The sequence below is a fragment of the Misgurnus anguillicaudatus genome, chromosome 23 (assembly GCF_027580225.2).
Source record: "Misgurnus anguillicaudatus chromosome 23, ASM2758022v2, whole genome shotgun sequence".
Lineage (NCBI taxonomy): Eukaryota > Metazoa > Chordata > Actinopteri > Cypriniformes > Cobitidae > Misgurnus > Misgurnus anguillicaudatus.
In genome coordinates, this window is record NC_073359.2 from 12,296,180 (window position 1) to 12,368,268 (window position 72,089).

Sequence of the window (72,089 nt, forward strand, 5' to 3'; positions counted from 1 at the left end):
TACACGGTAAGGACATCATCTCACCCCCTGGCCACTGACATTACTGATTCCTGGTTCGAGTCCAGCACATAAAAGCGGACCAGTTTTCTGGCCCACAACTGAAGAACGGAGATTGGGCACTGCCTCCAGTCCCAGCACCCTGTTGGTGGAAAAGATGCATTTCCCAGCCCGAATCTTGCACCACCCACATCATTCACAGCATATAGCCAGAAGAAAACAATATGCTTGTGTCTATATCGCATTAGCGCCGGTGTTTGTTAGTCCAGCATAAAACCTGGGTGTAAGTTGGGAGGTGGGGAATGCTGGGGGCTAACAGTCAGGCCAATAGTGGAAGGGGATAGGGTGAAAGTTTGAGACATTTCCACATGTCCGCATAGCAATAAAAAGTCTGCCACTTTACTTATTGAGTTTGTAATGAACGCCAGGTGCAGTCTGTTTTTTCAAGGCACTCCATGGACATTTAGCAAAAGGAGCGTTTTTTAAAAGATCTTGCCATTTGACCAAGAACAGACTTAAACTATTAAAAAACTTTCATGGACACAATAAAACTGAAAACTGATGCTAAAGTTTTCATTCAAAAAAAGAACCCACTGGTTAACTTTAAAGACTCACATACAACCATGTAATATTTGGTAAACAATACAGTAAATGCACTGTGACCACCAGTGTATTAACTTAAATTTTCCATTTATGGTTTAGCTTGACCCATACTGTTTCACCCACATGCATTTTTACTTTAACAAACATTTTTATTAGTAGTCTGATCCCGGTTCTCATGATCCGGCCCTTATTCTGATCACACATACAACATACGACTGCCTGCATAGTAAATCAAATCTAGTGGAGCCTTATAAATAACAAATATATGGCAGCAATGTTGAACTGTTTATTTATTCTGGATTGTGTAGCAGTCTTGCACAGTTAGATTTTCACTTATAACCACTTGTTTATGTTAACAATATAGAAAATGTTGAGTGAAAATCCAGATGTAAATATGCTGTATGTTTTATTGTGTTATTTAAGATATTTCACAGTATTTTTAACAACTACTGCATTTAATTGTATATTTAAGATGTTAAACAAAGTTTAAAGTAATATTAATATGTTTTTAAGGTTTATTTTTTAATACAAAATATTTATATATGTATGGTAAAGAAAAATACTTTTAATATATTTTTTTTTTGTTGAGACACCTGTGCTTAATAAAAACAAAGGATACATGTACACAACAGTAAGTCTATTTGCAATAGATAATTTGGCATCAATTAACATCATAATGATGCAGTTCTAGTTATAATAATGAACTCTGCTTAAATGTGGAAAACAGAAAGCTTATGGCACATAATATAATACGTTGATTTCACACCACCAAACACAACATTGCTAAACAACTAAAGCTGTTGATCTTATTAAAAAGCACAGTTGAAAAATATCTAAATAGACCTGTGCATTATTTCAAACAAGGAAACATTGTGGGAACATTTGGAGTGAATCAAGGCTCCATGATGGGTCCTGTTATGAATTTCCTTACATGCTCCATCATCAGAATACTAACAAGTTACCCTTATGAAACACAGCTATACGTTTCTAGATCACACAGTTATTTCAGCCATATAAGTATGTTTCATTGTAATTAAAAAAAAAACTTTTAAAAGCTACTGTAAAAAATTCTGTAGAAATTACAGTATTACTTGCAGCTGGTTGCCAGTAACTTACTGTAGATTTTACATTTATGTTATTTACTAGCATCAGTTTGTTTAAAGTTAAATGAATGTGAAACATTTCAGTCTTTATCTTCTTCAGTGAGTTACTGGCAACCAGCTGCATAATTAAAGCTATTTTACAGTGTAAAATGGGGATTAATTTAATCCAGAAACAAAAAAAATAAAAATTTTGCACCCACATTTATAACACTGATGTACTGTTGAACCTAGCATGTTACACAAACTTGTTTCTTTTTCAAAAAGACACACACTGTAAAAAAAATCTTTGCTGTCTTAACATTTTGTTGAATCAACTCAGATTTACAAGAAATGGAAACTTACTGTACTATTATTTATCTTGACAAGAGATGGGTTGCTACAACTTATAAAATGAAGTTGACTTTTTCCACTGTATTTTGTAAGTTATAACAAAGTTATGACAACTCACCTATAGTCAAGAAAAATAATAGTAAGTTGAAATGACTTGTAAATCTGAGTTGATTCAACAATAAATTGAAGGCAGCAAAGAATCTTTTACACTGCAGATACTGATGCATGTCTTATACTAGCAGACTGGACTGCAATGGTCAGAGATAGCATTTATGTCAGTATACCTAATCTATAGTCCTATTGTCTACATGCAAGCTTTGCATTTTTTACTTTAAATTCTTACTGGCATATGTATGTGATTTTATAACATAACATAACACAACATATACATTTTGGAACTGTTTAAATGCACTTTGGATTTAATAAGTCTGATTGAATTGAATTTAATAAAGTAAAGTGAGTAAAATCCGATTTTATTAAAAATTGCAAATTGACATACTTTCTGTTTAGCACACACAATCACTGTTTCCCTTCAGGTCATTTCACTTTACACACAACATAAGAAAGACATGCAAAACATAAATGTACGAGAAGGTGTAGCACTTCTTACCCAAACTGGTAAAAAAATGCAACACTGAAAATGTATAAAATAAATAAAATTGCAAAATTATGTCATGTAGGCCATTATTACTTCATAATAAATGACCCTATTAGAGTTTTATTTATAAAACGCAAAGTCTATAATTGAACTTATAACATTTTTATTTTATTTAATATAATCATTGGATCATAATAAAACATTGATTGGTGTTTGTGTGTGTCAATACATTCTGTACTTCAAAGTGTCAAAATTACAGTAACAATGCATGTGATGTGTGTGTATACTATATTACATAAGTTCCAACATTCCATGAAGACACAAAAAGCTAAAATACGAAAAGTAATAACAAATCAACAATTAATACAAATATAACAAATATTACAATACATGTATTATTATTACTATGCAGTTTGAGATACTAACCTTAAAAACTACAATAAAAACAGTGATACAAAATATTACACTTCCAATTTTAAAAAGCACACAGAAGAAACTAATAAAACAATACCTCTGTCAACACTTTAAATACTCCTAAAATTTGAATATTCTGAAAACACAGCTGCTACAGGTTGAAATTTGAGACCTCAATTTTTATTCTGCCACTACATTTGTACTAAGAATGAGATATAGAAAGATATATATATATATATATATATATATATATATATATATATATATATATATATAGATAGATAGATAGATAGATAGAGATAGAGAGAGAGAGAGAGAGAGAGAGAGAGAGAGAGAGAGAGAGAGAGAGGTAAGGGTGTGAATGTGTGGGAAAGAGAAAAGGAACAATATCAGATTTCTGATGAGTCATGAGCAGTTTTACTGGATGTAACCACTTGATGTAGCATATTCGACCGGCATAGTCTAAAGTAAAATGTTAAAGTAACACAACTTGAATTTTAAACAGAACTATTCTGTGGAAAATAATGTTAGACACTCATAGGCTACTTTTATCCGTACTTTAAGCTCCAACTCAAGATTAAAGAACAAACTCTTTTGAAATTAAGGCAAACCTATTTCCAAGCATTTAAACATAATCCTCCTGGTTTGGACGATAATGAAAAACATTAATTCAGTCAAGTGTGTCCAAACCTTTGACTGTCGCTGCACATAATTTGCAAATGTAAGGCTTAAAAATTCACAAAGACATCACAGACTTTACAGGCCTACAAAACAACTTGCAACCAGGTTTATACAAGAGGCATAACTTACAGTGGTTGAAGTATATTAAATATACCATCACATATTTTAACATGACAAAAGATGTTTAACAAGCAAGTATGATTGGATCGTCTACAATGTTTCCTCGTCTCTACAAAAATTTCAACAATTCATTTTCCAGAAGTGGATTCCAGAATTAATTAAACATTAGTAAAATAACTTAAACTGTGAACTTTACCTTACAGCCTTACATCCGTATTACAACAATATGTTAGTATTTGGTACAGTACATCAAATTAACATAATTAAGCCTAAACTGTAATATTATTGTTTACCAAATAATACTGAGAACACGAATGATAATATAAATAACAAAAATGACATTGCTTTTAAAGAAAAATAATTTTTGTACTTTTGTTCGTGTTCTCTGACTCTTGTAAATGCACAGACCCGCAGAGGGGCGCTCTCACCCCGCCGAGCGCGCCAGATCATTCGGGGGAAGAACCACTAGCAATGACAGACAGCTGGTTTTTGGTGTAACTCCTCCCACCACCGCCTTCTCTCTCCCTCTTTCACTCTTTCTTGGCTACAGAGCAGCCGATCTTCATTCCAGTGCACATGGAAAGGCAGAGGAGCTGCAGCGATACGCGCTCAGATGGTGAAATGCGCTCAGGGATTTTACGCGTAAACCCACTATAAGGTGATTTTACGGGACTTACACTGGGACCGCTTTATTATCGGACTACAACAAAATGCTATTTGAGGAGCACTTGACATTTAAACAACTATTGTCCGTATAGGGATTTCACTGTGCAACATCTATAAACGGACACGCATGTAATGAAAAATAAGGAGCGTATATTCAGTGGATGAGTTTTATCCTCCATCAGCGCAACTTTAAACATTTTGAACATCGGCTATTGGATAACATGAACTAAAAAGTGTCTATATGTTCAGGAGTTTGTGTTTTATGGAAATATATAGCCTAGCTGAGAAGAGCAGAACTGAAGTTGGAGAAGAGGGTCTATGAAGTCGGACTGAGCGTCTGAGGGATTTTACAATAACCTCCGAAGTCTCTGGTTTATGACAATGGATTATTTGCTGGTTTTATGCAGTTTTTTGCTGCCTCTCTCCTCGGCTGTTGAAGGTAAGATATTAATGGCTCTGTATTTTCCGTATGGGTTTTACGCATTAAATCAATGAACAATCAGGGTGGCACGTTACGCGTCGATTCTTATTGATGCGCGTCTATAGTTTTTGCGCTTTGGTCACCGTGAATAATAATCAGGGGTTTAAGGTTTTAGTTTGTGCGTTATAATGAATGCAGCAACATGCGTCTGGTCCGATACGCTCCAGAAGCGCAGGGGAGTTAATCTGACCATCAAGTGACACCAATACACATGCAACAAAACTGCCGAACGTCTCCCTTCTAATTGTTGTTTATTTTCTTTCACCAAAGACAATAGTTTTGTCTTTCCTAAGGGAAATGTCTCTACAGGGAGTCCCACTTTTGCAGTCTCTATTGCAGACCCAAATCCAGGGAATCGCACAAGCAAAACTCCATCTGTGGCTTGTCATTGCAATACTATTCCATTTTTTCTGGGATAATTAAATGGAGTTTTACTTTTAACCAATAAAGTGGCCAGGAACAACATTTTATTTGATACTTTGTATTTTAAAACCTTAGTAGCTTTAACTTCGGGCATTTTTGTACAGTAGCCTACTGGCAGATTGTCAAACTGTTTCTTTTTGCGTTGTGTTGTGTGCGTCTTAATCATATTTATAATGTATTTATTTAATTATGATTGAAATTAGTAATGCAGATGGCTTTTGATTTAATTAATTCTTCGAAGTCTGGACCCCCATTAGACCTCTAAGACCTACTGACACCAATAAAGATGAAAACGAGTGAGCGCTGTAGCCTAATAGATTTTAGAGTAGAATAATAATGTCGTTTTTTTTCCTTTATTATTTTTAACCCCACTCGACCGATAAACATAAAGTAGTAAACTCTATAAATGTTTATTGTAGTTCGGATTGTGGTTTTGACTGAATGTTTATTGTAGTTCAGCCTTTTGGAGGAATCCGGCAGTGAGTCACTATAGTCTATTTAATACAAATTCTTATTTTTAAGGTTATTATCGGATATTTTATCATGCAATTTTATGGCAGAGACAGCTATATTACGCTTTTTTTTCTTTTGATCCCCAAAAGGCTGTTTTATTTCACTTTACTTCCAAAGTCTCGATAAGTCATTAGGCTACCTTTTTGTTCTTATAAGGGGTTAATGATTTATAAGTTTATTTGAATTTTATTTATATTGCTGAAACGATGAATCAAATAGGCCTATATATTGAAGTTGTTAGTTGATAGCTCACAGCCTAGGTTAAATTGTATTTGCATCAAGAATGGTAGATCATTATATTAACATTGTAAAAGTTTTAAGATAAACTTTAATGAATTAATTTAGGACCTTGTACGATAAACGGGTGTAAATGTTTATATAAAGAAGTCGGCTGAGGTATATTATCTGACTGTTTGTTTTGCGTATTTCACTAGACGGAGTTAGTTTACCTGCTATCTAAGCATAATGATTATATTGTGGTGAAATGATCATGGGTGATAATAGTTATACAAATAAACCTAAACTACGTGTCAGTATTTTTCATGGTTTATAGTGCGATCCACATTACGCGTTTATTATTTTTAATAATTTTTAAATGAATTCGCACTTATTTTAAATAAAGCTACTTTTGTGTTATTGATGGCAGCGTTTTAAATGCTGTCACGTTTTTGGGGCCCTTAAAATTTTCCTCCTATAAAACCTTATTTGAATCTTAGAAAGATCAAAATGTCCAAAATGAATATGTATGTAGACTTTGCATACTTTTTAATACCGAATTCCGTACAAAAGGCCTTTTAATTTTAATTGCGCACTAAATCTCCACTTTCAATGTTTTGTTACTTTGAGTAGGCTATATTTAACTTTTTCTATAAACATATTTCATTAGAGTGAAACAGGCCTTCGTGGTGTAAGGACTAAAATATTATCAAAATGCATGGTTTTTTTATTCGTCTTCGTGCAGTGCCTTAAATGCAGTATTTTTTTTATTTAATCAGCATAATAAGCAAACGTCCTTGTGCAGAGCCTGTCGGCCTTCCTCATCTGCCATTGTCGTGATAATTCAAAGGTAAACGCAGTTAAAGCAAAAGAGCTTATTGGCGAAATAACAGACCTTGGCCATTTTGGGGGTAAACAGCATTAACATGAGAAACAGGAGAATGATTACAGGGAACATCCATCACTGAAGAGCTGTAACTTGAGTTTAAAGACTTGAGAGGAAGCGACCAAAATGTTAGCAATCTAAACGAAGGTGATCTATGACACAAACTTAACTGCTTTTAAAGTGAGCACTGTTGAATAAACATATTCATGGTTCAGTCATTGAATACTGTGGTAAAGTCACATGAATAAATTAATAACAATAACGATATTAGCTCTATATGATAAAACAAATGTAACACACAGTATATTTTAATTTGGGAATATCATAATTAAATTAGTGTTAACACAGATCATAATTATGAAATACATTTAATAAAAATATGATTATTATTATTATTAATTTGTCGTAATAGTATTACGCGAGCGTTTGAACTTTTTGACCGAGTTTAGCAGATCGATGCGCTTTTATTGATTTGTAAAGTTTGGGGTCAAAGGGGCCGTAAAATGTGCTGCATTGATCCGCTGTTCACACATATAGTGTCGGCCTATACACTCTCAGTTTATTCAATTAGAGAAAAGCCTGTTTTAATGCGCTATATATAGTAGGTTTTCATCTGTGTTTTATATTTTAAGACAGGCGGCGGTTATTAGATTTTTATCATGTAAAATAAAAGGTGAATAAAAACTTGATCATACAAACGTGAAGTAGTAAACTTTTCAAAACTTGAATGTAACTCGCCATATTGTAAGGGTGTCCCTGTTGAAATATAATTGTAAAACAACAAATAACAATAATACACACATTTTCCATTTACATAAATACATTATGAATAATAGATATTGTAACCAGCAGTTATTCATGTTTATCGTAATGTATCTACACTGTATAAAACTGTGCGGTTAAGGAACTATTTTTCACTATTATGTCCCGTAAACAATCACTTTAATTTGTGTGAACCTATATAATGTAAGCGTTTTTCATAGCCTAACAAATAATATTATTCTCTAAAATAAAACCGTTCATTTTGATACCACCACTACAAACTTTTAGGTTATTGACGAAAGTAAAATAAACTGAATTATATGTAGGCCTATTTAATATGTTTCATTAAGTTTGTCTAAGTCGGCCTAGTGGACCAGCCGCTAATTCAATCCTCCTGTGTCCTTTGAGTTTGTGCATACATTTGGTACAATGGTATATATAAATAAATACACAGAATTTTTATTAAAGTTATGCTTATAATTCACCTTAAAAGGTTTTGTTTAAAAGGTCATATGTTAAACAGAGGGCAGATTGAGGAGATTTCCACTGGCTTTGTTTCAGTAAGGAGCTCAAAGGGCCCACGGACTTAAGCTTAAAGATGCTATGAAATCCAGACACGGTCGTATGTTGTTAAATGTGCCCAAGTAAGCCCACACTGCTAACTCGCATCAGCATTAATAACCCTAACAGTCCAGGAATGCCTTGGCCGTAAAACCTGAGACATTCTGAGGAATAATAACCTGTACCGAAGCCAATATTTAACCAAGAGGTCTGTTAATTGATGAAGAAGTGGACGGGACGCTGACCGGAATGTAGAATTTGCTCTTTTTAGAGGGTCCACTCAAAAGGGCCATCCTGGCAGCTGACGGAAAGGGCCTTTACAGAGAAATAGGTCTTTGACACTCGCGACAGTGTGAGGAGAGAATGTGTCTAGGCCTGAATACTGCCAAAATCCCCCCTGGTGCTGTCTGCAGCTACTGAAGCGGAATGAGAGAGGGAAATTGAGAGCAAAAGAGAGGAGGAATTGATAGAAAAGAGAGACATCCGAGCTCGGTTTCTGTCTTTGGTTGGTAAGGAGCTAGATGGGTGGTGCTGGCAAGCGATATATCTGCTACCAAAATGCCTTTTGAAAAGGGGGGCGGTGTCGCCGAATACCCAAACAAAGTCACATGATGACAGGCACAATAAATTTTACTTTTCATCCGAATGGCCCAGCCATTCTCAGGCCCGGCCACAGCGATTTTTACATTTATAAATTTGGGCCTGGCCTGCAGGCGTGCGGTGGTTCAATGACTTTATAGTCTTGAGGTAATTTACAGTACATGAAGAGAAGGTTTTCTTCTTACTTAGGAACTACTGAGAGAAATTTGCGATATTCATGCTGCGTTTATGACTCTTATGGGTTGATTAAGGTTTTATGGTTGCTTGAAAATTGTACTGCCATAAACTCTAAAACAAACAGCATTGTGACAACCGACGCTACCGGCGTTTCACCGACTGAAAGCCTCTGCCACTGCCTATCCCAATTCTGATGTGTTTATTTGTTTATGCAACCATTTGCATCTGAAGCCACAGAAAAAACAAAGGCAGGGTTTAAAGCTAAAAGAACACTTAATAGGACAGGTTTACGTCTTTCTATGAACATGTAATGAACAGAAGTTGCATGCAGACATGCTGTATATGATCTCAGAGTATGTAACTGAGATGACGTGATCACCGCATGTAAATCCTGCTGTGCTTCTGAGAAGCAACTAACATAGTTTTACAAGAATGCCATAGTTATTACACGGTAGTGAAGACGTTTAGCAAGTCAGAGGAAAAGTTTTCAGATTTTGAGAGTTTAACTGTGATTTATGAGCATTGAAGTATTGTGGCCAATATAGTAGATTATAAATTATAAAAAGTTGGCTATACTCAGTCAATATTAAAGAAATCAAGGTTCTTTATGTTGGATGATTTTAGTCAGAAATGTCGTGTTAGTTCCCAAATCCAGTTCAAATGAGGCAACGTGTGATGTCAGAAACCCTGCAGGAAATATGTAATGCTAATGCTAGGTGCTAATGTCTGCTTTGATTAGCCATATAGCCATGTGTGAACAGGGTGGGGGGTTAGGACTAATGATGGCTACTAAACTCTATGGTCCAAATCGGACCAGACCTCTGGATTGTTAAAACATGCTTCTAATCTCCACATCAAACACCCCGAGCCCCAGGCAGGGGCCCGAAAGCACACCGGCCCTTTACCCTTTTAGTTAGCCAAATTTGCACTTTTGCTCCATGCTGTTCAGTTACACATCTGTTCGCTTTGTGGCCGACTCAAGTATTTCTGACACAATGAGTTTTGACTGCTGTGAGTTTTATGTCCGAATATATAAGGAAATATTTCATTTAACTATATTATTTATTTGTATTGTGATAATCACATTTAATATGTAAAAAACCTAACAATAAATAAAACCTAAATTCCAACAGGGTAAAGTAAGCATAGATATAGCCAATAATTAAAAGTTATATTTATGCATTTGGCAAATCTCAAATCCGCTATTGGCAGATGATAAAAATTCCATACTGTGAACCTATCTCCCTTAAACGTGTTTTCACAAACTTTTGGTCACTGAAATGAATGTATTATATGTGTGGTGGGTGATAGCACTAACACGAGGCTACCACAGTTTTATTTTATACAATAACCATGTGACTTGAATGTAAAACCACCAGACGAACTGGTGTTAGATGGAAATTCTTTTGTGGCTTGCTGTCACCTCTCCATTTGGTGTTGTGGATAAAAGCAGAAGCATTCGGCAAGGTGCAAACACAGACAGGTGAGAAACAGTTTGTTGCGTGTCGTAAAAGCCTCTGAAGGTGGTGCGCATGTCTGTTGAGTATTTTAGTCGTTTTTTGTTGCATACGATTAATGGACGAGTTGATTTATGTAAATCCAAAACCCAAGTGCCACATGCATGTAGAATAAACTTTTTTGTGCGATCCTTCATGAACTCAAAGGGATAGTTCACCGAAAAAATGTGCCATAATTTACTCACCTTCAATGAGATATTTCGAAGAATGTTTGTAACCAAGCAGATCTGAGGCACCATTGACTTCCCTAGTAGTAAAAAATATATATATTATAGAAGTGAATGGTGCCTCAGATCTGTTTGGTTATAAACATTTTCTTTAAATATCTTTATTTGTGCTCAGTAGAAATTTTTATTAGCTTGGCTCAGCTTGAGGATGAGTAAACGATCACAGATTTTGCATTTTTCAGTGAACTATCCCTTTAACATATCAGTATGGTGATTTAAAATTTATTGTTCATCACAGCATGTATAAAACTAAGTAAAACCCCCAAAAAACACATTTTTAGAGACAGAGTGTGAGTACTAATAACCGTATAATAATTTTGTAATTTAAAGTAACTGTTCTGTAATTATATGCATTAGAAAAACAATTTTGCTTTGATCAGAATGATTGCTCTGCCGCGTATTGAGCAGTCCAGCCAAGTTAGCAAACTGAGCACACTCCCCTATATGTATTCATCCTTAAATAGCATTGGGAACTGTGCATGTTTCTTTTATTTACATCTGAAGCAACCAATTTACTACAATTAGTCAAACTGTTAGTGTAAGGAATGCAGGCACTCGTTCATCTGTACAGGACAACTTGTATAGTTTTTATCGGTATTTCTACAATTATCATAATAGCAGTGCATGTCAGACCCAAAACTACATTATGAAAATTAAATGTAAGCCCAAGCAGTATTGCAAGATTCTGCGCCTTTCATCAAACTTAATTTCTTCCAATTAAACTATCAAACAATCTCTCTCACCTTCCCTTTCTTCCTTCAACACATCGTCCGATTTCTGCAGGGTCACCACCCGCATCCAATCAGCGATTCCCGGTGAATTAGTGTGACTGATCCATTTATGGCTAGTTGTCAAGGCCTGATCGATCACACTTCCATGTCACTTAGCTTTTCTGGCAAGTGCCCTTTTGAAATGTGCCAAGCCTTCTAAAGCTTCATTAACAGCTTTTTATGAGTTACCGTTTCCTCTTTCCTGCCATTCTTCTGTAAGTTATTAGACAGTATCTGTCCGGTGGTCTTTCCGTGAACCGTGCTACTGGCAGAGGCCAGAACTGTCATCGCATCTCGCACGCAATCTCGTAGATGAGATGACATATTTCGGCAGCGACCTCATAACTGCCATTTCTTAGCACAGAAATTCATTGTCGGAGCGCCAGAGAAGGACAGAGGTGATAGATATGAGGTATGCCGTGCACCCCCGAGTCACCACGAGCCGCAGCTAGTGGCTTATCTGTTATTAAAGTGCCCTCAACCTGAACTGCAGGGATCAGGACATGGGCAAATAAAGGTACAGAGAAAGACTCCATCCAAAAGGCACTTGGTACAGTATTGGTTGAGCAGTTTGTCTGAAAAGGTGCTGAGTGGAGGCACAATGGGAACAGACCGAGGCTGTGGTCAGATGGGGTTATGAATGCGGTGGGATTGAGGCAGTGCTCGGAGACTTTTCATCTTCTGCCTTGGAAAGCTGCCATGGATCTATCTCTGCATCTTAAATTTGACTAGCTCTGCCTGAGAGGAGATCATTGTTTCTGCTTTTTTCCTCTCTGTCTGTCTATCGTTCTTTCCTTCGGAGCTAGCTTGATGCGTCCTGCAAGGGATATGTGAGGGTTTTTAATGAATCTAAAAAGCCAAAGAGCATCAGTCAATGACAGCCTTGAGCCTGCACTTGAGATCAGGCCCACCTGACGGTGGGAAAGTGGAGAAGAAGGTTAGTGTCTGCATACAGAACAGGAAAATGTCGGAGAAAGAATCTGCATTGTGGTTTTATAGACAGATGCTGTTGCAACAGTTAGCGGTTTGTTTTCATCTGTATACTCGTATCTAAGGGGACGATGGCATCTAGACGCAAGTAGGCAGTGAGAGGGACGACAACCTGGTGAAAACTGAGAGAACAAGAGTGGGAATGTCACCGCCCCTTTCCACAACAGGTGGGCTTTATCCAGAAAGAGAGGGTAAAACAATGGCCCTCTTTCTGTACTCTATTTACCATCCTTCTCTTCACTTCCTTGTCAAATCTTTGGTACATTTTCCCACCATATCCACCTTCCCGGGCACCTTATGTGACAATCTCTTATCGAGGGAGCTCCTAATTGTCCTATTATTTTCCTATTTGTTATCTCACCCCTTCAGTGACACAAGAATCCCAGAAGCCGGGTAATGTGGCCTGTTTACCCGCAACACCTTTGTTATGTCCAATCTTTGATAAGATTTGCATGCACCAAGTGGTACGTCTATATGCAATGTAAGTCAAGCTCCTGCATGACAAATTTGATGCGCCCAGTCTCTCGATACTTCGTTGCCTATGGCATTTAAGAAAATCTGAGAACAGGTTCCTAAACATCACAGTAATAAAACGAAGATTTAAAAAAAATGCAGTTATCCCATACATTCCTTCAAGGCGAGTCAAACAGAGGTCTCTAACTAAGAACTAGCTTGGCAAAGTGATGTAAACTCTCGTGGGGTGTGAAAGCGAACGTATTGATGTGAAATGGAGCTGACGCTAGAAACAAATTAAAATATCCCATTGCCAGATGGGGATGGTGAACTAAGGGGCCATATTTATATCATGGGTGTGAGAAGCACCACGGGGAAACAGCTTCATTGCCACTTTTGCCCAGTTTGTATCCTCTGGGAAATAGCCTAAAAGGATGGCGATGATTAGCGATTCAATTTAAGTAGCAGTCGGTCAATGCGGCCGTCCAGAAGGAGACGGTTGTTGATGCTCCCTTTCCATCAAAACAGGTTGGCGATCGAAATCTCAGGGGACGAGGTTTCTCTTACTTGGTTAATTAAGCAGGCAATTTATCACTGTTCTTACTTATTCATAAATCTTCCCTTCGATTTAAGGCGGCTCGGTCTGAAGAGGCTAGCTAAGTAGGGGAGCACTTAAGAGCAATCTATAGTTCAACACTAGACACTGGATAATTAATCAAGATGCTACAGTACAAAGATACTTATTTTTAAAGCATATCAAAAACATATTTTTGTACTATTATCTTTTATGCCACTTTTATTAACATAGTACAGTACTTGAAATGCCACAGTTAAGCATTTCAAGTGAGCAAGCCACTTGTAGTGAAAAATATCTTAATTCTAGTTCTATTTTTGTAAAAAAATAACATGCATTCATCTAATCCGACCAATCACAATGCTTGAGTAAGCGTATATAAACCACATCACTCCTGATTTAAGCATTCCAAAGCAAGGATTTGAAAGCAAAGATGCCTAGGAAAAAATAAATCTTTGGTTGTCATCATGAACCATCCACACTTGCCAGTCCTGAGGTTGTCAAGTAAAAAAAGAAAAGGTTGATTCATGCATCCGTAAACACATACTGTATGGTCACCCCTTCAGTGATGGAACTTCAGTACAGCTGACGTATCTCCATGAGTAATCTGAGGTTCGGTCCACACCCTGTGGTTCTTTTGATGAACGCTTACATGTTCAACTCATCCTGTTTGGAGACCACCAAGAGATGTAACCTACCTGAAGCGCGTAGGTTCGCTTAAAGGTTCCAGGCAGTCAAGGTGTGGTTAGAAGTCTGTAATTATAACTGAGGCCACCAGGTCTTCATGACGAAACGTCTTTGTGTGGGTTTACTATACGTAGTACACGAAGGAGAACAATCCCAAACTTCTTATTATCTCTGTACCTGTCAATTGCGTTTCCCAGCACCTGTAGTTCCCTAATTGAAAGCCGTTATCATAAAAATAGTCTTTGTGCCACCTTTGCCATCTGTGCCGTTTGTTTCCCAGGCATTTGACATTACTGCAAACAGACTACTGCTTGTACATATACACCACATTATTGGTGCCGTTTATTGCTTCACTGTTGGGTTAGTGCAGACACTGTCAAAACCCTGTGTTTGACTTATCAGTCAATGATTGACTCTAGATTGTGCTAACCCTCCATGTCACCTGCACTACAGAAGTGATGTATTTCTCATCTCTCATACACCGTACCTGTTGACTCACCTCTATTATCTCATGAGACCATTCACCTTGGTTTCCCAATCGGCACCATTGTCCTCACATAATAGTTGTGCTATGTTTTACTGCCACAATTGCAGCTATGCATACGTTTGACACATATTTTATGTATTTATATCAAATTCTGTCTGTGTTTCATAAGTTTCATAATCTAATGTTTAGATCAGGGAAGTCATTGATTTCAATTTTTGACATGACCTTACTCAGTCAATATTAAAGATATCAAGGTTATATTTTTACAGAATGATCTTTAAATTATGTAGGATGAATTTATGTAAAAAACTGACAGGCCAATACATTATAATGCCAATGAATGATGATGAATATAAATGATAAAGCTAGCAAAAGCTTCACCCCGATAGCATGGATATAATAATTTTGATGCCATATTGCTTTGCATTCCCAAGTCTTAGCCCTGACTTCTTTTGCAATACAAATGTTGCATTATTTGTCACAATTATTAAGCACATTTTACCCATCTCATGCCTCCTCCATCTCAAACCCCCCTCTGCCTTCTCACCAGGCCATCTACAGAGACCCATAAATCAATGGAGCTCAGTAGCCTGTCGGGGGTTTACTTCTGTTGGGGGTATTGGTGGCCCGAGCTCCCCGGCCGTTGGCTTTAGTTACACATCAATGAAGGGTGAATAATACATTAGTCAGCCCCTGACAGTACAGCTCTACCCAGTCAGGCAGACGGACTCTCCCCTGGCCCTTCATCAGCGCATCTGTGCTATAATAAGCCTCTGGAGATCTACCTCATCTTGGCCTACCTGATTTACTTACTGTGTATGCAAATATTATGATATTTTAATGCTCGCTATGGGGGGTTAAGCAGAAGCTTGTATATAGAGATGGGGTATGAATAGGCTGTAACGGAAAGAGGCTATGTATATTCTTTGTCCAGGTTTAGAGACGACCCAGGCAGTAGCCTTCTCCACAGTCTCATTTATATCCAGAAATGTTTCGGTGACACACACACATTCCCGAAAAACATGCACACTCTCCCTCCAAATATACCATGTTTTTTTATTAAATTGTTCGGAGACACCTAAACCCCTGGCCATATGGGGCACCCTAGAATTGGATGTCAGACGTTCTATCAACCTTCTCCAGCGTAATTGCCCAGAAATGAACTTCCATCGCTAATACCTTCTGTCACAATCTGCGAGTCAATTTGCAGTAAGTGAAACACTTAAGTGCATGATCGCCAGCAACCCAGACACCCATGTGTGTCCTAATCAGGCAGTTGTTGCCATTTTAATCAACAGCCAGAAGTCAGGGGTGGAGCCTGCTTAGGATCAGACGGTCACGTCTTGCAAACAAATTACTCTCGTGACTGTCTGGCGTACAGTCTGCCAGCCTGTGCGTCTGTGTGCCGAAAAACCATTTAAAGAGGTCTAACAAGTCAAGTTATTACCGCAGCCAAGTGCGAGATTAATTAACTGAACGGGAATTAAGGAGGAGGCAGACAAGATCTTGCAGACCAGCGTGGGGAGAATCATAACCAACTGAAATGTATTTGCTCCAGCCATTCGGGAATGGGCAGGAAAGCTACTAGTTATGAACTTCAAATAGCCAATTTGTAGATAGTGAATGATGTTCCTGTGATGTTTTAGTAGCGTAAAGGTCGCCAGTTCGATTCCCAAGGAACACCAATACTAATGTACCCTATAATATGCATAAATAAATTACGTTACAACATCGCACGTAGATCCAAAAAGGAGTAAATCACCATATGTTGTATATATTATAAATGTACATCCAGCGTTATGCTCAGTTGTGAGATCGTTTCAAATTTGCTTAGCGTGTGCCGTATTTTTGAGGTTTATTTGATGATCCCAAGTGTGTGGCCAGAAGGGGCCTTTGATCTATATGAAACCATAAATGAATGGAAGTATAAATGATAGCCTTCCTTTCACTCAGAAGAGTGACAAACCCACCTAACCACGCTGAAGTCACCGGTCTCATTCAGAGCTCCTGCGTAGGCGTGTATTTGTATTTGTGCGTGTATTTGTCGGCTCAACAGTCACAAAAGCCCTACCCAACCGCATTCCTGCCAGTTACTGCCTAACCTTTCTTTGTTGTTACGTCCCTGACCTGAATCAGATAATGATAATGATCGAGCAGGTAAACATTAACAAACAGCTCTGGGTTTAATGAGCTAACGTGAGAAGAGGCAGCCGAAGAAAGCTGCGCCGCCTCGGGCTAGTCTGTCACATGTGGCAAGAAATGTAAAAAGAGAAAGACCAAAGAACTTCAGATAATAACTGCGGCGAGCTGAAACCATTAGACATGTTTTCTTTTTGTTTGAGCAGGTAAACCGCAACATATCCTGCTAATTAGCATGCAGCGTGACAGCTTAAAATGAGGTATAGATTTGTCTCCGGCAGGGGTTGCCAGTGCTTACATGTGATGGCGGTGGGGAAGTTAGCGTGGTTCTCAAAAAATGAAAAGGAACCTCAGTGTCTGACCCAGACTGTATTTGAAACGCCATGAAGCGATGGAAAGCCACTGGCACGCTGGAAATGTGGACCACATCAGTTCAGTTGCTGCCGACGAACGGCTGTCCCGTGATGCGAAGCAGAAATCTCATATTATATTTAACAGTCATTAAAGGTTACTGTATGTTTGTGTGGTAAGATGATATTGTATATTTGGCTGATGACTATATCAAGGGCAACTTTATCTAATATCCAATTCAAAGCAGAACTTTACTATTGAAGCCAACCAACCAATGATTCTATAAAGGTATAATTAAGTTGGAACAACTTAAAAAATATATTTTTTTGGTAACACCTAAAAATGTTTAAGGAAAAAATACTTTTAGTGAAAAATTTACGTTGATAAAAACTACACTGCAAAAAATGATTTTCAAGAAAAAAAATCTTAGTTTTATCTTGTTTTCAGTAAAATATCTAAAAATTCTTAAATTAAGATGCTTTTGCTTGATGAGCAAAACGACCCAAGAAAATAAGTCTAGTTTTTAGACCAAATACATATCACATTTAAGTAATTTTTTGCATAAAACAAGCAAAAAAAATCTGCCAATGGGGGATTAGCACACTTTTCTTGAATTTTTCTTGAATTTAGTCTTTAATAAAAAGTTCAAGATTTTTTGCCTACCCCATTGGTAGATTTTTTTGCTTGTTTTATGCACAAAATCACTTAAATTTGATATTTTTGGACTTATTTTCTTGGGTCATTTTGCTCATCAAGAAAAAGCATCTTAATTTAAGAATTTTTAGATATTTTTACTAAAAACAAGACAAAAATACTAAGAAATCTTTTTCTTAAAATTTATTTTTTGCAGTGTACTCAGTGGATTCAACTTTTCACATTTTACAATGCAACAATGCTATACAAGAACCATTTTTGGTTGTCCAAAGAACCTTTAAAGTCGTGATGCACCAATATATCGGCCTATAATCAGCATTTTTGGTTGTTTAAAAGTAGCCGATGATCAGGGCAGATTGTATCATGGCAATCCTAACAAAAAACCTTATAGGAACTTTTGCGCAAGAGTGTATTGTGCTCAAATCTTCATTTTTTTATAAGGTTCGACTAGTCGTCCAACATTTATAAGTGAGGTCACTATAGATTATATGGATTTTTTTTGCACTTTAATTAACGTCCTGTGCTTTATTGCACGCGTACGACACCTCCAGCTGACATCCCTGTTCACTCACTCACATTTCGTGCATGCACATATTGATCATAAAGAGTAATGTCACGACTCTGACATCATCCCCGATGTCTCCCTCCACAAACATCTTGTCTAAAGTAAAACAGAAGCATTTCAAGAACTGCCATACTCTGAAGTACCTCCTTAGTGTTATACCATGGCAAACACCTTCCAGTGGTCCCCGGGGATAATGCCATTACCATATATTTAGCCTGGATGTCTGCTGGCTGCCTCAGCAGAGGTATAATGAATGTGTCAAAGGGAGGCAAGTGCGGCAAGCGGGCTGCTGGAAAGATGGAGATGAGTCCCTGGACAGCATCTAGAGCAGACAGTTCTTCTCTGCAGCTGACAGGCAAGGCCAGTGGGCAGCTTGGTGCCAAAATACCTTTATAATGAACCCGGAATAGAGCAACGGGTAAGTCACGAGTAGTTCCTAGCCTGTTCCTGGCTTTGACTACAAAACACAATGGGCTAAGAGGGAATGCAGAGGTATTTCCAATAACAGCATGTCTAGATCTTTGTTCCTTTGCGAGGATGTTTGCTTTTTTCTGTTTTTTATTATTACTGTTTTAAACGTAGATAATGATGATGGCTCACGCTAATGGTAGAATTCCAGCTTACCAGTGCAGTGTTTGGAAGGTGTTTGTGTATCACAGCCAACTATATCAGAAATAACATTTTGATGTTAAAGAGCGCCCACCCTATTGTTGAAAAACAGTAGAGACCACCTAAAACATATAAAGGGTACCAAAAAGAATTTGGGCACCTATGCCACACTTTAAAATGTATAAACATGAATGCATTAAATAACATAAGAACTATGTTAACACGTCTAGCCATTTTGTAATTACTACCAAGTCATTCTAATGAGTTTGGTGGATGACATGCAGGTGTTCAAGTAAACTAACCACGTGTGATTTATTTGACTAACATTTCATAAAAAGAAAGCCTAAATATGCTTTGTCCTCATTTTTCATTTTTTTTGTCTTGTTTTAAGTAAAAATATTTAAAAATTCTTAAATTAAAATGTATTTTCTTGATGAGCAAAATGACCTAGGAAAATAAGTCTAGTTTTTCGACAAAAAATATAAACTTTAAGTAAATTAGCACTTAAAACAAGCAAAAAAATCTGCCAATGGAATAAGAAAAATTTTCCTGAAATAAGTTTACTTTGTTTCATAAACACTTAATGCAAGAAAATTTTTCTTATTCCATTGGCAGATTTTTTTATACTAAGTAAGAAAGTAATTTTTTACAGTTCACACGGCAAAAATTATTTTAAAGAAAAAAATCTTAGTATTTTTGTCTTGTTTTCAGTAAAAATATCTAAAATTTCTTAAATTATATATAAATTTAAGAAATTTTAGATATCTTTACTGAAAACAAGACAAAAATACTAAGATTTTTATTTTTTTGAAAATCATTTTTTTTTTTGCAGTGCACAATAAGATTGTATTTGTAAACATTAGTAAATGTGTTAGCTTACATGAAGTAACAATGAGCAATATAGTTTCTCAGCATTTCTTTGTTTTTATTAGTTCATGTTAATACAGTTGGTCTTGTAAGTTCGTTGTGCATTAACAGTTATATCTTTTGATTTAAAAAAAGGAGTGGCAGTTTAAGTGGCGGTTTAGACTTGTCCTAGACTAAAATTAATGTACGAGCTGTCCAAACTGAAAACAACTTGCATTGACATATTTTAAAATACATCCGTGCCCCTTGTTTTGCCTCCAAATGCACACAAGTAATGTTTTTAGGAAGTCATGTTTGTTTAAATTAGTTATATTTCCTAAATAAACTAAGACCTAGTCTTGGTTTAAGATAATCCCTGTCCGGGAAAATGCCCCACTGTGTCTAGATACTTTTTAGGGCCAACGTATATTGTTTACGCCACATTTTATTTGACATAAAATCGCACATCCATATTGATGCTCTACATACATTCGTTCTGTTTCATAAATCACGCCAATGTCCTCACAGTCTTTTGTGATTTATGTAGAGAACATCGGTACAGTTCATAGCAGGTTGTTGGTACCAGGTGCCAGATTTTGCGACGTAGGTTGACTGAGATCTGACTTGTGGGTAACGACGCATTGAACTCTATTGAGCGTGGCGTCATGTTTTAGGCAGTTTCAAACATTGGCATTGGCAGACTTGCATTCCTGGCAGTTTATTACAGCCAGAGTAGAATTTCAACCAGAACGAGAAAATCAATCAAAACATAGTTATTGTGATTATAGCCTTTTAATGTCTTTCACTTGAGGAGAAGATGTGTTTGACAATTGGTTAAAATGTGCTTATGTCGATCCTGAGCCAATGTAGGATTCCGCACGCTCGCCGGATTGCAATTTTCTTAATTTATTCCAAAAATGCATTGATGGTCATGATTATTTTTCAGTCCTTTATTTTAAAAGTTGTAAATGCACACCTGTGGTTGCACACTCTGATCATATTAAACATACCTTATTGTATACATAAACTGTATACATAGCTGAATTGGTAGGGCAGTGCATTAGCAGTGCAACGATCATGGGTTGGCCCCCAAAGAACACACATAGCTTGAATAAGTCACTTTGAATAAAATGATTCACATTTACGCATTTGGCAAACCATTTATTCAAACTTACAGTGCATTAAAAGTTATACATTTTATCAGTATGTGTGTTCCTTGGGATTGAACCCTAATTGTGTTTTCACTGCTCAACGCAACGCTCTACTACTGAGCTACTGGAACGCCCGCCAAAATCATCTGCCATGTAAATGAAATGTAAAATCAACCTTGCATGACTTCAACTTTGGCTTTATTTTACAATTTACACAAATAGCAATGCTAACAAATGCAAAAATCTCAAATCATAACCTTGAGACTTAGTTATATCTCTAAACCTATTTTGACTTGAGTTTCTGTAGAAATCTCAATGTTGTAAAGGTCATTTCAGACAGTTCTTACAAAACTTAATGTATGTGTGTAGAACATAAAGTAAGTTGCTTCTGTTTTATTAGTTCCTTATTGCTATGACCTTAAGTGACCTGCATACTTAAAATAGTCAAACTGTCCCACCACCTCTTCTACAACTTCCTCTACCCCCTCAACCTGTTTACTTATGACTGCTTAAATTTTAGGGATTTCATCTGTATTTATTGTAGCTGGGTCTGCTTTCCAGGGACAGTCATGGAGACCTCGGAAGTGTGATAGACAGACGTAGGAAGAGAGAAGGGGTTTTTAAAGATATAGGGGATGGGGGAGAATAAAGTGGATGGAAAGGCTGTAATCAGCGAGGCCTGTCAAAATACTTCCTGTTGACTGATATAGCGTTGGACATTGGGGAGAGCAGTCAAGAGATTGTAAAGGTGTGAGTGAAACTTAAGAAAGAAAGGAGATAGAAACCTTGCCTACAGTTTTAAAATCTACACTTAATATGATGTAAATGCAATTGCATTTGTGCAATAGTTTGGGTTGATTTAAAATTTTTGTTACTGCATACTTCTATTTTTGTTATCTTAGTTTTGATGTTTAAAAAAGGCGGAAAGCATCAAAAATAAGCAGGCAGTACTTTAGCATTGAAGTTTATTGTGTGTGAAACTCTTTATTACGATCATTGTACACAAACAAAAAGTCAAAGAGAAACGTAGACACAAAGAAAACTCCAATGCTTAGATCTTCTGAACAATATCACGACCATGAATATGATGGTGGGGTGTATCTTGTAATCACATGTTCTGACTCACACTGTATATTACTTCGGCTGTCATTTTGGGCTCAGGAAACCACAAACATCGCATCATAAAAGTCCAGCTGTCTTTCTCTCTGATCAGCAAACACTATCATTAAATGTTGCGTAGCGATACCCAGCACGTCAACGCTGCTGAATACGTCAGCGTTTTCAGTGTTTCGAAGGAAACAACTGTGAACAAAGCTTATGCTATTTGCCTTGTGGCTACACACTAATTCCTCTCTACAAGAAAATAAAAAAGGACTATAATTGATTATATTCTTGTAGAAATGCGAATGGTCGCCTCTCATGCAGTGTCGAATCAACGATATCGGAATACGCCGACGTGTTAGCCTAAGCGCTCATTAATAGCTGATGGTGCTTTATCTCCATCTCAAAGCATCTTGTGTCCTGTCTAGCCACAACAGTGTAACTGATGTGCTGCATTGTGACTATTTGACTAAGTGCTTCGTGGGACATGCAGTGAATTCATAGGAATCGACCACAATACATTGCAACCGTTGGGTTTTTCGGGTGAAGGGGTGCTGGGAAGGTCTCCTTGGGTTAAACAGATGACATTATCCCCGGCTTCTTTAGGAGTTCTTTTACATAGGCATGCTAGCTAGGACACACACTTAGCCACTCAGAGCACATACTTGCAAGGACACCTGGTTAGCAGACAGTTGCCCCAGGGGCTGCCTGTTCATTAGATTGACTCTGCTCTGTAATTAAAGGCCTTGGAAAAGAAAGATAATAGAACGAATGAAAAAGGGGTGGGTTGGAGGTGAAATGTCCTTTTCTCTGGCAGACCACGGACAGACTACAGGGTTCACGGGCTTCTCTTTGCAGTCGTACGCTTGCTCACACCATCGGACAGGCTTTTAATATTCATCTTGGTCGCAGTATGAACCCTGCAAGCTCGTTTAGGGGCTGTCTGGGAGTGTGGCTGCTGCATCTGACTCTTTGTGATCAAAGCCAACAGGCTCATTTTCCAAAGTCCCCCGATGATGGCAGCTTCAAAATCAGGCCCCCTAAGACTCGTAGTCCCGCAGTCTTCTAAAGTCCTCCGAAGATCTAATTAACACAACAAACAAAAATGTAGCCGTGTACTTATGCTCTTTGTCGCCTTGGTGTCCCGAGCTGTCAACGTAACTAGCATTGATACTGTTAGTTGTTCGAGAATAGCGCAATAAATGCGAAAATGATCATAAGTGATACTAAAACTGATTTTAGGAAGCTCACAAATGTTCTACATAGGAAATAAAGCTTATTCTATGCTTTTGTGTCAGTTCTAATCTTTCAAAACATTACAAAATGTTAAAATGATTCCAGAATTGTAAATTGGGAAAAGTCAATGCTTTTATAAAATTACATATTAAAGCTGAAAGATGCTAACTTTAAGTCATCGGAAACTCGCATCATTGCTTCGGTAGCATTGACAGTGGACCTTGTTAGTACACAAAAGGTCGAGAGAAAGAGAGAGAGAGTGACAGCCATTGTGCTGTGACTGACGGCAAGTGGACGGATTGGGATTAGGAGTCTCCTTTCATGGAATTCCCATGGAGGATTCAGAGTGTTGGAGATCCAGCCACCTACATCAAGAACCGTCGACCAATTAGAGATTGAACGCCAACTCGCCAAAAGCAACCCTCTCTTCTAATCACCACACTCCAGCGTAGCACAAAAGCCCGAGCGGCTCACCACATTTCAATTTAAATAGAATCCCCCCTCCTTCTTCCCTCCGACCTCTTTCAGGGCCTTTCCTCTCTCCCCATGACCCCCCCAAACACACACTTTATTTCGGCTTCACGTAACCCCCCAAGAGCTAATAAAAGCAGTAACAAAAGCGTATACAAAGCAATCAGTCTAATAGCTTTAATAAGTTTAATGCAGTGTTTTCCCCATGCTGTTGACACATCTCTGTGTTAGGTGGCAAAACAGAGCTCAAGTGTTTGGAGACAGACAGAGTGTCGCTTTTTATGTTTTGCCATGTGTGGCCTCCCATTCGCAGAAAGACATTAAGTTTTCAAGTCAATAGAAATTTTGAATATGAGGATGTAAGTCAAAATTCAGAATTTTTTTCAGTTGAATAAAAAAATGTTTAGGTAAAAATAAAAATATATGGTGATTTAGTTAATCAGAAATATTAAAATAATCAGAATAAACAATTCTTATAACAAGTGATATAGTTCATTGCCCATCTGCAGGGTTTGTTTGTTTTCCAAGCAATGTGTTCATATAATACAACATGTTATCAGCTCATCCAATCAGAAAATTTAAAATGGACACAAAATTTAGTTTATTTTTTTTAACATACCAAATTCTGTTCAGGCGATTCTACTTTTCCATCCATTTTTGTTGCTTTGCAGGTCTGCTTATGGTTCCTAACCTCTAAACAATTTAAACTAAAAGAAATGGCTCAAGCTGAAAACAGTTGGGCTGAAATCCTGTGGTAATCTCTCACCTGTCTGCCCACACGGCCCTTAGTCAGTTTCTAAATCCAGTGCACATTCTTTGTATCAATAGACGTGGTTTTGTTCACATACTCTTCTTTTTCAGAAAGATTCCTCACTTGAACAAAAGCATATTTTAAGGCGCTTGTAAATGCACAGAATGAATGCGCATGTGTGTGTTGTTCCTGAGAAAAGTATTCGTCTATTATTAAGCCTGCTCTGTCATTAGCGGATTAGAATGTAAAGTATGACCTTTCTTAAATAAATATGTGTGTGTGTCTGCAAATGTGTGTTTTAACATGCAACTCTGAGAATTTGAGTTTGCCATTGAGTATGTTTATATGATGTGTTTAGTGTATCAACCAGAAACAATGAATAAACGTTTAACCATTTACTCATGTTTTCATATTTTCGTTTTAGTTTCCTAAACATTCGGCTACACATTCGCTAAATCATCAATCATTTTTCAACAGTCAATATTTACATTTCCTAGTAAAACTTTACAGGGAAGTTTACTGTGTACTACAAGGCTGTTAAACGCATTTTAACGTTATGTCAAGCTTAATTGATTACTAGTTGTTAAAACTAGATGTAAAAACTAGTGAATAATACTATACATTGATATTTAAGTGTACATTTTAAACTTATGGCTTTTTTCTATTATGCATTGTATAATATTGTTGTGATATATTGAAATTACAGAACTATTGCAAACATGCATACCGTGATACACATATTTATACAAATAATTATAAAAGTTATAGTCGAAGTTTTCAATTGCTGCACCTAGATCAGAGACTGATGAGATAGATAGATGTATGTTGTTATATAGTTTTGTAGTTATTTACTATTTAGTTATTGAATTTTTGATTATTCTTCAAATTGATTTCGCAAACTTAAAGAATTATCGTATATCGCATAACTAAGCAAGTAATTGCTTATTGCATTTTCTTTATTTTTGTGCAGCCCTATTGTGAAGTAAATTATGCTTTGTATAATTTTACCATATGTCCCATATCATTTTACACAATTAATAAACAGACACAGACAAAGTTTGTTGTGTTTATTTGCAATTACATTTATTTACCGTTTTACATATACTCCAGTTTTCACACTTTAAATTTCATAGTTAAGTAGACTTTTATGGTAGGTAATTTATGCGTCAATCTCAAATGTTCCGCCTCACTAACTCATGCTTATGTCCTCGGGTTAATGGTTTAAAGTTGAACTATTCTCAATCCTCAAACACCGTTTACTACTAAAGAAATGCTGTCCACGTGTTATGCAAAGAAACAGATTTTTTTCAAAGCTTGTTTGTGGATTTGCCCGTTGGGTTTCTACAGGACCTGGCTTTAAAAAATACCCATAACTCCCAGTTTTTCCTCGAATGAAAAACAGGAAATAAACCCCTGGCTCTATGTAGCTCAAACAAAACTTTCCCTGTTTGGAGCGATGGAGCCATTTTAACTGTGGCAAAAAGCAACCGTGGGTCATAATGGAGGCACCGTACCGTCGTCATCTCCGTGCTGAAGCGTGAATGAATCGTGGCATTGAGGGCACGGCCTCTCGTACCCCTGACTGCGACAGACCGGGGTGAGGGGTGGGTCACCCTCTGCTGTGTTTTCGTATTGAGCCAGGACTGCTTTCTCATCTAAAAGCGCGCTCGGTCGACACAATGCTCAGCTTTGCTGTTTTTCAGTGCAGCTTACAAAATGCAAACAAAACAGAAGCCCGCCGAACACTCTGAGTCAGTCGCGGCATGCACCGCGAACGTTCCCCCATTTCACTGAGTCAGAACTGAGGCTCTTACAAACACACGCTTACTTTTCCTCTGTTTTCCCTTTTTCTTGCATTTTATTCGCCCCAGTACCTGCATGCCAGCTTTTTGTCAGCATGAAGTGAATGCTGGCGGCTGAAAAAGAAGTCTCTTTTTCAACTATGAAAGCTTTCAAAGAGTGCTTTAAAATGTCATCGTGTCTATCTGTCAATGACAGAATACGACAGTCCCAATACAGTCCGTGTCATCCAAAAAAAACATCAGTAGTTTAGTTAAAAATCAGACTGTGTTAGAAACATCTCATGCACCCCCAATAAGCGTGGCCGCATGCTTCAAGCGATTTGCATGTATTTATTTAGCAGTCGCAATTATCCAAAGCAAATTTTCTGTGTCACTGCATGTAGATGACAGACATATGCTATATTCTGTTAAGTCTTGTGCATAACTTTACATTTTTGTTCGTTGTTTTCTTTTAAAGCTGCATTTAACCAAAATTATGTGTTAGCAAAATGGCCGATTGACCATCGGCTGTGTTTGGCTGTAATCTCGGACGCATCGGGACGGATTAGCGTTACGCTACAAATGCGATGTGTTCACGTGCATTTCTGACTGACTGCTTCACAATGTGGTTTGAGCGAGGCACTCACAAAGTGTTTACACTAAGTGTGGTCCGCTTGTAAGAGGATTACCTGAGACGGATGTTAACTCTACACTTAAAAAAAAAACGTATCCCAGCTGTCACTGGGCAGTACCCTTTAATAAGGTGAACCTCTGAGGTACTAATATGAAATCTTTACTTTTTAAAAGGGTTTTACCTAAGTGACAGTGCAGGTGTATATAAATGGAGTCGGTCCACCATTCATTTATTACAGGGTTATAAATATACTTTCTAGTACTATCTAGTAGCGTGATTTTTGATCATTATTTAAAACAATCTCACGCATTTCTGTAAAACATAGAAGCATGGTGCAGTTGTATCAAACAGCTATAAATAAACAGCCAAAGCAGGTGGCAGGAAGTAAAATGGTTGTCTCAATGTGTTTGTAGTCTATGCTGAATGAGAGTGCTTTCATTATAATAAAGACAGAGAACTGCACATATGGCCGGTGGGAAGAAAATTGAAGAACAAAGCAAAACAGACAGACAGAGCATATTGGGTATTGAGGAAATTGTGCAGATCTTCCTTTGTGACTTTTTATGGTGTCATTCCAGAGCTCCTTTGCTCGGTTATATATCCTCTTGAGTTTTACGGCTGCTAGCTTAAGGGATGTTTTGTGTTCATGTACGTTCTGGGAAGGGGAGAAGGTTGCCTTTCAAAAACACTTAGCTTTTCTTTCCCGCCCTGCAAATACACGCTTAATTAAATCTAATTAGAGGAGGGCTGTCATAAATCTTTGACAATGCCTTCTGGATCACCCACAAAGCTGTTTTCCCTTTCCACCATCTTTTCAATGCTGATTAGCATGATAGTGTTTCTCTGTTCCTGCGCCCATGAATGTACCGCAATGCATTAATATCTATTAGCCATATGGACAGTGACAGTTATGCGTTGCTTTGGTCCTGCAAAGTGTGAAATCAATTCTTTCCAATGTTTTTTATTTGATTTCATTTGGTCAATTTGTGGTATTTGATCAGCTCAGTGAATCTTTGCTGTTTGTCCGCAGAAACACTGATGGACACCAAATGGGCCACAACCGAACTCGCCTGGACTTCGCATCCTGAAACTGGGGTGAGTTGCTATTTTTGTGTGTTTATTTTGAAGCACATTACTTGTGTATATCTTTGGTAAAAATAATGTACATCTCACAAATAAAGCATCGTTCACATTTCACCCAGAAATGAAAAGATGCTATCTTGGTTAAAGTTGTCAAAAATGTGCATCGTCACATTATTGTACATATAAAATGTATAAGTGAGAAACATCCATAAGTATCATTTAAACTATCAAGTGGCTGAGTTACAGTACAGTGTGTGAAACACAGGAAGCTCTGAGTTGAATCAGATAAAGTCAAATCCCAGATCAGATTTCACCCCTGTCTCAAATTCATTCTCCGGAAGTGAAATTTGTGCCCGTAAGCTTTTAGAAGAAACACAGATAACTATTTTTGTAACTTTGACGATAAACAGACACTCTTATATTCTATAATACTCATTTTCCTCATATTCACCCAGCATTTGGCTTTTTACTCACCTCTGTTCCTCAAATTCTAAACTTTAGGGTCTTGCATGTTCCCCATTCCTGCCCTCCGCCTGCACCGTCCCAGCTGTTGCGTACACCCCTCCCTAAAACCTTTACTTCCGAGTAACTTAGCACCAATGCACCGAGGCACAAGAGCAGACCCAGTGACACAAATCGGTCAGAATCTCACCTTCCCTGTCCATATATTATTCTTGTAAATATCCCTCCCCGCTGCCATAAAAGCACTAAAACTCCCACTAACACAATGGGTCACAGCTAAGCCCACTTTGCACCCTAACAGATGCTTCCATTCAGCCAGGCTCTTTTCCTTCTGCACCCCGTCATGCACACGGCAATACATTACACCCGTCCCGCCCCACTGTATTTTAGGAATGACAGGGAAATGTGGCACCAGTGAGGCATTTTCGTAAATTTCCCTGTGTTCTGGCAGTTTATTTTCGGTCTCCCCACTGGGACAAATCCCACATAAACACTCGGGTTACATTTCAAATCTCAAAATGATAAGAAATACTTTACATAAAGGAAATCAAACCCATTCCCAATTTTGCATGTGACACTATTTGGAATAAATTAAAGAAATACAAATGTATCACTGTCAGAAAATATTTCCCTAGCTATCACTGGGGCAGTGCCCCTTAAAAAGTACAAATTAGAGGTACATAAAAGTATACATATCTATACTTAAATAGTACATATTTGGACATTTTGAAGGGGTACTGCTCCAATGACAGCTTGGGACCATTTTGAGTGTATAGTAGGCCTAATTTCTTATAGCAACATATTTTTATTCTTTTAATTTTAGGGTGAAATAAAGTCCAGGCGGGTTGTTGACAGGTTTTGTGAAAGTCACCTACAGGCTTAATTGGCACAGCTACACCCTCCCCATCCTTTGTTTCTATGTGTGACACAAATTTGATGGGTAGGTCGTGGCAAGAAAACTGCAACGGGAACTGTGCCCAGATAATAATAAAAGTGGGGGCAAAAACTTGGAATAAATCCCACCCTAGTTCAACATTTCTTTTTATTCTTCTTATTTAATCTGCGTCTACGAGTCATTAGTCAGGCAACTGTAACGGGAGCCATAAACCCAGATAAGTACAGTGTGTGCATTAAGACCGTAAAGGCAAAATAAACACGCCGACCCGTTATTGCTTAAACATACCGATTGGCTGATTACCCAAAGATCAACAAGCCAAGACAGAGAGCACTAATGGACTATATATATTTATATAATTTGCATTTACCATCGTCCTACAGCATCTCCATCTAAAAGAAAATTCATTACCTCTCTTTTAGTCAAGGCCAATAATAAGGATTGTGTACTGTAACTATTTATCATGTTAAATTGATGACGGAGAACTGAACCTCTTTTCCACATCCTATTTAACACATTAATCTTCTAAAGAGGAAAGTTCGCTGTTAGGTAGCGCTGTTCTGTAATCCCCTGAGTCGTGGAAACCGGCCCGATGTGTGGGGCCGCCTCCTCAGCTCCCGTCCCTCAGCAATTTATTCCATGGAAGTAAATGCCCATTTACACCTCATTCTTTTTTGTGTCCCATTGACCTGGTGCAGGTTATTGATCCCCGCACCCTGGGCTCAGAGAGGCCGTGATAAAGCAGAGATTTTTGAAAGCTCTGTCTGCCTTCGGCCCCTGGGGCCGTAGGGATGAATGGCCTGTCCGCACAACATCCATTTTGCTGTGTTAATTAAAGCCTTCACCTCGACACAAATGCTGTTATACTATGGACAACAAATCTCTGGATGCCGTGCTAAGTTTTCCTTATTGGCTAGTTTGTTCGCTTGTTTCTACTTGTAACTCGACAGTGCCTTGAAGTTCTCATTGTTTCTTTGCCAAACTGAAAGTCATTGTTTAAGCATGATGTTTGTAAAAACTTTAACTACTTATTTGTTTTTGTTTGTTCACAATGTTTGTCTTTTTATGTTAGCCTCACTGTCATTCCATTGGTAGCCGTATTGCATCACCTCTTATTTGCATAAAGTTAAATTCCTCTCATTGCATTGCTAATGAGTCACTCATGTTAGCTAAAATCACAACTCTTGTTAACAACAGATTCCTTTCCTTTAGGATACTGTAAAAAAAACAATTAGCGTAAATTACCCCTAACTTTCATTTTGTAAGAGGACACTCTTGCAATTAAACAATGCATTTTTTTAATGCCACAACGGAAAAAGCTCTCCTAGAAATATTTTTTATTTCACTATTAGAAAACAATTTCTTTTAATTCTGGTATATAGAGGAAACAATTCAGTTAGCGTATCGGATTAAACGTTGCCCCACATGAATACAATTTAATCATGATGGTGTAATTGAACGGTAATTGATTGTGAAGTGATACAGAGAGAGCACTCTGCACTCAAGGTAGGAGGTAAACATCCACTCGTTGTTTTGTTTGATGGCGCTCTGACACTCCACGGTAATTTTGATAAATATGCCAGGTGGCTTTTCTCATTGAACTGGTGAATGCAGATGAAAGACCGGTGCTCTGCTTTCCGCTTAATGGCGCTATGCACGTGTGTAATTGAAAGCGCACAAACCAAAAAGCACAAGATTTAATTTCCCCTCTCTTTAATCCACCCCATTCACTATTTCTCGGCGTGTTCCCTCTGTTATATTGTTTCTTGAGCTCTGTTCATGTAGTGTGTGGAACTGTAGCAAAGAATAAGCGATTTATTCCCTGCCGTACCTCTGTGCTGCATAACGCTTCAGAACTTAACTTCGAAAGCCCTGGATAACATCCGAATGAGAATGGTTTAATTTAAAAAACTGGCAATAAAATGTATTGTATTGTACTATAGATAAAACACTTGTTATTGCCATTGTGCAAGGAGAATTCTTGAATGCAGGATATAATAAATGCAGAAGGTGACCTTATGCAGTATGTAGTTTTATATCTCTGACTTACAATGTTCTCTTTGTTTGCTGTTTATCTCTTTTACCACAGTGGGAGGAAGTAAGTGGTTACGACGATGCCATGAATCCCATTCGAACATATCAAGTGTGCAATGTTCGTGAGGTCAACCAGAACAACTGGCTTCGCAGTGACTTCATTCCTCGCAAGGATGTTCTCCGTGTGTACGTTGAGATGAAATTCACCGTACGAGACTGCAATAGTATTCCCAACATTCCGGGATCCTGTAAAGAGACCTTTAATTTGTTTTACTACGAATCCGATTCGGATTCGGCCACGGCCACCAGTCCGTTTTGGATGGAGAACCCTTACGTTAAGGTGGACACCATTGCTCCTGATGAGAGCTTTTCTATGTTGGAATCCGGCCGGGTTAATACTAAGATTCGTAGCTTTGGTCCACTTTCCAAGGCTGGTTTCTACCTAGCTTTCCAAGACTTGGGCGCATGCATGTCTTTAATCTCCGTCCGGGTGTTTTACAAGAAGTGCTCCACAACTATTGCCAATTTCGCAGTCTTCCCTGAGACAGCAACAGGCGCTGAAGCCACCTCGCTAGTCATTGCCCCAGGCACCTGTGTACATAATGCTCTTGAAGTGTCCGTCCCTCTCAAACTCTACTGCAATGGAGATGGAGAATGGATGGTTCCTGTGGGTTCCTGCACGTGCATGGCCGGGTTTGAACCTGCAGTTAAGGATACACAGTGTCAAGGTGAGTGCTGATATATGTGTTTTTGTCTTGTAGTATCACATTAAGCCACGTGGACAAATCATCCTATTTTTATTGAGGGCGTTTGGCCCAACAGCATATTTGGTTTCCGATCTCGATTTAGGCAGAGCAAACCAATAAATAAGTAAAACAGTCCGTATGTCTATCCGAGTGGAACATTTTGCTGAGAGAAAAGAAGGGGTCTTGACAAAAAACATATCAGGTTTAGACTGAGATGAATTAGGCTGGCGTGTAACATAGCCACGGTGAAAGTGAGTAGAGAGGACAGTGGGAGGTCAGGGGTCAAATGGAGAGCCGGGAGTGAGAGGAGACCAGGAATCGATTTTCGGACCAAGGGCAAGGGCTGCCGTGAAACATTAATGAAGAGCATGAGACGGAGAGAGAAAAGTAAGCCTGACAGATAAGGCACGAGATGTTAAAGGTCACAAAGAGACAGTTGGTTCCAACACATTATAAGAACTACAAAGACTGAAGAGTAAACCTCTGGGGTAAAGAACTAAATTAAATGAGCTAAATGTGTATAATAAAATGGATGATTATTAGTGGCAGTTCAGTGACAACAATTAATTCCTTTTTGAGGAGATGTGTGCTATTAATTTTTAAAGTGTCCAAAAACTGATGGACGGTCATTTACCGAGAGCTGAATAAGGGTGCTATTTTGACTTCAGCCAGTAAGCAGCCCCCAAGGAACCACATGACAGAATGCTAAAAAACACATCCTGGCAACCAGCCACAACACAAGATTTGTTGATTCAAGAATATCTAGTTGTCAATCTAATGAAAGGCTTTACCACCGCAGACAATTACATATTAAGCATATGTATACCTGCTGGGGAAAGTGTTCAGTCCTTGGAAATCTGCTGTTTGATGTACAGTCAAAAACCCATTTGTTTGCTTGTGGCGGCTCAAGGTGAAAGCCCTGGCGGCTGAGCCCTGATAAAACGTTCTCTAATCAAGCCAACCCGGAAACTAAAGGAGGAATAAATCTTTGTCAACTCTCTCTCTCTCTCTCTCTCTCTCTGTCGCCTTCATCTGAAGGCCATTGGTCTCATTAATACCCTGCCAGAGTACAGTTAGAACATTCACATGAATATTAATCGTGAAGACCCTTTCTTTCCCCAGCGCTCCATATTTCCCCTCTTCGTTGCGTCTGACTTCCAATTTGAGCACGAATTCTAATCACTCCCTTAAGCTCTGTGTTCTGCGCTCAATGAGGGAGGCAGCGGGAAGGTTTGGGCAATGGAGTGTGAGCAATAGAGAAACCGCACAAAGATTTGCATTTCTTTTGGGTTTTTTACCTCTCGGCTTTCTCGCTCTGTCAGTGGCGCTGCTAGAGGAAGGTGAGAATGAAAGAAAAAGGCTGACTTCTTACCTTCTTGAAAACGATTAATCAGCACTTTCAACCCTTCAGAAAACAGCCTGACTTTTTTGAAGGGGGATTTTTGAGCGGCCTTTCAAGCTAGATTTGTCTCTCGAAGACTCGGCTGATTTGTGTACATTTGAAATATGAGGAAAAACATGGAGGCTCATTAATCTCCAAAGTGTTGCTTCACGTAATAAACTTATTCGCTGGGCTTGCGCTCTTTTATCTTTATCTCTGTGTGAATCATTTCCGAAGTTCCTTCTTCACTACCTACTACACCTCCGGGCACCTTTGATTAATGTTTGAACAAATAAGCCCCTGGTTAACTGAGTTAACACAGTTTCACTGCTCTAATGGAGCCCTGTGTCAATATTGTTCACTTTGAGAAGGTGACCTCAGAAACATCGCAGTGGTTTGCTCTGCTTTGCACGCTATCAGTCGAGAAACCAGATGTTCAAACCTACCCCTTAAAAACCCAACAGGTTTTATTTGCCATTTTCAACCCTCACAGGCTTCTGATAAAACGGCTGGAAACTGGCGTCATACTCGATCCCTGCTGTTAATAAACATAAAATTGGCTCTTTGATCACTTAACAACAGAGTGTGGGTGACATTCACAGTGGAAAGATCACAATGGCATTGTGCACCCATCTACCTTTATCAGATGCACGGTACAATGTGTACACAAGCTCTGTAAAGGGTGGCTGAGCTTCACAAAGGCCAAAGACCTGTGAATGACACACTAATCTTTGTATTTATAAGATAAACGCTCGCACTTTCTCTTGTACCCTCTGATACGCTTTGTTTAACTTGGAGAAACGTTTCCTGTGGTACAGCATCAACATTCGCCGTGTTTGAGTATTGATCGAAGAAGTTCATTTTGAAAAGTGCCAGTGTTTGGAACTGAGAGCCATGTGTTTGTAATTGAAGTTGACAGTTAGCATATGCATGTGGGGGTTTATGGGCCAGAGTACGTTGTTGGAACTCGTCTAGCCATGAGGGGGTTATTTCCCCAGAGAAAAGCAACAGCAAATTAACATTGCCAAACAAATACGTAAGCAAGAACCTGTGTGCCTTCATACTTCACAATGCCAAGTTTGTAAGAATCAAGATGGAAAGCATTAGCCCATGTATAGCAGGCAAGAGTTGAGCAGAAAGATCGCAATCGCCTTTCCGTAATTCCTATTTAAAATATCGTGCTATTGCAAGTTGCAGAGAAATATTTCCAACCTTTCATGTCTAAGATCAATTTAGGATTCCTGAACAGTTTTATAGTAAACCAAAATATTTTACAGTGTTTGTTAATGTTAAATATTTTGTAATACATTGTTCTTATTCTCTTGTCAAGCTTGCAGTCCAGGCACGTTTAAGTCCAAGCAGGGTGAAGGTTTCTGCACCCCATGTCCACCCAACAGTAGAACAAGTTCTGGAGCCGCCAGCATTTGTTCATGCAGGAACGGCTACTATCGGGCAGACAACGATTCACCTGACTCGGGATGTACTAGTAAGTTATTCCCAACTCAATACTCATCTTCACTCTACACAACTTAATTCGACCACAAGCTGTGCTGTTCTATTCCCATGTTCTTTCTTCACAAAAAATATCATTTGAACATTCTGAAGTTATCCATTTTATTTATTTATCACTTAGTCATGGTTCATTTATTTTATGTTATGTAATTCCTCATTCACAAGTCGAACAGATATGAGGATTATTTTGGAATAATTTCTTTCTTTTCTGCTTTATATAATTCTTTATGATTCACTATGTCAGCACTCAGAACAGATGCATCCCAAAATGCCTTCCTATGTAAACATTACTGCTGTATCTTGCTTTTTTCTACCTTATGCAGTGCATGTAGGAGAAGCATGGTTTTGCATAAAAGTAAATTATATTATTTTTGTTAAATAAAAATGAAAAAACTTCCAGACAAATTTAATTAATTATTATGCATTCGTATCTTCTGTAGATAACAATGACAACGTTTTTTTTTTTATTTCTAGCCGTGCCCTCAGCTCCACGCAGTGTCATCTCCAGTGTGAACGAGACATCGCTGGTGCTCGAATGGAGCGAGCCGCGTGACCAAGGAGGAAGAGATGACCTTCTCTACAACGTTATCTGTAAGAAGTGTCTGCCTGAGCGCGGTACCTGCACGCGGTGTGATGACAATGTGGACATCTCTCCCCGGCACCTTGGCCTGACCGTGAGACACGTTACTGTCAGAAACCTACAGGCTCACACCCAGTACAGCTTTGAGATTCAGGCTGTCAATGGAGTCTCCAACAAGAGTCCCTACACACCCCAGTTTGCATCTGTTAACATCACCACTAACCAAGCTGGTAAGTTTACTGGGTTTCCTTGCTGGAAATCCATTTTAAGATTCTAGCTGGTTTCTAGATGGTCCAAGCTGATCACTTGTTGGTTGAACTGACTTGGTACAAAAACCACTTTAAGCAGATAGCAACTGGTTTGTAAGATGGTCTAGAAGGTTGGACCAGCTAATGATAATCTTAAACCAAAGACGATGTTAAAAAGAATTTTTTTTTTCTTCCATGTATGCCTTCAAAAAAGGATATTGAAAGACTCACTTTCTTTATATTCTCTCTGGCTTGAAATAGCAAAGCACAATGGGGTCAGTTAGGACACTTCCAACCCACAACACTTCACTTTAGACCTCATCCAACAGAATGCATCAATGCTACACTACACTCAATAGTTAAGAAAGTCTAAAGCGAGCTGGGTTAGCGAGATGTGAAGATGCATTAATCTTTGTAGAGATGGCCTCTTGTTGTATGATCCAGGTTTGAATTGAACACTGGACTTCAAATCACACACTCTTAGCTATAAATACATTTAACCCATTTAAACCTAAACACAGTATGCTAGCACCCAGCTGCAAGGATGTTTGCTATCAGGGATTGTCCAAAGGGATTGAAATTTGACCCGGGCCACTGTTACGCCTAGGTCAACCATAGGGTGACACGTTTGCCCACATAGAAGGCCACCCCCATGGTTCCACAACTCTGGGCAGATTATCTGGTGATTCTCCCATGGGCTTTCCTTGAATATTCATCCACCTTTTAAGACAAAAAATAAATATGGGCCACCAGCTCAAGGGGCGTCATGGTTACTGCCACTGTCTCCGCAGGATGAGGCCCCTAATCCTGAGCAGGCGGGCTGCACAGGGAGCATTGTCTTCTGGGTGAGCCTTTTTTGAGCGAGGCCTGGGTTGGGAGGTTGATAGTAGGTTGGGGGAAAGTGGGCTTTTGATGGGGATGGACAAAAAGACAGAATGATAAAAAACTAGAAGCAAAGGATCAAAGAACCGGACCTGGGGATTAAAATGCTTTTAAGAAGTAAGGAAGAGAGACGCAGGCAAGAGAGTAAGGAATGAGATGTTGAGAGGTACTGTAGTGTGTGAACAGGACGTGATAAAATCAGAAACCCGAGATGCCAGCAGCAGGTCTGGGGACAAATGAGGACAGTTTCAGATTATGTAAAACTAGGTGCTAAGATAGGTGAGATTTCCCAGAAGCGTGCAGAGAAGCGTAACGCTAGTTCATTTCATCGTAAAATCACAAAGATTGATCATCATCGATTTTTCTTAAAGTGATGCAGTAACACAATTGCCTATACTTTATGATATAATTATTTTTTCATATACTTTACCCTCATTGCTATACTGCAAATGTTGTCGGCTCCTTTATGATAAATTGATGAAAAATCCTTATGACATTCCTCATTTGTAAGTCACTTTGGTTAAAAGCTAAATCTGCTGAGTGATTAAATGTAAATGAGTTTTCCCCCTCATTACAGTAATAAGAATTTGGGAGAGAAATGTGCTACATTTTAATGGCCTGAAATATGCAAAATACAACTTGTAGTTTACTTTTTGGTTAAAGTATCATCCGGACATATTCTAGGTTTTGTGCATTTTGAGTAAAAAGCCATAACAAATGGGAGTGGTTGTAGGTATGTGCAGTACAACACATAGTATTTACATAGTATAGTATAGTAAGTGATGTGGACTGGATCTGCCAGATACTAAGCCTTCCGGTTTGTCTGTCATGGCACCTTTCACATGGGAATTAAGAATCTTTTCTGTAGTTGAAGAGGCATGGGGCCCTGAAAGGTCCCAGGACCGAGAGCCGCCTCTTTCTGATGCTTACACTTCAAAGCAGGTCTTTGGTAATCCAGAATTTGATCACAATCTGAATGTAAAAAATTGGAATTTCAGCTTTCATTAAAATAGGATTTCTCCTATTTTCCCCCACATAGCTCCCTCTGCAGTTCCTACAGTCCACCTGATGGGGGCCTCAGCCAACACTATGAGTCTCTCCTGGCTCCCCCCTGAAAAACCAAATGGCATCATCTTGGATTACGAGATTAAATACCATGAGAAGGTAAGAGCCATTGTAAGTCAATGAAGCGAAGGGCATTCCATCACAATTCCACCACTGTCATTCTTTGCTCTATATATAATCGTTCATCCTGACAACAGCGCCAACCCTTCCTCTCTCTTTCTCTCCTGTATCCTAACACTTTTCTCCGTCACTCATTTTCCGATTCGACTCCCTCTTTTGAGTGCCGATACAGTGAGCAGTCAGTGCTTGGCAGGGATGGAGGCAGGAGATTTGCATAGAGGAGAAGAAAGGGCCCTGCATATCTGCTGCGTGTTTGATGTGTTGTACTGACAGATTAAACCAGAGCTGCCAGAGGCTTGTGGGTACTGGCTGGTTTTATATGGCTTGTTTTATCACTCTTCCCGCAGGACCAGGGAGAAGCTATTGCCCACACAATGACTGCCCAACGCAGCTCAGCACGCATTGAGGGTTTGAAGCCCGGCACACCGTATGTTGTGCAGGTTCGGGCCCGAACAGTGGCAGGGTATGGACGATACAGCAGCGCTTCTGACTTTAGCACCAACCACCAGGGTGTGTAAAACATATATTCTCTTATTACTATTTTTAATCTCGGATAACATTACATAATAACACTAAAAATAGATTTGAAAAATAATGTACTCTTAACCTAAACACATGCCATATGTCTGTGGGTTTCTTTACATGAATATAGCCGAATCAGACAAGACTCTACAGGAACAGTTGCCGCTGATTGTGGGCTCTTTGACAGCTGGCCTGGTCTTCATCATTGTTGTTGTCGTCATTGCAATAGTCTGCCTCAGGTAAGGAGTTTAACTTTTAATTTAGCTTTGTTAAAATTAATTAATATTTGCTGTGAGAAGCCAAAATATACAGATGAAACAACACACAAATCATGCATAATGCTTTTTATCTATGTATTAAGCCTTAATTAGATCTATTGTACAAATTATATGATTTCAATCACTGTCAGAACCATTTCATTTCTAGGTTGATAGTTATTTTTGATCTTGCGCTTTGTAAATTATAGCCACTGGTCTTCAATTTACATGTGCCCTACATTGCAATTCTGCAGTATCTATCTTGTGTATCACTGGCACTCTCCATCTTGTGGCCATCTTCCCATTGCCACAGTTGAGAGGAAAACAGATGTTTATTTATACCCTTATCATGTAGAAATTCTTCATTTCCACCCTCTTTCTTTCTAATCAGCGCAGTGTGTCACAGTATCTTAACTTGCCTGCAATTGCAATTGAAAAAAAATGTAGGCCTTGGCATATTCCGGAACCACATTTGAATTGGAAATGAGATACAAATTACCAGCGGGTATTATTGGCCCGGTTACTACTTAGACAACAAAGAAACCATATTAACATGTACTAGAAAGGGGGCTGGGTTTGTTGAAATTGCACTGCATTTAATAAGCTGATGTGGAAAATGTGTCGAAGAAAGAATTAAGAGACTAGAAATAGCGATTTCTTAACATATAACAAAAACAGGACAGCTTAGACTGCTACTTTGCATTCTTTTAGGTTTTAGGTTTTTTTAGCTGTCTATTCAGTCAAATAAAGTGACAAGCATCTCTAGAGGTTGAATCTGTTGTTCTCTTAATTTTCGTATCATACTCCTTCTTTAATTGACCTCAATATTATGTCCCTAAAGGAGCTGGGTAGAAAACATTCAGGGCCCATCAAAATGCTTTTTTTGCTAGTTTGCAAGAAACCATCACTGAATTTATCATCTTTACCTTTTGTTAACAGGAAGCAACGCAATGGATCAGAATCGGAATACACTGAAAAACTGCAACAATACAGTAAGTCTCTAGAGATTTTACCCACCGTGTACTGACTTTTTATGCAGAATTTATATAATCTGTATTATGGCAGTGCAATTCATACGGCTATTCAAACTATTGAATCCCCAATAGTCACTCCGGGAATGAAGGTCTACATTGACCCCTTCACCTACGAGGACCCAAATGAGGCCATCCGCGAGTTTGCCAAAGAAATTGACGTTTCCTGTGTGAAAATCGAGGAGGTCATTGGCGCAGGTAACCAACAACACAAGCTCCTGAGCAACAGGGGGAAGACAGCTAGGCACACCCTGGCCATACCTTTAGAGGACTTCACTTCAAGCGGTACTTAAATCCCCTCAACCCGCTCCAAAAACCATCCCCTTAAGCACCTTATCGACGTCTCTAACAGCTTTACTTACAAGATGGAGCTTTTGAGGATATCTTCAGAGCTAACTATAGAGCTGCCATTCCTGCTACTGCCCTCTGTAAACTTACCAGGCTTGATGGTACCTACCAGACAACTAATTGTCCTAATGATCTGTTAACCTCTCCGTTCATGGTGCTCCTTCCTCCCCTGGAGACCACTTCCCTTGTTTTACCTAGATTTTTTCATGAGCAATATCTCTATAGCTATGGAATAAAATGATTCCTAAACATTAAAAAAACAGCGGGATTTTTATTCAGTAAACCTTGAGGAGCCCCATGCCAGACTACAACAAAAATGTCTTTTAACATCTAGCACTGCTACCTAAACCCATTGCTTTCTAGCTTCATAAAGTGATAAACCCCTACCATGTCCTTCCCCAATCCCTCTTAAACCTCTGTCTTCCGTGCACCCTTTTACACATCTGCCTAGATCATAGACACAAGCCAACCAACACCCCCAAGCTTCTCTCCCCACCTACTTTCACCCCTACTATCCACTCTTCCTCCAGACACTAAGATTCCCTCTTCCTGCCCTTTGCCCCTTTCTTCTTTGCCTTACCTCTCCCATTTCCTTTTCTATACAACAACCCCCAACAGCCCTCCAACAGCCTTTGCCATTAAAGCATTTCTGACCCCTGCCCCTTCCCCCACCCCCCGGATACACTCCAATAGCATTACCTTTAGCCCTGGCTTCTCTTGCTGTCTCCCCCTGCTTCCCATGGCTCCTTGATTCTAACCAATAACTCTCCCTCTTCCCTTTCTCTCCAACACTCCTCCACTTTCCCCTTTTCTCTCTCCACACTGTTTCTTCCTCTTTCTTGTCTGTCTACTACTCATACAGGAGAGTTTGGAGAAGTATGCCGCGGGCGTCTGAAGCTCCCTGGGCGTCGTGAGATTATTGTTGCTATCAAGACTCTGAAGGCTGGCTACACCGACCGTCAAAGGAGAGACTTCCTGAGTGAGGCCAGCATTATGGGTCAATTTGACCATCCCAACATTATACGCTTAGAAGGGGTGGTGACCAAGAGCCGGCCAGTCATGATTGTCACTGAATTCATGGAGAATGGAGCGCTGGATTCCTTTCTGCGGGTGAGAGAGGCTGACCACAATACTAATGTTGTAGTAATAATTGATGCATGGATTTCTGTAGCCGATTCTGTAGATATTGTGAAGATGCAAGTAGTACTTCATAAGGAATAATCTACTTCAGAAAATAAATACATTGCAATCCAAGTTTCTGCTTCATAATAGAAAGTGATGTTCTCACCTATCAACTTGAAACAAATGTCCTAAACCTTTGAAAAGCTATGACAGATAGTGTAGCTGCTAGCTGTGACATTCAGAAATGAATCAGCTGCTTGATGAGTCACATCCTGAAATGTTAAAAACACATTGACAATGTTGAGGGAAGGCTTTGTTGTTGAATGAGTCTGTGATTCCTCCATTCTCTCTCCAACAGCTAAATGATGGCCAGTTCACTGTCATCCAGCTGGTCGGTATGTTAAGAGGCATTGCAGCTGGCATGAAATACCTGTCCGACATGAACTATGTGCACCGTGACCTGGCTGCTCGTAACATCCTAGTTAACAGCAACCTAGTGTGCAAAGTGTCCGATTTTGGCCTTTCTCGCTTTTTGGAGGACGATCCCACGGACCCCACGTACACCAGCTCATTGGTCAGCAATAATTTCATGTCATAAAATGTATGGCAATTAAAAATGACTAGCCACTAAGGTTAAAAATCTCTGTATATGCTTTTACCTGTAGGGAGGAAAGATCCCAATTCGCTGGACAGCTCCTGAGGCCATTGCTTACAGAAAGTTCACCTCAGCTAGTGACGTGTGGAGCTATGGGATCGTCATGTGGGAGGTGATGTCATACGGCGAGCGTCCATACTGGGACATGAGTAATCAAGATGTGAGTTATTATTTATTGTTACCTATGCATAACAGAGGGGTCACGATGGTCAAATAGTCCCAACAAATGCCTAGTTGATTATTAAGGTTGACTAGTTGTGCTTTAGCTAATACAGTTTCCTTTTTGCTTCATAGGTGATTAATGCAGTTGAGCAGGACTACAGGCTACCTCCACCCATGGACTGCCCTACTGCCTTGCACCAACTCATGTTAGACTGCTGGGTTAAAGAAAGAAACTTGAGACCCAAGTTCTCCCAGATAGTCAACACCCTGGACAAACTTATTCGCAATGCCGCCAGCCTTAAGGTGGTCACCAGCACACATTCTGGGTAAGGGCATGCATACTTCATATTTTTATATTAATCTGTGAGATAAGGTAATTATCAGCTGGTTTGATTTTCAGGAAACACACAAAACAATACAGTTACTTTGGCTGGTCTCTTCAAAGCATAAACGTAATTGTTAGCTTGCTAGCATGTTAGCTTCTCAACTGAATAAGCTGTATTAATAGTCTCCTGACTTTGTGAGCTTGGTTCAGCTATTTCAGAATCAATGCAATAGACTAAAGTCACAGAGGCATTTGAATTAAGAGTCAATTGATTTCAGTTCATTCTCAATTGACAAACTATAATGTAAGATGGGAAACTCTGGAATTATGGAAATTAAAATGACTATCAGTCAATACAACACAGGGCGTTCGATCGATTTGCCTATGATGCTTGCTTTGGTCTACACGTATTATAGCCTTCTCTGTTTAAGGTATTTAATCACATAAACCACTTCTACATAGCAAACTGACTGTTAATGACAGATGTCAGCTCATTGATCACCTTATTTTGAACAGGATTGATTGTTTCAGTGTTACAGGCAGTAATTGTAAAAAGCATACTGTTAGGATGTGAATTTTAACAGGGATTTGACCCACCTCAGGGCATCTGCTTTTGGGTCGTATGTCCTGAGGGAGGGCTGCTAACAATGAGGAACTAGAGGGAGCCACTGCGTCTGCTCTCTGTAAAGATCAGAGGATAAAGGAAGATTAATTAGTTAATGTAATGCAAAGGCAGGAATTGTTTTAATTAGCGAGTAACGAGATTTTAAAAGGGCCAATGGAGAGGTGGCCCTCCTGCCAGGCGCAATGAAAGAAGAGTGATGTGTTATGCATTCCCTTACTATACTGGAATGGTGTTGCCACAATCCACATTGAAGAAACAGTAACATGCTCTTGTACTTGAGTTAAAGGTTGTGCACAGATTCTCACAATTTGGTGTCCCTGTATAGCTTTTCCAGGTTGCACTAAAAGGTCCATAAAAGGCCAATGTTTTAGTTAATTATAGTCAATTTAGTCATTTTTAGTAAAAAATTCGAGTCAATTTTTTCTGTGTATGCGAGGGTCCATGTACAGTGTGCATGGCGCAATTTTCGTCATTAGAAGAGTGGACGCAAACTGTATGATTAAATCCCTGTGTACATTGTAAGCATAGGTCGCTAATGCACCTACAGGAAAATATCGTTTGTAGCCCAGAAAAGGCATTGCATTTTGTCGCAATGCACATGCGTCGACCATCTTCGTACACATCAAATAAACGATACTATGCAAGGCCGTGCATTCATTCACGTAAAAAACAGACTATATTCCGGGCTTAATATGTGAGAGCCAGGTCAGCTCCAACAATGCTCTATTAAGAAAAGTTCCCTTCCAGGTTAATGACCACAAACCCTTCAGCCCTAAAGGCAGGGGCTTATTAAAAATCACTCTTCCCATCCATCTACAGACCTTTTCGTCAATAGAGGCTCTGTTCGGTTCTTATTAACTTTTTTCTTCTGCTTTTAATTGTTAATTAATCTAATGCCATCAAAAGACAGGGAAGTTCAGCAGAGCAGAGAGCTTGAAGACAGCAGGGTATTTGCGCTCAAGACTTTGACCTACTGTACACACTGTCCAAATTCAGTGTTGGTTATTAAGACCCAAATCTGGGCATAGATCAAGTGTGTGGCCGGTTCTATTAACTGCTAAAACTGGTCCTACTAGTCAGTCATCTTATTTTGTTATTGAAGACTGATCATAAGTCAGTGACATAAAAAGCTAGATTGATCGAAGACTGATAAGCCCTAACTAGCTGCTAGCTGGTCAGACTAGTTCTTTATGCTTTTTAAAAGTTATGCTTTAAGTTGATTTACCCAACTAGGACATCATTGTTCATCTTGGAATAACAGTCCTAGCAACCAATCAAATGTCGGGGACTTAAACAACACTCACGTCACCCAGTTATTTACCTTTGATTTCAGATCAGGGCTAGAATCATACCTATTGTTGTATTAGAGTAATGTTGATCCACCTTCATGTCCTATGTGGATATATTACATGTTGCGTTTAAGCAAACAGTGCGTTTGTAATATTGAACTTGAACAATACACTTCAAGCAATTCATCAAAAGTTCATATGGTTGCTCTTTCACACCAATCCACACCCACTAAACCTCACACCGAGGAGCACCCACGGCTTCTTTGAAGTTCTCTCAGACAGGCCTCTGCATGTCTCCAGCCAGTAAGCCACAGTGGCAGGTTCAGGCCCTACGGCAATGAGAGGTGGTGGTGGGGGGTTTGGGGGTGAGGTTTCGGTGGTGGAGGCCTGGCGTGACCTAACCCTCTCTCTCTCTTTTTATCTCCACTCCTCTCTTTTTCTGTAGGGCCTCCCAGCCTCTTCTTGACCGCTGTGTGCCTGACTACACCACCTTCACCACTGTGGGCGACTGGCTGGACGCCATCAAGATGAGCCGTTACCGTGACAACTTCCTAAATGCTGGTTTCGCTTCCTTTGACCTGGTAGCCCAGATGACTTCAGAGTGAGTGACTGGTCATTTGTTTAATTTTTTATTTTATTTTGGTGGACACACTTTAGGTCATTTTTACACTTTAAAACAGACCTTCAAATTTTGAGGTCATTCAACTTAAAAATAAAAGTTGTTGTTTCAACTAATATTTTTAAGTTGAATTAACTCAAAGTTTTAAGGCAACCAGGTAACTTAATCCCACTTTTTTTCAGTGTACATCATCAATAACTTTGCCAATAAGTCCCTGATAAGTCTGGATAGGGATGAAAGGTTTGGATAGGGATGAATAATTTTGTTCCAACCATCATCAAATGCACTTGAACAAGCGTCTAAATGTCTTCAGGATTACTTGAGTATTATTATACAATTGGAACTGAATGGCTGTTATAGGGATTTATATGAACAAGAAATGCTATTTTTTAGTTATTAGGAAATGTCAGTGATGCAGCTTTCTGAGCATACGATTATTCTTCTCATCTCATTCTCAACATTTCATCCACGGAAAATGTCATGAACAAAGAACGTTACAAAGGTCACTGTCCAAAAACGAAATCCAGGATTTGTAGGTCTGTTAAATGTCTAGGCAGATGTGAAGCAGTTAAGATCAAATAAACTAATAAGGAAAAATATTATAAATTCATCATGCCCATTAAAGTGTAATAAAGGATGGAAGCAGGGGTAATTTGTTTCAATTTGGCAACTTGACAGGAAGACCAGTCGGTGCTTTTCTCCTGCTCTTAATGACTAGTAATTCTCCTAATGGGCTCCATTTATTATCATTTTATCCAACGCTGTTGTCCTGATGGGGCCAACGGAGTGAGAAGCGAGAAGAAACTTTTACATACTCGTACAGATGGGGGGCAGACAGACAAGGCGCCGTCACCTGTCGGCCGGCAAAAACTTTGCTTATCAGTAAACGACAAACAGAGTAAACAAAAAGTGTCTGAGGTCGTTTCTGTGTAAACTAAAACTCGGGGGAATATATTAGATTCCCAAAACCATGAAGCATACAAGTTTTCTTTTTTTTATCATAAAGCCTGTGGTATTTTTTACCACACTCATTGTACAGTATAATAACTATCTGTCATGCGGTGAAATAATATGTGTCTGTGGTTCAGCACTTGCTAGCCGTGTTGTGTGAAATTTGACATCTGCTAGCCTAAGGTGCTAAAACTAGCAAATAATTGACCAACTTTTGACCTTCAGTCTGAGAATTGGCTTTTTACCACAAACTTGTCTCGGTTTAGTAGCCGAAGGGTGGGGCAGGTCTATTTGAACAACCTAGCGACAATTTGCTAACGGATTTGCTCACCTGTCCACATTCCCACGGGAGTTTATTCCTCAAGTGACATAAATGTTGTTGTTTTTTTCAGTATAACTGAGGTAATTTTTGTTGTTGTTTTCTACAGAGATCTGCTACGGATAGGTGTGACATTAGCCGGCCACCAAAAGAAGATTCTCGGGAGCATTCAAGACATGAGACTTCAAATGAACCAAACGCTGCCCGTCCAGGTCTGAGTTACGACAGGCTGCAGAACTGTTTTACAGAGGAGCCAACGGACGACCCCTGACGCCTGATCATCTCCGCTAATCGGATGAAACCGGCTCGCAGTGCCTCGGACAACTTTTCTTTCCATGTTCCTGTTACGACTGCATTATTTTACACCCGACAGGATTAGATAAGATTATTTTGTACTTATTTTTAAGAATGGAGAGAAAAACCTGTATCCCATGCATGCCTCACAAGGCTCCGGTATGGGGTGGCATTTGCATGCGTGCGTGTGATATTTTCTTTTGTGAGGCTGGCTGGGACACGCCCAAAGCCTCCCATAATGCATTTCTCCCCAAAAACGGATTTTTAAGGGGAAGACTCTCCGGAATGAAAGCTGACGATGGATGAGATACTCCTCTTATAATATGCGTAACTTGAACATACAAGACAAAAACTAAGTGAATATACATTCAGTGGACACATATGCGCAGAAATCCCTCCAGTGCTAGCAGATGATTTATTGTGTGTGTGACTTTGTGCATATTCCCCATCTTCATATTGAAGATGTTTTATTTAAAGGCACATGCCTCAAAAAGAGGGAACGCCACAGGCGGGGGACGGAGGATCTCAAAGGACCGGAATATGAGGATGTTGTCCACTAGGTTTAAACTGACAGAAGGACTTCTTGGAATATACCTGGTGAACTCAGGATGCTCAGATGTGTTTTTCACTACAGTAGATGTTTTCATTGTTTTAATGCTCTTCCTTTACTCTGCTTCAGTTGCTGTTCCATGTTGAGTTGACATTTAGGAGGTCATCAATCATTATATCAGGATTTCTTTAGCAGTTAGGTCAAACGTCAGTGATAACTACACTGCAAAAATATTTTTCTTAATAAGTATGTTTACCTTGTTTCCTAAGCATCATCACAGCAAGATGGAAATCTGCACTGTAAAAAAAAATATTAAGTTTAAGTAATGCAGCATTTTTGTCATATCAACATATATTTTATGTTACTTTAACTTAACAAATTAAGTTAAACAATTTCAACTTGTTTTAACTTTATCCTGCATTTTTTTACAGCTTGAGAAGCAAAATTGGTAAACATAGTCGTCTTATTTTTCAAACCCCACTAGCATGCTTTTAAGCTGAAATCTATAATGAGTTACTGCAATGTAACCAAGTCAATTTAGTTGAAATGAGACAAAAATACTGATTAAGAAAATGAGTTTTTGCAGTGTTTAAGGTGTAAATCACTGGACCATCCCTAAAATTACTGTGTGTGTAGTGTGTGTGTGTGTCTGAATGTTTTAATGTGTACGGTTGTGTGTGTCTGTGTGTATGGGTATGAAATAGAGAGAACTTTGAATTATGCACATGAACGTGTCAGGTGTGGTGGAAAACTAAGGCATAAAACGAATTGTGACAAGGAGCTATACATACACAGCATATATAAATGCCTATATGTAACTTAAAATATATAATTATATTTTATTTTATTTCCCACGGGGTCAAAAGTAATTATTGATTTATTTTTTCCAACAACGTATTAAAATGGTTTGATTAAAATTTTTAAGCTGCATTCAGCGCGCTGACATTCTTAACAAATGTTAACATTTTGTAACAAACGGAAAACAAATACAAAATAACAATAGACACATTGTAGAAACATTTGGCATGGTGACATGAAACCTCAGTGTTTCTATGATCACAGAGGAAGTTCATTGTAATTGTTGTGAGAGAAATGAATAGGTGTTGAACATATAATCAATGTGGGGCCGATCCCAAGTAAATCTCTGCTATATTAAATCTAAGCCTTTCCGTCACCATTACAAAGCAAGATCATGCCAATTCTCGATAATTCTATTGTAAAGTTCATTCACCGAACATTTTGTTCATATTTTTGAACTCCAGGATTTCCGGAGGTTTCTTCTAATGAGAGATTTGACTACAATGGTAAACACGCTAGAGCTTATATGACACACAGGATACGTTATAATACTTCCTAAAACATAAAAATAATTGTCTTCCATATAGTTTCCGAAAAATCCAAGTTCAGGCAGTTTACTCTTTTTGCACATATATAATACAAATATATTTATAACCATTAGGATGGCAGAGTCCAGTGTATTAAAACCCATCACATAGGTGTCTGGACTATTGTACTGCATAATGTTGTACTGCAAAAAAGCAATATTGTTTTTAAAAATGTTTTACAATTTTAATTATTATAAAATTCCCCCTAGTTTCTCCAAGAGCTCCATGTAAAAATGTATAAAATGCTGAAGTGATATAATTCAAATGTTTGAAGGCTCTTGAGCTTTATGAGCATATGCACTGCTTATGTTTAAGAGGTAAACTTAGCTGCTTTTGTCACATTCAATATGACAGTGTATTCTCTCATCCGGATATGAATGTGTGAATGTTTGTATGTTTCAGTATGTTAGTGTTTGGTAAAGGTGCTACCGTCGTAAAGCAATTTTGGAACAGAACTTGCATGATTTCGGTTCAGTATACTTGTGCCAATAGCCTCCCAACATCTTCTCTATCCTCCACTCCTCTCCCGTTTCGCTAAAAATCTATATTTTCCTTTTTCTGAGTTACTCTTTTATATTAAAATTGAGCAAAAAATGTTTATTTTGTTGTTCAAGCAAGTAGAACTCAAAATCACTGAACTGAAACAGCAAATTGTCTTCTGAGTGCTGTACTTATACTGAGGAAAGCAACACATTTCATGATCATTATTGTTTCTCTTTCTTTTATTTTTTGAAAGCATTGAGATGTATTTAATGGTGAAGACAAACAAACAAACAAACAATTAAATAATGCATTCTTGTAGAAATATTTTTAAAAAACCCTTTTGCAATTAAATTATTTAAGAAATACATGTGTTCGCTGTGTGTGTGAATTATTGTGTGAACTTTAAAGTAAATGCATATTGATGTGTTTAGCAGTGCTTAACTTCAATCGCTTTTCATTGTTTTCCACTATCAGGTTTCCAGACACGTTGAGGCCATTTTTACCAAACAGAAAAGCCTGGGGATTTTTTTAAAGACAGTCCACTGTCTATGAAACACTTTGCTTTGTATTGGAGAGGTGGCTTTGATCTTTACAGGTCAGGGCACCTGCCTTGCAGATATGAATCCTGTGAGAAAGTTTGGAGAGATCATGTGTTGCTCAGACTGTTTACACTGACCTTAAACTGACAAAAAAAATTCTTAAAGGGATAGTTCACCATTAATTTACTCACCATCATGTTGTTCTAGGCCTGTATGAATTTCTTTTTTTCTGATGAACACAAAATACATTTTGATAATGAAAAGCACTGACTTCCATAGTAGGAAAAACTATGGAAGTATTGTGATAAATGATGATGAAGATATTTTGATAAAACATGGTAAGCACAAAAGTGATGGTTCCTACTGAATTCCATAGGATTGTTTTTTTCCTACGATGGAAGTCAATGGTTTCCACCAGCTGTATGCTTATCATCATTAATCAAAATATCTTTTTTTGTGTTCATCAGAAACAAAGAAATGTATACAGGTCTAGAACAACATGAGGATTAGACCATGATGACAGAATTTTTATTTTTGGGTGAACTATCACTTTAAGCATTTTAATCAGTAAAAAACTATCCAGGCAAAATTGTGTATGATATAAGGCGGAATTTAATAAAATTAGTTTTTTATCCTATTAGCAAATTTATAAAATGTATAAACTTAAAATAAGTTTATAAATTTATAAAATGTAAAAACTTAAAAATAAGTTTATACAAATAAATTGCCAATGAGACAAAGAAAAATGAGTACCTACGTTACACAATGTAACTTTTTTTGTAATAATTTTATTCGAATTTTATATAGTTTTTGCTGGCATACAAAGTAAAAATACAAGAAAAGTTATTGGTTTCTCATTCAGTAATAGTTTTCTTTACAAACAAACCAGATTAATTAAGGGGAAGGGGGGTTTGATATTTCATGCATTCTGACTTATTAACACAGTTTAAGAGTTGTAACCCTCATGCTAACCATCATAGATATGTACACCAGATGACGCCTTGGGGTTCTTAGTATGCGTCAAAACCGCCGCCATCTTGGAACAGGGGTCTTGTCATTGGAAGTAGCTAGGTAAAGCTGCTATCTCTGCCTGTACTTCGAATTCATGGACGATGGCGGACTTTTGTGCTGCGTATGGATGTTAGGCCTACTAGTGCTATGCATTTTAGTTAGAAAAAGTAGCTTTTCAAAATATCAAAACTTTAATATTTTTCTGGACTTAATGCTAAATACATGTCTGACTGTTGAAACGAACCAAAAGAAAACCAAGAAAATCACATTTATGACCATTTATGGTGATTTTATTTCCGTTACACCATTGCCTACAATGACGCGGATGCGGGGTATCCCTGTTTCAAGATGGCGGCTCTATTTGACGCATTCGGTCCAATGAACTGCCGTAGCCAAGGCGACATCTAGTGTGTCTATGGCTAAACATAAGCAAAGTGTCAAAAAAGCAGTTGAGTATTTCTGGGCCAAACTCACGCCTCCTTTTTTTTGAACGGGGGTATACGTTACGACTGATTGACCCCATATTCTTTTATGGGCCCTATCCACTTAACTTATTTTTTACAAGAATATTTTTTAAATAATACTATTTCAAGAAACCTTTTATGACTGCTACTAAAATAATCTCAGTCATGGTTATTGCTAACTGTTTATGTAGTGTCAAAGAGCTTGTGAACTAAATGTTAATTTCATATCTGAAAATACAGTACAGTATAGTACATAATGTGTTGATTTTCTCAGCAACAATGCAATTCCATATAGACGTGACAGAGGTTTTCCTGAGATTTTTCCTCTAATGTTTGATACCTGATTGGGTGAGAATTTGTCTTACCTCCCTTAAACCCTTTCCCAGCTTTGCACAAAACATTTCTGATGTCCATCTACAGGAGCCAATAGTGATTGAGTCAAAATAAGATTAACATTATTATATAGAAACTTTTAGTTTAGTTTCGCAAAGTTTTCATAAGCTAACTCAATCACCTGTACTTTTGTTTCCGGCTGTGTGTGGCTGAACGTACAGAAGTGCGGACATGAATTTGTGTGTGCACGCCTCAGGGCGACTGATGCTTCGCTTTCATGAATTGGGTAATTACTGCATAAAAAACGACATTGCATTGTAACAAATATAACTACATTACATATAGATCAGTTTTGCTGTGATTATCTTTGTAAATGAATACACTAGATAACTGCTAAAATTAAACTTGAGATTTACACTGGGGCACAAAAGATTTACACTGGGGCACGTGCCCCAGTAAAGGGGTCTAGCGACGCCCCTGGTGTAAACTATGATTTTATTGTCTTCAAAAGCATATTAATACCACATTTATACAATAAAATTATAAAAAATATGCATATAAACAGCTACGACAGCTCCACAACTATTTGGATACTTCTAGCCACACTTAGAATTTTTTTTTTTTTATTGCATATGATCACAAAATATCAAAGTAAGTTTATACCACTTCACACAATCTACTAAACCTTTTGCAATTACTAGTAAACAACTAGTCTCAAAAGGGTTATAGTAAATGTATAAGGTCATTCCACCTTTTCACAGGTGTTCAAGCTGAAAAACCACAGTTGTTGTTCATTACATTATCTTTGTACATGTTCCACTGACGTCTGTCATACGCAAAGTATCCAAATACATTGTAAAAATGTCGGATAGTGACTTCTTTTCCAAGGGGTGTTTGGAGTGTCATTTATGTTGCTCGTCATTTCAAAATATGTGTTCGTTGCGTCACGTTCATCATGCGTCTTGTCAAAATAGGTTTCTGCTGCACATGCGTCGAAAGGTTATTAAAAAAAGACTCTTATGTTCTCAAAGTTAAGCAAGTATCGGTCCTCACTTTTATCATAAACTCTTTAGACGCGTGTGCAGCAGGCACTTATTTTGACAAGATGCATGATGTACATGATTCACATGACTCGCCGGACACATTTTGACATTACGAGCCACACACAGGATTGGCTAAATAAATGTTGTGACGAGCTTTGCATCGTGCGCCTTCGAAAAAGAATTCACTGGCCACCACTGATTGTAAACACTATATTGTTTAACCATTTAAAACCTCACAAACATTCTTTTTCTAATGAAATGAGATTGATACATTTTTTAAGTATGGCTAAGATATCCAAACAATTTTGGCTATATATGAAGTATCAAAGTTTTCTCACACATCTTACATCATTTGTTTTCTTCCTAAGTTCTTCCTTTAGCACTTAGCACTGTGTACGCTTAGAGGTCCTTTAAAGCCATATCACTGGTTTGTTGCCTGCGCTGAATGGGGCAAAAGAAAGGATAATAAAAACAATCTCACCAAACCCAAGTCTGCAACCGTTCCTCAGGCCCTACTTGATAATAGATTCAGTTAGGCAAGCCCTGACAGATACCATGGGGTAAGAATGTGATGACACAGTGCTTGTATTGTGTGCTATCTCTTCAATTTGCAATGGTAACCAGCCGCTGTCAGTCGCTGCGGTGAGAACCGTGACATTACAGTGGCTGGCACTCACACAAGAGCTGTTGTCAGATTGGAATAGGAAGCAGAGGTGTCTCCAAATGGGATAACCACATGTCGAATATGGCTAAATGTTTTGACAGCAGCAGATGGAAGACGCCATAAAATGATAACCCCTTATTGCGAAGGTATTCTGTGTTTACAGATACTTCTGAGAAATGATACTGTAATGTATTGATCTGTGTAACGTCAATATCACTATTGCTTATGCTAAGGGTTAATGATTAGAACAAATCTTTAATACAGCATTCTAAACTTTGGTCTGTGACTAGTACATTAATAAATAATACAAACATAATTTACATTTATACATTTGGCATAAACACTTAAATCCAAAGTGACTTTTAGTGCATTGAAGGTTTTTATCAGTCCTTGTGTTCCATGGGAATCAAACCCATTACTGCTGATGCAATGCCCTACAAGTTGAGCTACAGGAACAACAACAACAACAACAAAAACTATGTGAATAAAAACTAATAACAGTGAAAACAGTAAAAATCAGTGACACAAGCATTATAATGCATTTATTTTATATATTTATTATTATTTAAAGTACCCCTAATCAATGATATACTAATGTTATAATAAAGCAATATCACACCAGCAACAGTGCATTATGTGCATTAATGCATGAACCTGATGTTTTCTGGGACTGAATGTATAAAAAAAGTAGGAAAAATTATGCAATATTTGTTTAAAATATGTTAATAACAAACAAAAAGTGCCCAAATTGTAAAGTATTATGCATGCATTATGTAAATGTTACATATGTTGTTATGTATATGTTGTCCTAAGGACCAACAGTCCTTCACACTTTACAAGTCACCCCAGTTGACCCATTTCAATCCATGCATTTCGGATTTGAATAAGGTGTGTTAAATATGGTAGACATACAAATTGTGCAATGCTGAAAAATAAGTTTCTAACCCCACGTTTAAGAAGCACTTGGCATTAGGCTTTATTTACATCGTTTCGTAGACTAAGCTCAATCCAATGATCTACGCTGTCAGAACCAACATGATCTCACAAAGTACCGTGGGATGTCATATAATTTTTTGCTAATTTTTCCGGCATTCTCACGGATTGGTTACTCAACTGCTTTTTCCTATTTTCAAACCATTGTCGCTTCAGTTTAGGGTTAGATTTGGTGTTTGCGTTAGTTCTTTTATATTTTCTAAACTTTAAACAATTGTCACCTGCCGTTGGGGTTAGAGTTGGGTTTGGGTTAGGATGTCATTTTATGTAAATCTAACCCAAAACCGAAGCGACAATGGTAAGAAAATAGGACAAAACAGTTGAGTAACCACTACGTGAGAAGGCCACGGAAAAAGACAGCCCGTGGCAGGGCCACAGAAAAGTGCGGAGATCGTGAGAATACCACAGAAAAATGAGCAAAAAAGTCCATGACTATCTCACAGAAATTCGTAAGATCAGGTTGGTCAGAACCCAATCTCACGGAAATTCGTGTTATAGATGGTTTCATCGGACGCATGTGATACACGTCTGGATCCGAACCTTACTTCCGGTTTCGTTTTTTTTTATGGTCTGACTAGTTGCTAAACTGATCTCTTGAACAAATGCCTCGTCGAAAATAAGAAATGTTTTGGTTTCCTACGTAATCTATGTGTTGTTTTTTTGCTTGTTATATAAATAAACTACGTTTAAAGAACTTTGTTGTTATTTTTTCTTAGCGGAGTTTACTGGAAGTTCATGCGGACCGCGACAGCCGCTTGTTTATGTTGTTACTGCTGAAACAAAATTTTATATAGTCACAAAATTTTTTATTAATGTATTCGTGCTACTAACATGAATTTCCGCTGTTTTTTGTGCCCCTAGAGCACGAATGTCTTTTTTGTGAAAACACAGCACGAATTTACGACTTTTTCTATCTTGTTTTTTTATTTTTTGTTTTCTCATTGTTTTGTCCTATTTTTTACCATTGTCGCTTGGGTTTAGGGTAAGAATCACTTTCTGTGACATCCCAAACCCCAACTCTAACCCCAACTCCAGGTGAGAGTAGTTTTAAAAGTAGACGAAAAACATGTAGAAACCAATGCATAAAATTACAAACGCAAACCACAAGTCTAACCCTAACTCCAAGCAAAAATAATTTAAAAATAGGAAAAACAAGAGAAAAAATATATATAAAATGACACGATACAGAAACTGTTTCTTATATAAAAAGACATTCGTGCTTCAGAAGCACAAAAAACAGTGGAAAATCGTGTCAATAGCAGGAATACATTTATTAAAAATGTTGTGACTATAACACAACTTGTCGTGAGGTAGGGTAGGAGAAAATTTGTCAAAATATTGGGGCTGCACCCTTACAGAATGTAAAGCTTTGGACCCAAAGAGTATTCATATTAGTACCTCAGAGGTACATATTAATACCTTAAAAGAACATATTGGTACCAAATGTATACATATCTATACCTAATAGTACATATAGGAACTATTATAAAGGGCACTGGTGCACTGCAAAAAAGTATTTTCAAGAAAAAAAATCTTAGTATTTTTATCTTGTTTTCAGTAGAAATATTAAAAAAATTCTTAAATTATGATGCCTTTTCTTTATGAGCAATACGAACCAAGAAAATAAGTCGATTTTAAGTGATTTTGTGCATCAAATCTGCCAAAGAGGTAAGCAAATTGTTCTTGAATTTTGAATTTAGTGTTTAAGAAAAATGTTCAAGATTTTTTTGCTTACCCCATTGGCAGATTTTTTTTTTTGCTTGTTTTATGCACAAAATCACTTAAATTTGATATTTGTGGTCTAAAAACTAGACTTATTTTCCTAGCTCATTTGCTAATCAAGAAAAAGCATCATAATTTAAGAATTTATAGATATTTTTACTGAAAACAAGACAAAAATACTAAGAATTTTTTTCTTGAAAATAATTTTTTGCAGTGTGTACATATTTTGCCAACTTTTTCGGTTAACGAAATGAGCACAACAGCTTTTTATATATATATATATATATATATATATATATATATATATATATATATATATATTGGAGAGAGAGAGAGAGAGAGAGAGAGAGAGAGAGAGAGAGAGAGAGAGAGAGAGAGAGAGAGAGAGAATGTACCATCCTCTCGCTAAAGCATTTTTTATCTGTTCTTTTCTCTAATTCCTGCCAGACTCGCCTTGTCCTCCACCCACTCCTCGTCTCCCACTCACCCTGTTTTCATCCTCGCCCATCTCCTTTGCTCTAATCCATTTTCTTTCTTTCGCCTGCCGCAGAGCTCCGGCTAATTGGTCACGTCTGTGCCACGACACGGGGACCTGACATAATTGTTGGACAAATAGTGTGGCGTTCAGCATCAGGCCTGTCGCGGCTAAGCAACATGCAGACAGCGACTGACTGCGAACGCTAATTACAGTCCTAGCACCACAAAGTTTAATTGGAAGAGGGTTCCCACAAGATCGACAATGTTTGTGTGTGCATGTGTGCAGTGTACTTCAGAGAAGTTGACATCTGGGAAAAATATGTGCTGCTCTAAAACGAAAATTAGTAGCCAAGTATGATATATCGGTGTCTACATATACATAATATAGTGTTTTACTATGATTTCAGACTTTATACTATAAATTTCTTATCCAGCCGATATTCTCAAGGCACTTTTGACAAGACAGAGATGTAGACAAATGAGACAAAGTACAAAACCAGCCAAAGGGTCCAGCTAAGCAAGGATTTCTAAAAAAGCAGGCTTTTCTTCATTTTGACTTTTGTGGTAGGCTCCGCTGTGCTTTCTTCACAATGTCAAAAAGGATTATCCCATTCCAGCCCCCAACCCCCAAAGAAACGCTGTTCGCCTTGACTGATCCATCCAAAATGGCAGCCTGCATTGACAGTGGTGCAACAAGCAGGCCTTTGTTGAGGTTTTTGGGCACAGCTGCACGTCTCGGGCTGGATTAGTTCGCCACACACCGCCTCTGTCAAAACTCAAACAATAAATTAATTATGATCTTTCTCAAAGTCTGAAACTTGTCGAGCAGGGTATTGCCAAATGCTGTAATGTTTGTGGTTTTCTTAGGTGTGGGAGTACATAAGATAGCATGATTGATAAAGACCTTAAGTGCAGAAACTGTTTATTTGGAAATGTCGACCCTGAGAACTATGAGGGAGCTCTTACATTTTACAATAAGGTCTCATTTTTGAACATTAGTTAACAACATAAGTTAATAAATGGCTAACAATGAACAATACTTTAGAGAGCCAGTGAAATAAAAAACACCTTTTTAATGTTTTATTGCAATGTTTATTATATTAACAATTTATCTGTGTAAGTCATTATAAAAAATAATAATAATTTGCCCTCTTCTGGCGATTGTTCTCTGATGATGTCAGCTAGACGGCTTGGGTGGGGGCATCTGTTAACTCCGCCCCCTCCTACTGTCAGTCTGCTGCAAGTGCCATTTCTATATCCTATCAAAGCACAGATGAAAACATAAGCCACGCCCACTAATTTCTTTGCGCAATTAAATTATGTCACAACATGGAAGTAAAGGTGATCGGGACTTCCGGTTCACTGGGAATTTAATAGCATATTAGCATCATGGTACTTGTTAATTTAAACATTTATTATTACATATTCAAAAACAAACTTTATTTATTGCGCAATGAACTAACATGAACAATTAAATTCAACAATATTATTAGTATTAACAAAGATTTATAAATGGTGTAAAAATATGTTGCTAATTGTTAGTTAGGCTATGTTTACACGTACATGGTGATTTAGAAAAACTGAGACATTTACCTTCGTTTGCGCCCTTGGTTTACACGTAAACGTAGATTTCGCCTCTGAAACCGATTCTTTCTAAAAACTGTGGCCAAAGTGGATATTTTGAAAACCTTCGTTTGCACGCTTGCATGTAAACTAACACAAACGGATGTTTAGGTGGCCAACGTCACAGTATGCGCCACAGCTCGCACCTACGTTAAAAGTGCGACCTATGTTTACATGTAACTGCTACTCTGAACGTTTCCATGATCACATTTATGTTTGTGCAAACTCGTTTTGTGTGTTTGTATTTGCAAATACAGCTGATCCATTATGTCGAGAAGCAGAGACGATTTTATGCGTGTTCGACTTTGCGTGTTCTTGCGGCGCTGCAAGAACCGACAGATGGATGATGTCAATGTACCGCAAGAAATCACACGTAGAGGTCTAATTTCGAATCGCTCTCGCGGTACTTTGACGTCATCGAACACCTACTGCAACAACTCCTCCCTCCAACACGAAGAACCAGTTCGCGTCACCACCAGCGCTGCCTGTGATTGGCTTACGTGGGCTTGAGCTTCTCTTGACAGCATATATGCACGGGTATGTGTACATGAACACTTTTCTGAAAACTGACATGTGTGCACGATATTATTTTTGAAACCGGAGTGGTTAAAATGTACGTTTATAAAAATAACCGCACACGTGTAAACGTAGCCGTAGTTCATGTTAACTAATGCATTTAATAATGTTAATATTTGAGATCTTATTGTAAAGTGTTACTCAAAAAGTAGTAAATGCATATCCACTTAAAGAGGAAACAATGTTTTAAACAGAAATATGTTTACGTATAACAAACTGCTTGTGCCATAGACAGGAATAATATCTCACATTTTGAGACTTTTTGAGAACTGCTGACCAATGATTTGTGCTATTAAATATCTAGAGACCAGAATGACATAGCAACATTTGAGCTAGTAAACCACTTACAACAATGCTACACCTAGGCAACCATATAACATTGTGGCATAAAGCATTGCATTTTCTTTTTAGCTGTACACTTGTTTATGGCAAGCACGCAAACATGATAATAATTTTTTTTTGCAAAGAACCCATTTAATGGTTGATGCTTTGAATAATCAACAGATTATTAGCTTTAAGCATCTGTGCCTTCTCTATCTATGGTGTTTTTATTAAAATAAACCGCTTAGCTACTTGACCAGACATAAAAGGTAAAGATGACCTTGAGATATGTGGCAACATGCTGTTCTGTTTTTATATACTTTTTTTGGAAAGGTGGAAAAGGTTAGACTGAAGAGGTCCAGTTAGCAGCTGACATCTCATTAACTGGGTGTAGATATTTATCGGTCTTAATCAAATTTGAGGCAGACGTACTGAGATTACTACCCTGACTTGGAGGCGACCGCAGTGTCCTTTCGCCCGTCCTTGATGGGGTAAGAAGAAAGAGACCACCAAAAAAGAATTATATGAAATGCATTAAACCAAAATAATAATAAAAATAATAATTTATAAAGAGAAATGAAACAGTTTAAATTCTTAGTTAAAAACACAAGTAATTAAATTATTTTATTTATTTGAGGACATTAATAGGTTACTACTAATTAATATGATATTAATATTTTCAGATTCTAATAATAATATAATTTTATTTTGTCATTACTATGTAGCATATTTATATTAATCTCACATTTAAATACATAAATATGGTTAAATACAGACACCTATACTTATTCCCTCAGGTAAATATTATATGACTCTAAAAATCCAGGCTAAAGTCTTATAATCTAATAATGAGATTTGGAGAATCAAAGTTTTTTAATCCTACTCAGTGAATTTTAAAGATATCAAGAATATATTTTAACCAAATGGTATTTACATTATGTAGGTTGATTTTATGTGGAAAACGGTAAATCACATATAAAATACTTTAGTTAGGTTTTCAGTCACATATTTTAAAATTATTTTATTTTCGAAAATAATTTTTTTGTTTACCTAAAACGGACTGTGGATTTAATTATTCCACAATAGATTGTTCTCACCTGATCTTAGTTTAGTTTAAAAAAAAAAAAATCTAGTTTAGGCTATTTAATGTTTATTTAACGCTTTGCTTAGATTGTTATGTGCTAATTTCCCCCGCCACAAATCTTTTTTTTTCATTTCTATGTAAGCTTTTGTGCCATTGTTGAGGATTATGTGTTTAAATACGACAGAGCGATAATACCTCAACATTTCACCTGGCTGCTCTAATTTACTCGTAACAGTTTTATGTTTGCACACAACTTTGCCTGCTAGTTATTTGTCTGCTATTACAACCCTATACTTTACAGCTGTATGTAAGTGATGAGGAAAATTAAACTACACATGCAACCAAAACAAATTATATATATGCGCCGAAAACTACACACCTTTCCTACAATGGAACTAGAAACTGTAATCTTACTATATTGAAATAAACACTTAGTACAAAGTATTTCAAAATATATAAACCTTCTTTGAACAGGTGGTCCGACTACCATAACCTTTTTTTTTTGGTGTGCGCGTTTTGTTTTTGTAACACTAAGTGACAGACAGACAAAGGCGATAACCATGGGGGGGTGCTAGGATTTTTGCAGCTGCGAATTAGAGAGCAAAGTGTTCAACAAAGTGTCACCTCATTACGCGTCGTGCTTTATTTTTCTCTACCATTGCTGACCTGTAAACACGGTGCGCCGTCAGGAAAACAAAGAACGAAGCAGGCAAAGACATTGAAAATGACTCGATCTTCACAGGAAATCGACACGTTTGGCACAAACATTACGAGGTTGCATGAGGGTGAACATCGAAATGAATTAGCGATGCTAATGCTAATGCGCTACGATTGCTCGGTTGCAGTGCTGCTGTGGCTACATGAGGGAAGGGCGGAGTCTGTTTCAGCATTTATGATTGGACCAAAGTGTCCGCAAAGTGACCCCGCCTCTGGCTAGACTGTGACATAATTGAAAGTGGGGTCATGGAAAGGACAACGCTTGCATGGTGCATTATGGGAAAAAACACATAGATAGGGAGGGCTAAAGAAATTTTACTATGTATAATGACTCAATGTTATTGACATGCCACCAACTTGCAGTCCTGCTTATTTTTTATGGATGTGCGAAGTATTGATCGCTTAATAAGCTCAAAATAAGAATTTTTTATCACGTATCGACTGCTGTTGGTATTATACGATGCTAACACACACAGAGACACACCAGACACCCCCTTTTACACTCAGGTAATGAGGTTTCTCTGCCCAATTGGATTGATTTGACACTGGAGTCTGATGCCGATTATGTTAATGCCTCTTTGTGTGTAGAAAATGGGGGCAGTTTAGGAGTCTAGCTATGTTTCTTCTTTGCCCCAACTGCTTTGTTCACATCTATTTATCTGTCTGTCACTCTCGCCCCTTGCCTACTTTGATCCACTGTGACGATAGCACTTAATCCACACAGCCACCAGAACTAACTGAGAGGTCACAGATGGGTCACATCTTCCAGAAATAGTTTAATTGGTGCAGTGTGCTAACGTGCAGCAGGCGCATCTCTGTATGTGTGTCTGTTTCTGACATCCTGCAGTTCTTCCTCAGCTCTCATCTAGCAGTCAAATGCATGACCAGGGGAATTAAGCATGCGCGAGTTCAATCGCCTGCGCTTGCATATTTCTTTATATTTTTTCTCTGTTCGCCGCTGCTCTCCAGAGCCACAATACTGAGCGTGTATAAAGAATCTGTGGGTTGCAATAGAAGTCTCGAGGCTTAGGGAACCTGTTCATTTCTTTTGATCATGCTCATAGACGTGGCTCTGACGTAGGCTTTTAAAAGGTATGCAGATTTGTTATTTTTCTCACGATAACATTGTGCATGTTCGCCGGAAAATAGCTTATAAGCCGTCTTTACATTTACATGTTTTTATCCAAAGCAGCTTACACGGTGCCGTAACCAGGCACAATGTGACAAGCGTCCAGGAAAAATTTGTCCAAACTGAATGTGAAACCCCTGCACAACGTGACAAAATAACAGCCAATGTGCAAATACTTGATGTTTAATGGAGTTTTTCTGAGCGGCACTGCAGACCAATGAGATTTCACAGCCCAACATGATATTCGGTTGCTATAGTTGTGTTATGCTGTTTACGTAGATTTAAATGTAAATTAAGCTTTATCTCTTTTTACTTGACCAAATCAGATTGGATCAGGTTGTAAAGCAAATTCATGCGCAAAATAGTTTGCGCAATTCAAATTCTGTCATTAGTTGTTTAAACATTGTACCAAATATGTAAATATTGCTCACACATTGTAATATAACAGCTGTGTGTGAGATCAAAATGAATAAAGAATTATACTCATATAATGCTTTTTAGTCGATTTGCACAGTCACAGCAGCCAGTCCTCATTCACTTTCATTGTATGGATAAAAGCAGCAGTACTTAAAAAAAAAAAAAAAACGATACTTGATTTCAGACGGCCCTTGCTCTGGCCCATTAAATGTCATGTTCTTCCTGATGCCATTTTTCAAACTCTAGTTAGTGTGTAATGTTGCTGTAATTGCATAAATAATACCTGCAAAATGATAAAGCTCAAAGTTCACTGTCAGCCGATATGTTTTCTTTAATAGAAGTCCCATTTCAAAGCCTAGAGCGAACATTCAGTTTGGACTACAGTCGACTTGTCTACTTCCCAGTTGAATGATGTCAAAACAAGGGCGTTATGCTGCGTTCAGATTAGCCGCGGTAGAGGCCTCAAGCGCGAGTGATTTTAATGTTAAGTCAACGTAAAGACACATTGACGCGCGTCTGGAGGTCTTGTGGCGCGAATGAGGCGTTTAGCGCGGCCCGGTAGACGTGATTCCGCCTCGTTCGCGCGAATGCCGTGAATTGAGCGTTGCCGCGCCAATGCGCGAGTTGAAACATTTGAACTTTGGCGGAAAACGCACCGCGTCAGGAGCTTGCCCCTTCCATTTCAAATTTCCACGTGAATGGCTTGATGACTAGAATTTCACGCGCGAATAAAGCGAGGGAACTCAAAATGTTCAAGTCGCGAATCTGACGCCTCAAACACGGCTGGTGTGAACCCACGGTTAGACTAAACTCCGCCCACAAGAATATGTCAGTCGCCAGCTAAGCTCAAAATGGCTCAGGCTAAGCTAAGCTGCTGTCGAATCACAACACACTAAACAAACTACACAATCAGAACTAGTTACGTATTTCAAAAGGAGGGACTTCATAGAACAAGGAAGACATCAGTCTGTATTTAGGACAGTGAAAACAGCGTTACAAAGATAAGTAAATTGTGTGAAAAATACTGCATTTTTTTACACGTGAAACATGAACACATGTTATATCGCACACTGTAAACACAATCAAAGCTTCAAAAACACAGAAAGAACGGGACCTTTAAGTTCCGTGAGCTGGAGGTACGACCCACATAATGTCGCTCCTTCTCCTCGGCTGGCCCCCTTTGGGCCTACAGATGGATCTGCCTTGACTCCCACACAACCAGGGCTTCCAACAATGATGCTTAAATGGCAGCTTTTATCAGCTGAGTGCTTTATCAGCTTTTGCTTTGTTTATCAGTTGTTAAACGATGCACCGGTTGGTAATATTTTTCCCACCCCTCCTCCACTGTGATTGGTCGGCTGAGTGGGAAGTGACATTGACGAGCTGTGCGTTTCACCAAAAGTTGAAAATGTTGAACTCTCGATGCTCAGCAATGATCGCGGAAAAGCTGTTGAGCGCCGACGCTTAGCGCCGACAAAAACCTGCCAACTGCTGGCATTTTTGCAAAACGGCAAGCTTCAATTGGAAACAATTGAAAACATACGCCGATTGCCAGTGTAAATGCTTTGGTATGCACTCCCTCTCGGACTAAGCCCCAGTCCTCCATGCCCTTTTGAAGAATCAACATTTAAATTCTATGAAAGAAAATTTTACATATATGAAACAATACACTATGAAATACAAAGTTAAAATTTGTAGGTGAGCTTTGCCTTAAATTCGGCAGGCAGACCAAGGAAAAAAGACTGGTGCTGTATAGAGACAGAGCTCTTGTGGTGATGAATAGATTTCAGTCAAGAATAAAATGGGTTTGGCCATGTAATTGCTCAGAAGAAACCCCGGGCGGTTGTCGAAACGACTGAAAACTAAGAACTTAATTTGCATGAATAAAAAATGATTTCACCTTGGAAATTTTATTTTCACATCTGCCTATATTTAATCTGCATCCACTTACAGGTAGCAGGTTGAGTTTATGTGTGTATATGTGTAAGGTCTGCTGACTCTGTTGTCCCTGCTGTTGAAGCCAGAACTTCGGTCAGCTATATACGGTGAAGCAAAACTAAAATATTCATGACCAGGGAGACTAACTCTCAGAGCTAACCAGCTTTACTTATCAAACACCTTGACTTCTTGACTGGCTGCCACAGTAAACCGATTTTAAAAAACCTAATACCACACAGTTCTTAAAATGTCTAGCCTGTTATGAATACAGAAGAGAAACCATTTTGATTTTACTCTTCCTGAGTGTCCTTGTGCAAAATCGATATTTATTGATAAAAATGCTTGAATGTTAACTTTAAACATTTCAAAATGATACTTCTAAGAAGAAGGTAAAAAAACAGTAAAACGTGAAAGTGCTTTGCTACACTACATATCACACACGCACATATTTTTTTATTTGAGGGTGTTTACTGGTTAAGCTCTTGATTTAAGATAAAAATAACAAAACAAAAACTAAAGCTGCTTGCTTAAGGTAGAGCACTTTCCTCCCAACACATTTGTGTCAACTGCAAAATCTATTTTTTTTGACATTGACATTCACACTAGCTGAAAGGTCATTGATTGGTTACGCTTGCGAGAAATATTTTAATTGGCCGAAAAAATTAAGACGGCCTGAATTACATAACACACAGTGTTTCTTGATTTATGTCACCTATAATTATTTTAAAATTGCTTAAAACATTTGTGACACTGGCCACAAACCAGTTATAAGTCGTAAAAGTATATTTGTAGCAATAGCAACAATACATTGTAAAAAATTATGTAATATAAAAAATTACATTTTTTATGCCTAAGATCATTAGGATATTAAGTAAAGATATTTTCTAAATTTCCTACCATGAAAAAAATGTATTTATAATAAGTAATATGTGTTGCTAAGGACTTCATTTGGACAACTTTAAAGGCGATTTTCTCAATATTATTTTTTTGTAGATTTTGTAGTTGTATCTCGACCAAATATGGTCCTATCCTAACAAACCATACATCAATGTAAAACGAGTTTAAGTTTTAAAGAATATGTTTTTATTTAGCTTTTTATGTTTATTGTGTCTTTTTCTTGATCTTTGACTCTCTACTTTGATAAAAATCAGGTTTCAATTATATATATATAAACCCACACACAATATTTGTATATTTTTTATATTTTATACTTATTATATTTATTTTCTATTTACGTCCATTTTAATGGACAACTGAATATATAAATGGTTATGTAAATGAGATTTGACAGGACTATAAAATAAGATATTGGATTTTTGGTTTTAAATAGCAAAACATGTCAATGCGTTTTAACGTAGGTGTTCAAAACACCTCCACAACCTCCACCAGAGAACACACACATTTGTGTAATTGTACTTTCAACTCAAAAGCCTTACAGTTACTGATATATAAGCACATTAATTTTGACAGCCATGAATAATAAATGTATTTTGGCCCGAATCCATTGGTTTCATTTGCTGCATTGAGCCACAGAGGGCCTGTTCGCATTGGCTGCCACCATAAACAGAGTTACATCTGAGAGCAGCGGGCGGAAAGCAGAGGTCGCGGCCCAACAGAAGACGTGTCGGCCCGGGTCACCCACCAGAGAACGACACTTTAACCTTCTATGAGAAGAGGCCTCTGGATCGGCGCTACCTCACAGCGGGACGCCGTGTTCCCTCTCTTGCCAACAGCCGAGCCCTGCTGTGGCCCAACGCAACCTCTGCCTTCTCTACTGACACGCGCTAACACCCCGCTAAATGCTGCTCCTGGTGCATGTCGAGACAAGACTTCCTGTCAGCGCACAGCTGTTCAACGTAGTGGAAATAAAATCGACGCACGCTTTCGGTCCTTGTTTTTGATGTAACAGCCTAGGTGTGTATGACTTACAGTAGTCTGGTATTATTGTGAGCAATGTGTCATTAGCAGACATCCCACCCTGCAAACACTCAGTTCAGAAAGGTACCTCACCGAACCCCCTAAAAAATTATAAAATAACGAGACTTTTTTAAAAAGTACATCTTTGGTGTCGGGGTATATATGTGAAGTTCTAGTTTAGAATACACCATAGATAATTTATTATAGCATGTTAAAATTTCCACTTTGTAGGTGTGAGCAAAAATTTGCCGGTTTTGGGTGTGTCCTTTAAAATGCAAATGAGTTGATCTCTGCACTAAATGGCAGTGCCGTTGTTGGATAGTGCAGATTAAGGGGTGGTATTATCCCCTTCTGACATCACATTGGGAGCCCTATGACCCACTTTTTACGTGCTTGCAGAGAATGGTTTACCAAAACCAAGTTACTGGGTTGATCTTTTTCACATTTTCTAGGTTGATAGAAGCACCTGGGACTCAATTATAGCACTTAAACATGGAAAATGTCAGATTTTCATGAAATGTCCCCTTTAGGCATTTATATAATTCATACATTATATTATATTATATTATGACTTCAATAGGGTCGCTCCAAGGTCGCTTTATTAGGAACACTTAATAAATATATGATACATAAAAGGTAATTATTTTTTGACCCATGTTAAGCAAGAGTACACTTTAATGTACATATAATGCATTTTATGTAGTATTTTCCTATTTTTCTAACACTACACTACACTGTAAATTAAATTACATTGGTATACTGGACTGGAGAGAGAGAGAGAGAGAGAGAGAGACAGAGAGAGTTTGTAAGGGCGCCCAAAGCGAAAACTGATTAGTCTAGTTATCGAAAGAGAGATCTCTGTCACTAAAACCTTCAGACTGAGACCTTGTAAAAATGTTTTGAACCTGATCTCTTTAACTCACACGTTCTCAAATAATTTATTTCTGGATATTTTACATAATTTGCAAGCTGCAGAGAGCCGCTGTCAATATGCCGGAGACTCCTGGAACGTCGGGAGAGGTGGGATATCTGTTTCTTTTTATGGGAAATGCATGGTATTGCATGGTGACAATGACAAAACAATACACAGTATGTAATAATTCAAAACGTAAGTAAAAACTGGACATCAAGACCCCCAAAGCATTATTTAAATACATTTCTCAAATCTGTTTGAGTACACTTACAGTATTATATAAAAATACTTAACACTTGTGATTTAGTTTAACACTCCCAAATCTGTTTATATTTTTCATCAGCATGTGTGTTCCCTCAACCTTATGTGCTGCAAACAAATGTCTGACCAGTTAAGATACAATTACACTGTTAACGTCTACATTTGTTCGCCTCTGAAAAAAATCATTTTCAGCCAAGCACTTTCATTTTTCAAACCCCTCTCCTCCAACCCCATGTCATACAGAGACCTCTGTTCACCATCCAATTAAGTCTCGATGGACAACATCAAAGTCCCACACTATATTTTTTCTCACTGAAAATCCTGTTTTGCTTTGAAATGGGCCTACATTAGATTACCGAAATGAAATGTGTTGCAGATGCCTTTTAGTGTTGATGTTAAATGGGTCATATCATGAGGAATCAAACTATCCTTAATCATTCGTATAAAAGACCATGTAACTTCTACATTTATAACTGCCAAGTGAGAAAAGAGCAATTATTAAAAACCGTTGACTGACATGTTCATTGTTCACACTGGAAAAAACCCGTTGGGCGATCAAAAACGTGTGTGCGCCCATTCACAATATAACAATAATGATAAAATTGCATTGAGAAAATGTTCATCAAATATGATGCCATCCTTCTGAAGAATCCCAACATTGGAAATGTTTGGCTAGAGATTTGTTATGATTGCCTAACCTCTGAATATCAGTATAGTTGATATGATCTCGTTCATTTTACTGGAAGCTTGGTGACTTCTGGTGACACAAGCAATGGTATCTGTTGGTGACAAGAAGTGGGCGTGTTCTTTTATGCAACAAAGTTGAGAAAAGTTCAACTTTATGCAAATGACGAGCGACTTTCGGGATTGACTACCAATAGGAGTAAAGCAGTTGTGTGCACGTCATCCACCTTTCATCATTAACTGCAGTGGACGGTTATTCATTTTTTATAACTGTTACCGTGGGTTCACACCAGCCACGTTTGACGCGTCAAAATGGCATCTACCGTGTCTAGTTTGCCGCTTTAACATTTTGAATGCATTCGTGCGTCTAGAGCGAAGTAGACACGCGGAAAAAGCAAACATTTGACGCGCGTCAGATGCGAAATCCGCTTCTTGTGGGAGGAGCAAGTGCTAAGCGGTTGTCTGTCTGGCTGATGTTGATCATGCATTCATCGAGAAAGTTTGTATTTGGTCACCGTACTATAGGGGGAAAATAGTAAAAAAATGGCGGGAATGCCGCGGGACAATAAACGCCACGTGACTCAAAAGTGAAATGTGTATTTATAACTTACCAGGTTGCCCAATGCCTCACTGACACTGTTCCAAGTGAGTTCCTTTTTATTCCTGTCTCTATAGAAATAAGAACTTGTGTCGTATAGCTCCGGGTGACTGTTCACGAACAATATCAAGCGTTTCTCCATGTTGAATGAGTGACTCTCGGCGGGGCTTCCGCCACAGCAAAATTTCACATTTTTCAACTCCGCGTCAGATACAAATTTGCATCAAATGCTCAAAAAACAGTATTTGCGTCTAATGCGCCGCGATAAACGCCTCATTTGCGCTGCAAAACCTCCAGCCTTGCGTCAACACGTCTTCACATTGACTTGACATTGAAATCACTCGCGCTTGACACCTCTTCCGCGGCTGGTGTAAACGCAGCATTACAGGATTACCAGAATTATTACACTGCTCGTTGGAATGCTTGATTCTGATTGGCCAGTTGTGACATTTGCAGGTTTGTTATTCAAATCATTCATTTTTATTTTTAAAGCACATTTAAAAGCAACAACATTAATTTATAAAAGTTCTTAGCAAATTACAACCGCTCAAATCTTATAAGACATTGTAACCTGGATGCTGCAAATTATTTTGAAAGGTACAGTTTAAAGTTAAACAAAAATGTAATATAAATATGTATTTTAATAGCATATATGACATTATATTTACAAATGATTAAACCATATAGTCTGTTTGTCACATTTGAATGTCTTATCTTACCTTACAACTGAAAGTAATTGGATTTTCCTTGCGGGATGTCTGCAAATAAAGTCGGAGCCGATGGTGTAGTGGACAGTGCTTCGACATATGGTGCAGACACACTTCCAGCGGCTCGAGGTCCTTTGCCGATCCCATGCCCCTCTCTTCACCCTGTACTTTCCTGTTGTCTCTTGATTACTGTCTATATCAAATTTATTGCATGTAATAAGCAGGATAATGTACAGGCAGTCGCTTGTTATCGCAAAATAAACTCCTTTAGTGTCATACAAGACTGATCACACTGTTGGGGCTTATTTCTGCAATAACAACCAGCTGCCTATAAATTATCTCTTACTTATCAAAGAGATTGGGGACACTAAGTAACAAAGTCGCTGGCGGTGTGCACCCATCTTAACTGTGCTTTCACACCGCCACCGACGAGAGCATCAATAAAAGCTCTGGCTGCCCTGCCAACGACGCTATAGAAAAGGTGTAGTGGACGCTCTGACACTCGAATGCAGTCTCTGAACTCCTTTCCAGCGGAGGTTTCCACCTTCCGATTGGTTGCCGCCAAACATTTCAACTTTCCAATTGGTTGCCGCAGAACGTCATAGCTCATTACCATAAAGTTGAACTGATTTCAACTCTCCTCGTCGCTCACACCGTACATGAGGTGCCGCTGCTCGCCGCCGGCTCTCGTTGAAAATGAATGACTTCCAGGCCACTTTGACGCTATTGCCGGTGGTGTTGTGAAAGCACAGTAAGTCAAGCCTAAGTTGCTGACTACTAAGGCCCTGTCCCAAATGGTGCACTTCATGTGGACTTTTACGTGATCGCTTAGTCTACAAGTCCGTAGGGTGTCGTCATTTTTACACTCCAAAGAGTGCTCATCAGTGCCCCTTTGGCCCCTTGATGCAGTCTTTGGCGAAGCCCGCACTGCTGCAGGCTTCATGCACTTTACCAATCCAGAAGTCCTTGAGAAAAAGCAATCAGACGATGGATTGGAGGAGTTCACAACTTCTATTCCTAATTCCGGCATGACACTTGAGTCTGTCCCACAATACGACTTTGGTGTGCCCTCGTGGACTCGCGTCAAGGGCCCCTAAGGTCTGCACTACATGATGTCATCAAAGTGTGGATTTGGGACAGGGCCTACATACGTAATGATGTGCATATGTGGGTGGTCTTATGTTAATGAGTGCATAACTACTATGACTAGTTCAAATAAGTTAAATCTCAGCTTTAAAACACAAATAAATGGCCTTAACTGATCCACGAAGGTATTGGCTTGATAATCACATCAGGACTGTGTTAATAAGGGCAGCAAATATAATTATAGTGCCTTTTACTGATTAAGTGCCAAAAAAAGTTTTACCCCGCAATATGATAGGAAACGACCCAAGCGAATTTCCTCAATATATCTGGATACTCTAATTGACCCAAACAAAGACTTACTGTAGCTGCTGCGTGGAATAAAACACGATTAATGATTTCAATTACGCCAGACCTGCTCACATTTTCTGGTCCGAGGTAGCGGCTGTGGTCACGTCGCAGAATTCATCGATTTTCAAGGACTTTTATAAAGCCAGTGATTCAGAGTGTCGAAGTTGATTGTACGGCTCCGAGAATCCGCAGTGCTCTGTCTGTATCTTTTTCCTTTTCTCTGTTATCTTTGCAGACCACACACACACACTATGCTTTCTTCTGCTGTCCATAGGCTTTCTAATACTTCTAAGTTCCTTGGCTCAGAGGAGATATAAAGATGCTATGACTGGGTTATATGTAGGATTAGATGTAGAAAAAAGACACATCTCTCAGACTTTGAGGCATAGTTGTTGATTCTATTGAATTTAAAGTTGTCCCTGCAACCCAATTTTATGTACTTTAACTTTCTTTGAGGGTGTGAGTAAATGAAACTATGTAAAAATGACAGTGCTTTGAAACATCCGGTACACAATTTCCCACAATCAAGAGAGAAAACATTACAACTGAAGCCTGTACCTGTATATAGGACTAAAAGTTTGCATTAAAACTATAGGCATAACTATTTGCCCCCCGGTGTATGTAGATAAAAAGGTCTCGTTCTAAGGTAATAAACACGTAACAGTTCATTATGAAAGGTCTTTATACACCCCTGATAATACAGTTATGTATATTATTTTGCATTTTGTCAAGAGATCCTTCTAAAAATTACACACTGCACCTGCATGTAATTCCTATTATAATCCTCTTAATGGAATAGTTCTCATGAAAATATTCTTATAATTTTCTCACCCGCTGAGTTACATTTAGCAACATCCTGGCTCTTGGTAGCTTTGTAATGCCATCGTATAGTGTTTAATGATAGTTTGGGTATTATGGAATTGTGGAACCTTAAAACATTGTACAATTTCCAATTATACTTTCCAGCACAATGCAAAGTGTATTAATGTATTCAGTGGTTTATTTTGTATTTTATCTGCTTCTCTTTTCTGTTCTTTATTGAATAAGTGTCATTGTCATTACTTGAAGGTTTTTACATAGTTTTACTTTCCAGTTCTTAACTTGAGCACTTGTTGAATGATCAAGCATATTTGTGTTGCTGTTGCAGTTCTGAAAGCAGGTCTGAACAGATGTTAGTGAAGTTTAAACGTTAGCGACTGAAGAACAAAAACCTCTGTGGTTAAGTGCGGTTTGCTTAGCAGTGGCTTTGATGGGTATTCACTAAACCTAAACTGGATTTCAGCCTAAGTATAGGTGACTCTTCAACACAACCGCTTTGCCTTCTCATTCAATGCTGTCCTACAAACATTAGGGATAAAATGCAGGTGTCTTACTTCAAAGTCAGTAAAGGGGCTTTGATGTCTATGACGCTTCTCGAATTTATACGGATATGATGTGTTAATAAGAAAAAAACA

General features: G+C 38.3%; 1 protein-coding gene across 5 annotated transcripts; it reads left to right on the forward strand.

Moving 5' to 3' along the window:
- Positions 1-4,386: 4,386 nt before the first annotated feature.
- LOC129453422 (ephrin type-B receptor 3) lies at positions 4,387-49,435 on the forward strand. 5 transcript variants are annotated; one of them, XM_055217660.2, is made up of 16 exons: positions 4,387-4,951; positions 28,156-28,220; positions 31,655-32,327; positions 35,057-35,212; positions 35,713-36,048; positions 37,988-38,112; positions 38,481-38,643; positions 38,786-38,894; positions 39,852-39,904; positions 40,007-40,228; positions 41,154-41,401; positions 41,772-41,987; positions 42,079-42,228; positions 42,363-42,556; positions 44,915-45,070; positions 46,468-49,435. In XM_055217660.2, exons 1-16 carry the CDS (start codon positions 4,888-4,890, stop codon positions 46,574-46,576), a joined length of 3,039 nt encoding a protein of 1,012 aa, XP_055073635.2. In that variant the 5' UTR covers positions 4,387-4,887; the 3' UTR covers positions 46,577-49,435. The 5 variants fall into 5 exon arrangements, with proteins under 5 accessions (XP_055073635.2, XP_055073636.2, XP_055073640.2 ...); XM_055217661.2 differs by having other exon boundaries at positions 40,019-40,228; XM_055217662.2 differs by having other exon boundaries at positions 4,388-4,951; positions 40,007-40,141.
- Positions 49,436-72,089: the final 22,654 nt, after the last annotated feature.

Excerpts from the sequence above, each read along its gene's own strand:
- LOC129453422 (XM_055217660.2), top strand. The coding sequence starts at position 4,888 with ATGACAATGGATTATTTGCTGGTTTTATGCAGTTTTTTGCTGCCTCTC. Across the intron at positions 38,644-38,785 it reads CTTTAGCACCAACCACCAGG|CCGAATCAGACAAGACTCTA; the intron begins GTGTGTAAAACA and ends ACATGAATATAG. Across the intron at positions 41,988-42,078 it reads CCACGTACACCAGCTCATTG|GGAGGAAAGATCCCAATTCG; the intron begins GTCAGCAATAAT and ends TTTTACCTGTAG.